We start from the raw sequence: 68,133 nt of genomic DNA on the forward strand, positions 1-68,133 counted from the left end.
GAAGGCAATCTTCTCAGTCACTATTGGATCCAATGATTTCCTCAACTATTTCCAACCAACCATACCTGTTTTTGGTAATGGCAAAGTCTCTCCTAACTTGTTCCAAGACTTCATGGTCTCTAACTTGACTATACATCTCAAGGTACAAACTTTAACCAATCATCTAATCAGAGCTTAATTAGCCCAAAATAAACAATAATTAAGCTTACGATTTTGATATCTCTTTGATCTAATTATGTATGTAAGTTTCTGTGTGAAGAGATTGCACTTGTTGGGAGCTAGAAAGTTCATTGTGGTAGGAGTTGGACCACTAGGATGCATACCCTTTATTCGTGCCATCAAATTATTACCTAGTGGACAGTGCTCTGCTGTGGTGAATGAGTTGATCCAAGGCTACAATACCAAACTGAATGGGGTTTTGGATCAACTAAATCAAGAATTGGGTCCTGAAGCTATCTTTGTTTATGCAAATTCCTTTGATATCTTCATGAAGATTATAGGAAATTATCATCAATATGGTAACCAGCTTTCAAAACCAGAGCTACCCTTTAATTCATTTTATTGTCTTATGAAGTGAGTTTGATAATTTTTTGGTTTTGCTAGGATTTGAGGATGCAAATGAGCCATGCTGTGGTGGGTACTTTCCACCATTTATTTGCTTCAAGAGCAGTGGTACAAACAGAAGCACTGCGTTGTGTGCCGATCGGTCGAAGTATGTGTTCTGGGATGCATATCATCCTACAGAAGCTGCAAATATGATCATAGCCAAGGGGTTACTTGACGGGGATGAAAGTGTTAGCTATCCCATTAACATCCGCGAGCTTTACAAATATAACTCCTAGTGTGACATATATATATAACCTACTTCAAAATGTTGGCCCGAAATTGCAATGTAGGCAGGGAATGCATTGAACTAAAATGTTTATGTTTGATCATAATATTAAATCATTGAATGAATATCATGAAGGCTGTTTCATTCTTTAAGTTTTATAGGTGTTGTACTTATGGGACATAATAATTTACAACAGATTATTGGTTCTTTAATGAGATCCAACTAAAACTAAAATAAAAAACAGAAGAAATGAAGAGGCCAGCTTTGCAGGACCAAACACAGATTTAAAGTTGCAGAAACACAGAAGATGGAAGAAGCATCATTCTTAAAACAGATTTCAGCCTTCAATTACAAAGGTCAACTCTGGCAATAGTTTCTGACACAGATATAAACTCCAAGGAGAAGTCAACCCCCTGCCAATCTTGCAATTTGTTTTCTAGGAAAATGTTTTAGAAGTTGAGAAAAGAAAATTAATGAAAACAATTGGCTTCTCTTCTGTAACACCATCTTCCCCATTCAATTCCTTTGAACAATGAATATCAGAAAAACATTTCTTTGTAAGAAATTAAGGGGGTTGACCATGCATGGCTCTTCCTCCATTACAATTTTATTCTGTTTGCCAACTACCATCATCAACCACATAAATGAAACTAATAAGTCAAAATGCAGACCCTGCATGATTTTTAATACTCAATCTGCAGACCTGTTGACCTGCTAAAGAACCTAGTAATGGAAATCCAAACCACAGTTCAAGTTTGTGAGGAAATGTACACTTGCAACACACAAATCAATGATGTTGTTGTATATATACACTGTTTCCTTCCCAATGCTCTGAGATAGTATGAAAACCAAGATAAATTACTAGAGGTTTTTTCTTTTTTCTTTTTGGTTTTTCGGGTTTGATGTGTATAACTTTAATAATTAATAAAACATTGAATTTTATTAAAATTGAAGGCAAATTGAAAGATGTTTGGGTATTATGAGATGCCAATTCTGGGTCCAGTCTGCGGTTATGCAGTTGTGCTGCATATGGTCTTTGTTAACAATGCAGCCAAGTAGGCCTTGGGAAAGTATTGGTTTTAAATTTCTATAGGGCCAAATAAAAGGCCAACATATTTTAAATCTCATATTGGGCCTGAGACTGCTAATAATACAGATTATTTTTCCAAATATTATGAACTTGCTTGGGCCAAGGCCCCCAAGGCCCTGCCAGCCAGTAGATGCAAAATATAAATGAAAGTAGATTCTGAAAATCAAGACAAAATCAAGACATGCATGCACTATAGAAGGGTGCCGGGCAGTGGCGGATCCAGGATTATGTAGCCAAGGGGGCTTAGTGTAAAAGTTCTGAAATTTTTATACAAAGAAAATAATGCTAAAAAGATAGAAAGATAGTGTTGAAGGAAAATGTGATCCTCCTAATATAATTTCACCACCACTAATTAAATAACGGGGTTTTATTGTTTTAGGTTCGACCCATTCGAGACGCAAGTCTCTTAATTACAATCCCTTGCTTCAAGGGAACACCCTTTGATTCCATCATAAAGAAACAGAACGTGTGTGTTTGATTTTGCAACTGCTCCCAAGTCCAACCTCAGGATGCCTACGTATCCCTTGCGGGAATCAAGCCACTCGTAGTTCAAAGAATCGCAATGAATAAATGACTCATTGCGAGGGAAATTTGATTTGAATTGTATTGAGAAGTGTTTGAGTGAATTTAGCTGAATAAACCAGGGATTCGATATGGGATTGCATTTGGGATGGTTGCATCTAGATTGAATCTCTAGATTGCCTACGTACCCTTTCAAAGGGATCAAACCAACGTAGTTCGGAATTTGGAAATTAACGGGTAAGTGTGGCCCACTAATTGAGAATTTCTGTTTGAGAGACTTGGATTTAATCTCATTAGAGTTTTCATGGGTAGATGACCCATGGAAAATTGGATGGTTTTGTACCACTTTCGTTGTTGTCAATGTCCAAGAAAAATAATGAGTAATTTTAATTATCCCATTAATTTTTCCTAAGCATTGACAATTGCGTTTGGGAAAGTGTTTTGGCAAAATTTGGTTAAGATAAACCAGATTTAAATTTGATTGCGGTTGCGTCTATTGGGATGTTAGACTGCCTACGTACCCTTGACGGGATCAAACCGACGTAGTTCCAAAATTTGAGAATTAATGGGTAAGTGTGGCCCACTAATTGAGAATTTGTGTTTGAGAAATTTGAATTTAATCTCATTTGAATTTTCATGGGTAGATGACCCATGAGAAGAATTAGAAATTAATGGGTAAGTGTAGCCCACTAATTGAAAATTTGTGTTTGAGAGATTTGAAATTAATCTCATTGGAATTTGCATGGGTAGATGACCCATGAGAAATAATGGAATGGTTTTGTACCATTTTTTATATTGTCAATATCAAAGAAAACTAATGGGTAATTTTGATGAACCCACTAATTTAATTTGATCATTGACACATGCATTTGTATCCATACATGATTTGGAGGACTTGAGATTAATGGGCTCTTGTGATTGACAAACCCGTTAATCCATATTGATGCCCATTCGGTAACTTTTGCCACAGTGATTGATTCCCATATTTCTTGTTGGGATTTTGTGAGTATGTTTAGTAGCCATCTTGCATTTGAGAATTGAGGCAGATTGACCCGAATGCCGTAAGCATTTTATTGAGCCTTCTTGACCGTCAATTGATTTAGTTATCGCGAACCCTTGCTGACACTTTTGTGCCCTTGCTTGCATAACTTGGTACTGCAAGTAGTGAACTCACGTCTTCGTCCCTTGGAATATAAAGGAGCACAAGCGCCTGGACACTTTGTTTTCATTTGTTGTAGTAACCAAAAGTAATGTGAGGGACTTGAAAAGGCCTTGGTTTCAAACCTTCACTTTGTCTTCTATCTGTGTGAAGCTCAATGCTTGTTTTATATTATAAAGCATATTGCTGAGCTTAGTGGACATTTACAAAGAATGGGCCCTCTCAAACAATCACGCCTCTGACTATTTTTCTATCGTCTTTGACTTCTTGACGTCGGTACAAGCCAGCTACTCTTGTGGCTTGATTTTTCCTTCCGTTTGTCATTGGCATGGGCTACATGTTTCAGGAGCTTCCTATAGATCTTTGGCTCATCTATTTCTTTTTGACAGATTGTAAGCAGTCTCTTAAACTTGGCTAGGATGTCGTTGATTCTTGGGTAACAAAGTGGGATAGAATTGAAACAGCTTGTGGCTTCTCTTCATCTCTAGTAAGATAGAAGACCTCCGTGGCGCAAGATACGATGGTTAAGATTGACCAATATGTATCTATTGGGACATCCTTTTTTGCACTCTTCAATGATGCATGGTTTGGATCAATATGTGCAGAAAGTTCGTCTAGCTTAAGGATGCACTTAATCCCTTGCAGCGTCGCATTGATTGTTTTGTTGAGTTCAACAACTGTTTCCTGCTGTTTCTCAAAATTTGCAGTGGAATTGAGAAGGAGTGGGACGCGATGGGAGCTTTTTCCACCACAAAGAATATTGTCCTCTGGAGCCTCAAGCTCCCTGTACAATAATATTGTCTTCAAGCCTTTACGTGGTACATTTTTCCACCACAAAGAAATCTTTGCATTTTTTTATTTATTTATTTAAAATATTTGTCTTCAGCTGCAATTCTTGTCTTAGAGGCCATAAAGACTTAGGAATCATATGAGCCACCCCTTTCTTTTAATTGCTACAGCAACATCAGTGGTTTGAACAAGTTGGTTGTCTTGAGGCTTTCCTCCACCCCATATGACGAGTAGCATTTCTTGACTTCCACAAGTCTGCAAAGGGAACTAGCCTTTTTCTTGATGGTGGATCATTGTTATCACAAAAAAAAATGATATTTGTGTGCCTTATCCAGCTGGTTCTTTTCGGCTTGGTGCCAAAAGTAAATGCCTTTTAATTTGATCAAGACACCCAAGGGATAGAAATCCTTCTCCAAGTGAAGTATGGATTAAACTCCTTATTGATTTGGAACTGGTGGATCATCCAGTGAAGTAAACTTCTTGTCCACATAGGATTGGGTTGTCTTCCTTATAAAAAGGACAACATGTGTGCACCAGCAAACAGCCACAAAACGAAAGTCTTAACATTATTCTTCGTTCGCTTCTCCAGACCAGCACATAGCTTTGCTCAAGCCACCTGTTGCACCATCAAACAGAAGAGGATTTCACGTGGTAACCCACATGCCATTCCTTAGTTCTTCTCTTTTATTTTATTTATTGATTGAACTAACTAGGATTTTTTTGGCATGGGCAGCAATAGCAGTAGCAATTGAAGAGCCTCCAATTAATTGGATGCTTCCGGGCTGACTTGGAACCAAAAGAGACAACTTCTCTTATTGTCCTTTGTGTGCTGTAACCTTCCCAAGGTCAATAACCCAAGACAAAGGGAAAGAGAAATCATCTTGCCTTTCACGTGGTAACCCACCCCTTGAACTCCTTTTTTTTTTTTTGATTTTTTCTTTTGTCTGTTTCCATGTTTCTGACCTCTTGTCTTCTCTTTTGTATGTAGAGGCTGTGCTGCCAGCTTGAAGGCTTTGGAGTTTGGTGGAGGAAACCATCTGTCATTTTGCTTCAGAAACCCAAGAAAGAACTTGTGGTACTTGCTTTGCCAGCTCCTCTTTTTTTGTTTGCTATTGCTGTACTTTTACCACTGCTCATATCCATTTCTTTTACTCAATTTCCAGTCATAATAAACCAAAGAAACATTCAAGAGGGGGAGGAGGGGCTGTGCGATACAGCCCCCCTTTTTTTTATTCCATCACCTTTTTTATGTCCCTTGTTTTGTCTCTTTGCAAACAAAACACAAGAACAAAGTCAGCCACCATTTTTTACTCCATTATTTCTTCTTCCTTACTCCTTTTTTTTCGATCAAAGCAAACCAACAGAGGGAGGGAGGGCTGTGCGTCACAGCCCCCCCTTTATTTTATTTTTCAACTCCTCTTTGCAGCAAAACACAAGAAGCAAACCCACCATTTTCTTTTGCTCCATTACCTCTCCCTCCGCTGGCTCTCTTCTCCTTCTCTTTTTGTCTTTTTTTCTTCTTTGTTGACTTGCTGGCGGCAGCTGCCCATAGGGAGGCAATTCAATTGCCGTGCGCCCCTTTTGGTTTCGGATGCTTCATACAAGCCTTCTCTCTTTTGATTTTGATCCCATGGTGGGTTCATCTCTACATCCATGATTTGAGGGATTCTTTGCTCCTGGAAGAGCTTATTTGGTGGTGCATGATGGAATAGAATCTGCCATAAAACATGATGATTGAAATCATCATGTAAGGCAAACTTGAAAACACTGCTGGAGTTCTTTGAGCGGAGCCAAGCCTCGGAGAGATTCTTCCTTGGTCATGATGATTTCAATCATCATAGCCAAGAATTTATGTGGACCTTTTTATGATGATAGAAATCATCATGGTCAGGAACCCTTGAGTTGAATGGAACCTGAAATCTTGAGCAAAAAATCAGAAAATGGTGCCATGGAACTAATCTTTTTACCTTGAAATGGCTCTTTCCTTTCTCAAGGCTGCTTGCTAATTTTTCTTCTTGCTATGACTGTTCTCCTTTCTGCTCTTTTTCTGTGCTCCTGCTGTTCTCCTCCCTGCGTTTTTTTTCCTTTTCTTTTTCCCCTCGTGTCATGCCCCTTATAGAGGCTATCTTATGATGAGTTTGAATTCCAGCTGATGACCACTTCTCAACTGAGATACTTATCTCTTGGTGTTTCGAAACCACTGCAATACATCTATTTTATTTTTTAAATGTTTTTCTTGATAAGATTGCAGGGACAAAACAAATTCAATTCTAAACCAAGTCAAACTCTTGGCTAATTGTTTTTTTTGTGAAAATTTTCCGTTCAACAGATAGTACTTCCATTCATAATTCATAACAAAACCAATAATACAAGTTACAATTGTCCACGACGAGTTTTCATATTCTGAAAACGTTGCATTATAATTTCGTTATCAATACAAGCAAAAACATCTCTCTCAATGTAAACAATCAAGCTATCATTCAACCATTGATCTCCCATTCTGTTGCGAAGTGGATTTTTAATAATATTCATAGCGAAAAATGCCCTCTCCACTGATGCAGTTGCAACCGGTAAAACCAAAGCCAACGTAAGAAGCAAATACACAAAAGGAAATATTTCATGCATTCCTTTCTCCACCATTTTTTCCGCAAGACTACTTATCCCTTCCAATTGAGAAAAATCACTACTCGAACGCATATGATGAACATAAACACCAAGTTGATCTTCAAGCATCAATAAGTCTCTATCCGAAAAATCATAAGGATAAAATTGAGCAAGACGAACTAGCTTTCGTTTGTCAAAAGCCACAAAGTTATTTTTTGGACTCAAGCATGCCAAACAAGTAAGTAACTCAGTACTTACCTCGTTGAAGCGATCATTTAACTCCGCAAGTTGCCCATCAATTACATGAATAAAGATCTCCACACGATAACGATGATAATTTGTCTTCATTTGGAGCATTACGCCGTGATCTCCCTGGAATTACATATTCCTCATCCATGGTAGGAACTATAATATCATGTTTGTAACAAAACGAGGATGCTTGCTCAACCAATTCTTCAAACTCATTATCCCTCATCAACTGCAGGTTTTCCTTGCATGTTTTCACTAAATTCATTGCACTCACAATGTCTTGATCTTTCTTTTGCCATGCTAGAGACAAAGTGTTTGTTATTCCCAATATAGCTTTCATTACAAATAAGTGAAACACAAACTCAAAAGATTGTATTTCTCTCCATAACTTATAGGCTTCACCCGAACTATCATTAGGATTATCATCAACAATCATTTGAAGCACATTCACCACAGATGGAAACATAGAAATGATACTAATCAACGTACCATAATGTGAGTTCCATCGTGTATCGCCGGCACGTATGAGAGTCCTTTCTTGATTTAAGCCCCGCCCCGTTATAAGACAATCATCTTCAAAAGCTCTTACAAGCTCTTCTTGGTATTGTGCTCTAAGTGCATCGCGACGCTTACAAGATGCTCCAACAACATTAACCAAACTATTAGCCGTTGTGAAAAAAGAGTTGACATCAATGTTTTTCTTTGCTACCGCAACAAGAGCTAGTTGAAGTTGATGAGCAAAGCAATGAACATAAAATGCACAAGGTTGTTCTCTCAAAATCTTTGTCTTAAGGCCATTGAACTCACCTCTCATATTGCTAGCTCCATCATAACCTTGTCCTCGTAGCTTGGAAAAGCTCAAATTCGCGGAAGAAAAGAATTCATCAATTGCTTCCTTTAGTGCACTTGAAGTAGTGTCGGTTACATGTTGAACCCCCACAAACCTTTCAATTATTTGTCCTTTGTCATTCACATAACGCAACACCATCGCCATTTGCTCCTTTATTGAAACATCACGTGCTTCATCCACCATTATTGAAAAATATCTATCTTTTACATCACTCAAGATAAGATCAATGGTTTCTTTGGCACAAGAATTGACAAGATCTTTTTGAATTGAAGGAGCTATTAACTTTAAATTTCCCGGAGCATTTTCCAACACAACGGCCTTAACTTTTTCATCATGATCCGCAAGAAATTGCAAGAGCTCTAAATAATTCCCTTTATTACTTGATTGTGCACTTTCATCATGACCACGAAAAGAAAGCCCTTGCCGCAACAAATACCTAGTGCACTTAAGTGATGCATTCAAGCAAGTGCGATAAGCCGTGCGAGCTTGGCTTGTTTGCTTGATCACAATTGTTTCAATGTGTGTAGTTTGATGCATCAAATTGTAAGCAACTTCTCTAGCTTGGTTGTGAACACTACCAACCGGTCCAATATGAAGGTTAAATCTTTCTTTCGCCTTCTTCCAATTATTGAAGCCTACCCCAGTGAATGCATCACCACCCACTTGATCAAAATTAGATTTGAAGAGATAACAATGAAGACAAAACGCAGCATCTTTAGCAATACTATATTCCAACCAATCATGATCATCAAACCAATGAGCAATGAAGCGTCTATTAATTCCTGATTGATTAGTTTGTGGGAATTTATAACTTCTAGGTTGACAAGGTCCCTTTTGTAGATATGCTCTTCGGATCTCATCCCGAATATTAGGACTATAATCCGCCATTCGAGTTCTTAGTCCAGGGTCTGCTTGAAGATTAGCTAAGATCTCATCTACTTCAATTGGTCTTGCATTTGAACTACCCGGATTAGACAGAGAAGAACTATCCGTAGATAATTTTCTTTTAAAGAATCGTTCCATAAATCTACAAATCAATTAATTCAATCAATCATTAATTTTTATCCAAATTATCATATGAATATGAAAATTTCAATAACCCACTCTCAATATTCAATATACTCCCTAAACCCATATAAATCAATGTTTAATATACCAAATTATCATATCAAATAGCAATCAATATTTAATATACCCAATCAATTCATATTATCAATCAAACATAAACTCAATCAATCTACATTAATATGATTATCACTATGATTCATATCCATAAATTTAATTACATAAAAAAAAATATCAACATGAATCATATCCATAAATTTCAAGCATAAACTCAATCAATCAATATGATTTATATCCATAAATTTCATTACATAAAAAAAAAATCAATATCAACAATATAATTTTTATCACTATAATTATTAATTTCAGATTTTCCATGCTTACTTACTTGTAGTTTAAAAAATGGGCGGCGGACGGCGGTAGAAGGTGGTGGTGATCGGCACTGGGCCACCGGTGAAGAGTTGATGGAGGTTGTCCAAGGTTGGGAGGTTGGGAGGTTAGGGTTTGAGAGGATGGGAAGAGAGGGGCTGCTGTGGAATTGGGAATGAAGGAGAAAATGAATCTGTGCAGTGCTGTGCGTGTGTGTTGTTCTGTTTTTTTTTTTTTTTTTTTTTGTTTTTTTTAAACCTGGCCCAAAACGACGTCGTTTTGAGGCCAGGTCAATTAAAAAAAATTTTGACTGAGCCTTGACCAAACGACGTCGTTTGGCAAGGCAGTTTTTAAAAAAAATTACGCGCAGCGTTGCTGCGCAGCTACAAAGGGGATTTCGTTGGGGCATTTCGTCGAGCACATTGTGTGCATACAAGGGGGCTTCCAGCCTGGGTCCAAGGGGGCTTCCATGGACTCCGTTGCCAATTTTCCAGACTTCCAAGAGGTCGTCTGACCCCTCTTGTCCCAACATGGATCCGCCCCTGGTGCCGGGTGTTTTAACTAATAGGATTAATAAACCAAAATCAAGACATGTCAATTGTATCTTTAACCCCAATTCTTTTCTGCCAGGCGCCTGGGAAAAAACGTAAAAAAGAATTTATTCTTTCATTTCTTTTTGCATATTTTCATTTGGCCCGGGGCTTTCCGAAGTTATCATACATTTTCTAACAATGATAACACAACAAATCTATCTACAAACTTATAAAATCATGCTTAAAGGGGAAATAATGAAAAAACATAACAAATTGCTGCCATGCAAATGCCACTTAGCCACCATCATATGCAAATGCCACTTTTATTTTCCATTTTTTGTTGTTGTTACTCTTACACTTGAGGTTCTATATTCTATGTCCTCCTCGTCCAATATTATTTGTATAAAATGTTTGTATAAAAAAATATATGCAATGTTATAATTTATAAGCACATCAATACGAACATTAATTCAAACTTTATGGCCAACGAGCCTGCAATGGCATGTTTCTTCGACTGCTCACAACAAAATCAAAATGGCCTGCTCTGTTAGAAAACTACCACGGAGAGCTCAAGGCCAAGCCTCAAGCCAGTGGCCATTGCAATGTCCTTTTCTTTGCCTTGTTTCTTGAAAATTTGTCAGAAGAAAATACCAAAAATGCAGAAGTAAAAATTCTGCAATTTTAGTATTAGTATTGCGTGACTCATAACTGGAAAGCAACTTTGTGTTGTTATCTATCACTTAAATAAAATATGAAGACGGAGAGAAACTTGAATGTATTTGCTTCTGCAGGGTGAATTGAATTTCTTTTATTATTGGATGTCTAGGGGGTTTCAAATCTCTGCCTACATTGATGAAGATGAAATAGCTCAACCAACTGAGCTATAACCCATTAGTGGTGAATTGAAAATTTGTATAATGGTTGATTATTCAATATTGGTTACAAGACCCATCCACAAAGCATGTGCACAAATAAATTTTCAAACAAGGCCCTTTTTTTTTAAAGACATCATTTATTAAGATGGACGATAGCATACTAAACTTGCATATACTACACAGATGCTAGGACTCGAACCAAATCACTATACTAGTGGGTTCTTTGCTAAACAAGGTCATTATTGATTAAACTTCTATGGAGTCAAATACAGGCTTTTTAATCTCATATTGGGCCTGGCACTGCGAATAATACAGATTATTTTTGCAAATATTATGAACTTGCTTGGGCCAAGGCCCTGTAGATGCAAAATATAAAGTAGATTCTGAGATTCTTATCTGTCAATGTCTAAAGATTACAGTCTACAGGCGTGGCATTTGCCTAGCCTCAAATCCACCCCACCATGACTTAAAGCTTATTCAATATCAACCTCACAGGCTCTCCAGAACCTCAGAAAACTGGGACCGGCCATTCAGTTCTCAGTCTACATGTCCTCACTGAATCTACAAAGTTTGATAATAATAAACCAATTAAAATAGATAATGGTGAACTGGGATTTTCTCATAATTTCATAATTTAGAGGAACCAATGAATAGTAACGGAATAGATAGAGGCAGTAATTTCTTCCAAGAAAGGCATGTGTGGTCATAATTATTTCTAAGCAAACAAAGCAAAACTCAACCAATCATATACCATTTAGCTAGCATTTGGTAAGTTGTTCAGGTATGTTGTATGAACAAAACCCCATTAAACTCTGTGTCATGCATTTTGAGTTGTTGCATTTGTATTTCTCAGCTCTCCACATTCATACTAAAGAAGACACCCAGCTGAGCATTTAAATCCCTTCTTCTTCTTTGTTTTCTTTGCACCAGAATTATAGTGATTGATTTCATGGTGGTTCTAAGCCTTCAACCTGTCCAATTTTCTACCCCTAAACACATGTTATTATGTAGACCTGGCAGTACTGGTTATCCCATCCGATGTGGGATTGCAGAGCCATCAGGAGAGCCAGCTCCCATGGGACAAAAGACCAAGTACAATGATGGGTTTTTTGAGAAGGGATTTATGACACTGTTTGCTCGCAAAATGAAGAAGTTTGCAGCTCCAGTGAAGGCCAGGACTGAGACTAAGGAGAAGGCATGGTGGGAATATGACTATGAGAGCTTTGTGGATGTCTCTAAGAGAGTGATGCAGGGGAGGTCTAGAGTTCAGCAGCAGCAAGTAGTTCGAGAGGTGCTCTTGTCTATGCTGCCTCCAGGTGCGCCTGCTCAGGTGGATAATAATAGACCATTAATTCTCACTTCTCTAATGTTTGGTCTTAGTGGTTAATTTGTTGGCAATTGGGTATAATTTTGCAGCACATGAAGGGATGGGGGTTTGGTTTGTTCTGTTGTATGGATGAATTGAATAGTTATTTGACTTGTTATCTTTGCAGTTTAGGAAATTGTTTCCACCAACAAAATGGGCAGCTGAATTCAATGCTGCATTAACAGTGCCTTTCTTCCACTGGTTGGTTGGGCCTTCTGAGGTAATTATACTTTTACTCCTCTTAGCTATGGCTAGATAGAGTCTATACTGTATAGCATGAGTGGTGCTTTGTCACAAAATCAGAAATTGCTCATCTTTTCAACCTTTTAAAAGATTAATTTGGTTTTGGTCAATGTCAAATATCTGAAATTATTTGGTTTTTCTGTTGTGCAAGCTAAATATGATGTTTCATTTGTAGCTTCCTTTTGGACTTACTTGTTGTGATACACTAATTTATGGGCATCCACCAGGTTGTAGAAGTTGAGATAAATGGGGTGAAGCAAAGAAGTGGAGTCCATATAAAGAAATGCAGGTGGGATCCATATTTCATGATGTCCAAATTGAATATAAATTTGTCAAGTTAACATACATAAAGAAATTTCCTTTTGAGGAGCTGCAAAGATAAAACTACATGAAGTAGGGTTCTTAAATGGAAACAATTTTGATAGATGACATGACTGAAAACACAGCCAATCACTAATTTTCTAACTTTGGCATTCTTCCTGATCTAGGTACCTGGAGAACAGTGGGTGTGTTGGAATGTGTGTGAATATGTGCAAGTTTCCTACTCAAGATTTCTTCACCAATGAATTTGGGCTTCCCTTAACCATGATTCCAAGTATGTTTCATTATCTTGGTTTAATTATGCACAAAAATCAGACTTTAAGGCTGGAATTCTTATATAAGTTTGACCAAACACATTCCAAGTAGAAAACAGAGCTTTCTGAATTGGATTTCCTTGTGCAGTAATTATATTAATAAACTTGTACTTCTTGTCTTATCCCCATTCTTTCTATGCTCAGATTTTGAAGATATGAGTTGTGAAATGGTGTATGGCCAAGTTCCACCACCATTTGAAGAGGATCCAGTGTCCAAACAACCATGTTTTACTGATATATGTAAGTTTGTAGAGCTTGTATATTATGTGATCAATGGAGATATATATTCCTGATTTCTAGCTATGCGTTTATCTGCAGGTTCCATTGCAACTCCCAGCTCCAGTGTCTGTCCAAAATTACAAGCTTGAAAGATACTCCTCCGTTATTCATAGTTCAAGTACAGATTTCAAGTTCATATGTCCCATCCATCTTACAGTTCAACTGCAGTACATATCTTTTATGCGTGTTGAACATGGCGAAAGTGGAAGTTACCATATGCCTATTAGGCTGAAAATTTATATCTCATGACAGAAGAGAGAATTTGTTTGTAAAATTAAAGACAATATATCACTCTTTATAAGCCCTAGGTCATATCTCATTTTGGAGAACCTAGGAACCAACAATGTGTCTAATAGACTGAATTTGAGTTTTGGTTCGCTTTTTATGGTGTATGGAAGAGAGATTATCTTCTCCGCTCCCTGAGGTTTTATCAAGTGGTCCTGTGAATTGAGAAACCTTCAATAAAGTCACATGTTTGACAACAAGTTCATTCATTTTGCATATACTTGTGAGGCCAGCATACCTCCTCCAAAGAGTAGGAAATCAAGCTAATTGGTAAAATAAGCAAAACAGATAAGATGACCTGCCCCGCGCTTGATATAAAGTTTCTGATGCAAAAATTTGGCAAGGATGAGCTGAGTTTGTAGCTCAACTGCAAGAAATATGCAAGCACTTGATGCTGCTGAAATTCAGCCTGCCTTTCAGGCTTTCACCATTGGGCACATGAAAAAAGGGATTAAGTTTTAGCTCTTGCAATTGGCAAAATCTGTCATTGCCATATTGATGTTCCTTTCATTCCTTAGAAAATGTTGGGGAAATCTGAGAGTCCAAGAAAACAAGTAACCTCAAACCCCTTAATTTGTGCTCTATGATGCAATCATCAAATCATTTGGTGCTTTTCCAACCCAAAAATAAAATAAAATTTAAAACTCTTGACCAAAAATGTAAGACTCTAGGACGTCACTGTAAGTCCCAATCACATGAGATAGGTGGAATTTATGGCTACAGCATTAGGGCCTTTAACTAATAAAACCGCTCATGCAAGTTGGAAAAAACCCACCACCTCTTTTTTCTTTTTGCCTTCCTTCTTCTTCTTCTTCTTCCTCATTTTAAATCCTTCGAACTTTTTTTTAGCTTTGGCGGCCCATGTGATTTGCTTTATCCATCCATTCTAACAATCCGTGACTTTGCTGCTACAGACAAATCACATTTTCTTCTACAACCTCCATCACACGCCTTAAATTGTGGCATCCAAAGTCCAACCATGCCTCTAATTTAAACCCAATTTGGCTTCACGTAAATTTCGCTTTTTGTTCAAGACTTTTGGCATGATTTAACAGTACTAAGCGCTTCTCTGTGTGCTGATTGCAAAACTCATGAAGAATAGAAACAGAAGTTTTTTTTTAATAAAGTTTTTTTGGAACCATGTGAAGATTATGCTCTGTTTTGCGTCTTTTTGTCTCTGTTTGGTGACTTTTCAGTTGTCATAATATCCAATAGCAAAGGATAAAGTTTGTAACTTTGTATCATTCTGTGTTTTATCTTCACAACCCTAATGTCCCATTTTGGCGCATTTGATCCCGTGACAAGCATGACACCTCTCTCTCTCTCTCTCTCTCTCTCTCTCTCTCTCTCTCTCTCCCAACGACCAACCGAACAAACCAACTTCCTTCTTCTTTCTCACTGCCTATAAATTGAAGTCTTTTGCCTCAACACATTTCAAACCCACCACCCTATCTTAATTAGGTCTCTGCTGCTATAGCACTGAAGAGGCTTAGGATTGAGGAAGAAATTGGTTGTAAAATGGCTTATGCTGCCACATTTTCTTTAGTGACACAAGTTCTAGGCTTAACACTTTGTTTGCTCAGTTTATGCTGCTCTGCCTTCACTCCTCAAGACTACTCAGATGCTCTTGAGAAGTCCATCCTCTTCTTTGAGGGCCAGAGATCCGGGAAATTGCCGGCGAACCAGCGTGCCACTTGGAGGGCAAATTCTGGCTTGTCTGATGGCTCCTCATACCATGTACTAATTAACTTAATTTTTTTCAACTACTGTATATTTTGTCATTTTGCAAAATAAAATGATACTAAGGTCTAAGATGTTACTTGGGTGTGACTTGAATTTTTCAGGTGGACCTAGTAGGGGGCTACTATGATGCTGGAGATAATGTCAAGTTTGGCCTGCCAATGGCCTTCACAACCACATTACTTGCATGGAGTGTCATTGAGTTTGGTGACTCAATGCATAACCAGATTGAGAATGCCAAGGATGCCATACGTTGGAGCACAGATTATCTTCTAAAAGCAGCCACTTCAACCCCTGGAGCCTTATATGTCCAAGTGAGAGAAACAAAATTATAAATTGGTTACACAAAAATGAGAGCTAGAGAAGAATGACTATTATTAATGACATTTGTTTTCAAGCTGAAGAGAAGTCCTGAGAGTCACATGTTTTGGTGGTGCAGGTGGCAGATCCAAACGCGGACCACCAGTGCTGGGAGAGGCCTGAAGATATGGATACTCCGCGCAATGTGTACAAGGTGTCGACTCAAAATCCAGGATCAGATGTAGCAGCAGAGACTGCTGCTGCATTGGCTGCAGCTTCCATAGTGTTCAAAGACTCTGACCCTTCTTACTCTGGAAAATTGCTTCACACAGCCATGAAAGTAAACACCTAACACAAAAGTTAATTCATTTTTTAACAGTTTTTCCACCTTCACACCACTTCATTATTTACAAGGAAGTTAATTTTGAATTTTGATCACCATGCAGGTGTTTGATTTTGCAGACAGGTACAGAGGTTCTTACAGTGACTCTATAGGCTCAGTGGTCTGCCCTTTTTACTGCTCATACTCAGGATACCATGTAAGCCAAAGGCATAACATAATTTGCTTCTAATTTCCTTTGTTTTAATCCATTAAAGGTTCCTAATGATCCCAATTGTTCTGATTAGGATGAGCTTCTGTGGGGTGCTTCATGGATCCATAGAGCCTCTCAGAACAGTTCATACTTGGCTTACATCAAGTCCAATGGCCACATCTTGGGTGCAGATGATGATGGTTTCTCCTTTAGTTGGGATGACAAGAGACCTGGAACAAAAGTCCTTCTTTCCAAGGTTTATTTTATTCTCATAGTCACACCAGAAAAATCTTAACAGGTCAAATTACTTATAATTATTTGGATTTTGGTACAGAACTTTCTAGAGAAAAACAATGAGGAATTCCAGTTATACAAAGCACATTCAGACAACTACATATGCTCCTTACTTCCTGGAACATCTAATTTCCAGGCCCAATATACCCCTGGTAACCTACCCTTCTATCTTTTTCGCCCTGATATTGTGCTTACATCCAAAACTACATCGTTGCACATTTAATCGAAATGGTTTACAGGAGGACTTCTCTACAAAGCAAGTGAGAGCAATCTCCAGTATGTTACTTCCACAACACTCCTCCTACTCACATATGCAAAGTATCTTAGAACAAATGGAGGAGTGGCTACATGTGGCTCCTCAAAAGTCACAGCAGAAACCCTGATCTCAGAGGCAAAGAAGCAGGTTGACTACATACTTGGTAACAACCCAGCAAAGATTTCATACATGGTAGGGTTTGGGAAGAAATACCCACTACACATACACCACAGAGGCTCTTCTCTGCCATCTGTGCATGAACACCCAGAGCGCATTAGCTGCAACAATGGATTTCAATATCTGAATTCTGGATCACCCAACCCAAATGTGCTTGTTGGAGCCATTGTTGGTGGACCTGATAGCAAAGACAGCTTCTCTGATGACAGGAACAACTATCAGCAATCTGAGCCAGCCACTTACATCAATGCACCAATTGTTGGGGCTCTTGCTTTCTTCTCTGCCAACACCAACCCAAATTAGCTCCAACTTCTATTAACCTCTAAAGTTTTTATAAAAAAAAAAAAAAAAAAAAAATTAGAGGAAAGTGGATTTGGAGATAATTGAAGAGTTGTATGAGTAGTAGATTGAAAGGTGAAACTTTAGTATCGTGTTAATTAGTTGTTTAGAGGGCAAATCGGAGTCCAAATGTTGTGCCATTGGCATTTCCATGAGCTGTGGCACATAGTTTAAGGGTAGGCTGGAAAATGTTCTTAATTTACAATTGGATTGAGAGCATTCCCAAAAAATTAAATATGAAAAGACTAGTTTGCCTTGATATAGAATGACTATTTGGAAGTCCACATCCCAAGCATCATTTTTTTAAGCTCTTAAACTTACTCCCACTTTCGCTCCAATCACTAAAGGTATAAAACAATATGAAAGAAACTTAATTTTGAAGGAAAGAAACTTAATTTTGAAGAGTAGAACATCAAATCATCTTTTTAGAGTCACCAAATGAAGCGTGGGTCGATAATTTTTTATCGTCATCTATAACTTTATGATTTCTATATTATCACCCTTAAATTGAGTTTATAACCCTAATCAACCCCGACTTAAAAATAGTCTACTGATTTGGTACCCCGAATGTCATGAATTTAAAAACGCATCTAGTAACCTGTATGAATTATGGAAAATTAATTAATATTAAAAAAAAATTATAGTCATATTAAATTTCTAGAAATGAATAATTAGATTAGGGAAAGGTGTTAATGATGAAGTGAAATGAATCTAAAGTTAACATATGCATCAAGTGATCTATATAAAACATACATTCGATAAAACCAGAAGAAATCTAATCGTTCCCTTATGAATCCATCGGAAGCTGCTTATGAAAACAAATCTTCAGCTTAAAAATTTATGGAAAATAAATCGCAACGAATAAGGCAACCACGTAATTACTCAAAAATCCGCGCCCAAATTCGTAATCTCCATAAAAGGCAGAAATTAAAAATATATATTTAAAAAAAGGAAAAAGAAAGAGAGAGAAAACAGAACAAGAAACAAAATGGTCATTTCCCCATTTTTATACCCGCGAGTTGGGCAGTCGGTAGTTACAATGAAACATCCAAAATCTTCATCTTCTTCTTCTTCTTCTTCTTCTCCAACGACGAATAAATCTCAGCAATAAACTCAGAGAGAGAGAGAGAGAGAGTTGCAGCGACAGATCTGATCGTTTTGCCCCAAATTCCAGACCCCAAAACGATGTCGTTCGCTCCTCGCCCCTTCCCCATCCTCCTCCTCTCTCTCCTCACCACTTTCTTCTCTATCTGCTCCGCCGAGATCCGGTCCTCCTCTGTCCGATCCGACTGGCGACCCATCATCCCCTTCGACGAGTTCGGCTTCACCCACAAAGGCCGCCTCGAGCTCAACGTCTCCAAAATCGCCCTCTCGGATCAACCCAACCCGAATCCAGACCTCTCCAAAGTCGGGTTCTTTCTCTGTACCCGAGACTCCTGGATCCATGTCTTCCAGCAGCTCGAAGAAGGCGATGTACGGTGCGCGCTCGATTCGAACCTCGTCAAGCGCGTCTACACCTTCGACTCTCTCAAAGGCGGCCATGAATTCTCCACCGTCTTCTCCGAGACCGACGCCGATCAGTACACGCTTCTCTTCGCCAACTGCCTTCAGCAGGTCAAGGTCTCCATGGACGTCAAATCGGCCATGTACAACCTCGAAGGGAAGGAAAACCGCCGCGATTATCTCTCCGCCGGTAAAACAATTCTCCCTAGGGTTTACTTCTTCTTCTCTTTAGTCTACGCTGCTCTTGCCGGTTTGTGGATCTTCGTGCTCTATAAGAAACGACTTACCGTTTTTGGAATCCATTTCTTTATGCTCGCTGTTATAATTCTCAAAACTTTCAACTTGCTCTGTGAGGCTGAGGACAAGTCGTATATCAAGCGCACTGGTAGCGCTCATGGCTGGGATGTGTTGTTCTACATCTTCAGCTTCTTAAAGGGTGTCATGTTGTTCACTCTCATCGTTCTGATTGGAACTGGGTGGTCGTTTTTGAAACCCTTTTTGCAAGACAAGGAGAAGAAGGTTTTGATGATTGTGATTCCGCTTCAGGTCATAGCCAACATTGCCCAGGTTGTGATTGACGAGACTGGGCCTTTTGGGCATGATTGGGTTACTTGGAAGCAGGTGTTTTTGCTTGTAGATGTTGTTTGTTGCTGTGCTGTCTTGTTTCCGATTGTGTGGTCTATTAAGAACTTGCGTGAGGCTGCTAGGACTGATGGCAAAGCTGCTGTGAATTTGATGAAGTTGACTTTGTTTAGGCAGTACTACATTGTGGTTATATGCTACATTTACTTTACACGGGTTGTAGTTTATGCATTGGAGACTATCACTTCATACCGGTACCTTTGGACCAGTGTGGTTGCCGCAGAGTTGGCCACGCTTGCTTTCTACGTGTTTACCGGGTACAAGTTCAAGCCGGAGGCACACAACCCGTACTTTGTGATTGATGATGAGGAGGAAGAGGCTGCAGCCGAGCAGCTGAAGCTTGAGGATGAGTTCGAATTGTGATTTAGTGTAGAGAGGAATGAAGATTGTGCTCTGTAATCCAATTGGGAAGATGTCGAGGTAGAGTTTCAACAATTACAATGGGGTATATTTTGTGTTTTCTTTGTGTCATGTTGACCTTTTGTTATAATTGGAGTTAGTACTTAGTAGGATAATGTCACACCCTCATGAATTTTTCTGTGAATTGAAGAATATGTGTAAGTACTGAAAATAATGTTTGGATTAATTTTTTTGCATAAAGTGTGTGCTTCCATCTTCTGTTTCGAATTTTACTTTTATAAAGCCCTTTGATTCCACATTAATTTGGTTCATGGTGGAGCTATCTAAAATGATTTTTGAATTGTTTCATTCCAAGTATTGTGGTTTTCATGTGGCCGGAGGGAGTATTAGAAAACTGAGAGATGAGAAGGGTCATGATTTTTCATGTACCAAATAGGAATTAGAACAGTGGAGTGTTGTTGTTACTTTGCCATAACACCAAACTTGCTGTTTTTTAGGTTCATGTATGATATAAAATGTTCTGCTAGCCAAATGGAATATTTATGCAGGATGGATGAAGCAATGTATGTTCTGGGTTGCTCTCCATTGCTAGTAGCCTAGTAGTGCATTCTTTTTCCTTTTTTCCTTTTTTCCTTTTTCCTTTTTGGTTGAGGAGGGGTTGCTTAATTAGTTGTCTGTATGTTGGAGTGTATCTGTATAAATTATTTGAGGGATGCTTACATTTGAAGGTACAAAGCTATCAGATGGCATGCTTCATCCTGTCTTACCATTCAATTTTATGATGTCATAACATTAATCAATCCAGATTTATGTTCTAATATCTTTGAAGAGTGTTTCTGATATGCGTAATATCGAACACGAGGGTGTGGTACGATTCACCTCTATTGTCATGTTTTGCAACAATCAGATTTCACCGTCCACGACTGTCTCCATTCTAATTTCTTTAGTTGGCTAAGTTTTGATTTCTTCGGGACCCTTTAGTCCTAGAGTTGCCTTGCCATTTTATGATTATATAACTTGGGTCAAGAGTTTTGTTATGGGATTGCATTTTCGTTGTATTATGGGTTTTCTTTTATAATTATCTATAAGACCAAGTATTCTATCAATTTTGAATGCCTAGAATTCATGCCTGCCTCTTGGTCTAGGCTGACTTTGAATTTTAAAGGCTTTTGTTGAATAACCTTCTCTCTCAAATGACTAAGCGTGATGTTAATGGGTTAGCTTAGCTCCCCCAATTTTCAACCTTCAACAATGTTTCTTAAGCAACACGTTAAATCACCTTGTAGCGTTTTTCTTTGTGCAATCAATTCAGAGAAGTTGCCTCTTCGTAGACTAGGAAAAGTAGAAACTTTCAATACACGCTGATCTTGACCATTTCCATCTGAATATTTCTAGAGTCAATTCTTTTTTAGGTTCTATCTCTTCAGAAATTCTAAGTTCAAACCTCTTTATGTAATTAAGAAAAGAAAACGAGATACACAAAATCGAAAGGACAAGAAAGAATCTTGGTGATCCGCTTTTACAGTCCCTATGTTCGTTGATCGGCTTGTTTTTTCTTTACGGGTCACAAGGCCCATAACCAAGGTTGCACGATCAGCTTTATGAACCAACTTCATGTTAGTAGTTTGATGAATTAAAGTAGGAGGAAGCTCATTTCAACTTTAAAATCATGAAATTAATCAATGATGTTCCTCAAAACAAGTAACCCATTTGGTTGGTAATCGTATATAGCAATTGAATAGATCATTTGGGGTTAGCAAAGATGTTATTGTTGCTGCACCCTATAAAAAAAAATACCTTGAAGCCTAAGTCAGTAAATAGCACACAAGCCCAACTGGCCTCATTACATGGGTTTAACTCATAAGCCTTGGACCAAAAAAAAAAAAAAAAAACTCATTAGCCCAATTGGTGTATAAAGAGCTGCCCCATTGTCAAGTTGAAAAATACCTTTTGTGTCCTTGTTCCAAAATCCGGCATGGATGAGGAAGGATCCAATGATATATGAATCCAAAAGGGCCCAAATAATAAGTTATAATTGAGCAAATAATCTGATGTTTGGAATATAACACGTGATAATCCCAAAAGTAGAGCATTTGAGTGTCTCTTTGGATTTCATTGCTTCAAGGAAAAAAAAATGGAACATGGGTGTTTTTCTAACCACTATAAAGCAAATTCTTCCGTAATCCAAACTTCACTAGGATTCTTTCTCAGTACATGTGTAAGCACATGTCTGTTCTTCAGCATTTGATGGTCATGTTATATAGTGAAAGTCTCAACATGCCAACAAACACCTGAGACAAAGCTACAAACACGTGTAAATAGTTGTCAACCGTTGCACCTTAAACCTTAGATGATCGTCCGTAGCATTATTCTTTTTTGTTTAAAACTTTGAGCCAAGTTGGGTAATTTTTGTGTCAATATTCCATCTTGTCATCTAAATAATATTGTTGGAATCAATCAAATAATTTGGTTAGTCTTATAAACCATTGGAGGGGAGGGGGCCATGGATTGAGGAAACAAGGAACACAAAGGGAGACAACCATGTGGAGCTTGTAGAATGAGTAGACGAAGCTATTCATGCAATAATAAAACCCCCATGTTAGCCTACAATGTCCTTTCTCCGTTAGTCTGATATACAAGTTGATTGAAGACCAAAGTTCATTTCGTGAATTTTGCCCTGTGGAAAGAATCCCATCGAAGGGATGAAATAACTACTGCTACTGAACATTACCATGTTGCTGTCATTTTAAGGTTGAACACAGCCACAGATTGGGTTTTTTTTCCCTTCTTTTTTTAACTTTTAGGTAAAGAAGAGACAGATCGGTTAGTTTACTGATGCTATGAACTTAATTGAATTGTGTTGACCAATAGGACAGCCAATGGCTGGCATTTTGGTGGCCTCATTACATTTCGCCAGTATTTTGAGTCACTTCAAGTCCAAGAGAGGTGAAATTGAACATAAACCATTAAGAAGGAGCAGAGAGAGAGAGAGAGAGAGAGAGCAGGTCACCTCACCTCCAACATGGTATTAAGTATTAATGAGTGTGATGTGCATATGATTTTATCTTCCTTTTTTCTTTGGCAATGAATCGACATCTCCAAAGCAAAGTTCTCCAAGATCAAATGGGCCTACCCCATTTGCTTTCTTGACAGAGGAAGTCCCCATTGGAAGGAAAAAGGGAAAGGTAAAAGAAAGCAGCAAAGGGATTGAGAAGGAAAAAGACTACACACAAAAGAAAAGAAAAGCCAGCACATAGCATTTACAAAAGAAGAAGAAGATATGGAGGAGATGATGATGAGGACCAGTTCTGCTACTAGTAGCCCAGAAACTAGCAGAAATGAAACCATTAATTCTATAGAGCCCATCACCACCTCCACTTGCCCAAGCTGGAAACTTTATGAAAACCCATTTTATAATTCTCATCTCCGCCATCAAAATCAACCCCAACAACAACAGCAGCAATGCCAAAGTAGCAGCAGTAACAAGCAACAAGTTCATCATTGCCTGCACCTCCCTATCTCTGCTCGCAAGCTTGCTGCCACTTTCTGGGATCTAACCTTCTTCAAGCCAGTCATGGAGTCTGAGATGGATTACACACGAGCCCAGATCATAGAATTGAAAGCTGAGCTCGAATATGAACGCAAGGCACGTAAGAAGTTGGAGTCTTCAAACAAGAGGCTGGCCAAAGAGTTGGGTGAGGAGAGAAGGGGAAGAGAAGCGATTGAGAGGGTGTGTGAAGAGCTTGCCAGAGAGATTTCATTTGGGAAATCAGAGATTAGTAGGATGAAGAAAGAGATAGAGGAGGAGAGAAAGATGCTTAGAATGGCTGAGGTGCTGAGAGAAGAGAGAGTTCAGATGAAGCTCGCCGAGGCGAGGATTCTATTTGAAGAGAAGCTGTTAGAGTTGGAGGGTTGTAAACAAATGCAGAGCACTGAGAATTCACATTTCAAGATCAAAGACAAGAGTGAGGATGTTAATGCTGCAAGTTTTTCAGGAAAGTCAGCTAGCAATGATAAAAACATTGGTGTTGATTGTTCAAGAGACTCAATGAGTTTGGTGGTTTTGGGTGAAAAGTCTTCTGCTTTTTCAGGTGATCATAATAATGACTATGTTTCCAGTGTGTCTGCTACAACTTCAAGGTCAGTGCTTTTGGGTGAGAAGGCAGCTTGCAGTGACAACAGCGGTGGTTTTTCATCAATGGCAATTCAGAAAAGAGCCTCACCAGAACCAGAAAATCCTCACATAAAGAGAGGGATCAAAGGGTTTGTTGAATTCCCAAGAGTGGTCAGAGCAATTGGATCCAAAAGCAGGCATTGGGGTACAAAGCTGGAATGTCAAAAGGCTCAGCTCAGAATTCTGCTGAAGCAAAAGAGCCCCATCAGATCCAATAGTTTCATTATTAGTTGAAGATCATGTAGTTCCTAGGATCTGTTCAAATTCTCTGTGTTTCTTAATTATTTTGTTCTTTCTTAATCTATAGTATTTTCTATATCCATTGCTGATGTGGATTGTTGAAAGAGTGGTATGATTTTGTGCTCATGTGGATTTTAGTGTATGAAACCAGAAAAAAAGTATTGATTTGGATCTGATCAAGGGCTAAAAATTGTACAGACTTTATTCTAAATCTGTGAACTTTAGACTTCTGGAAAACACATGCACATGCTTCATTTTTAGTCCACTTGAGTTGAGTATGCATTCGTTTGAGTTCTACAGACATCTACACAACACACGCACTGCTGCACATGCTTCACTTTTATCCCACTTGAGAGTGCATTTTTAGTCATGATAATACATAGTTAATTAAAGTTAAACAGATATATGCAGATGTTTATAGTAATTAAGAGGTTGATTAAGAGGATTAGCAGACCGGAAATGCATTAGGCTTGCATAGCAACAGTTGGTTTTCTTTCCCACAATGGACCACACATACCTTTATCTACAAGGAATGGACCACATATGGTATGTGATCTACCCAAAATTTATTTTGCAGACATGGCCTATAGTGAAAAATTGGACCATTCAGAGGTTTTGCATAGCTCTCATTTGAGAATATGAGATTATCAAAGAGGAAATTAGACAATAGGGAGAGCTATTCTAACAGTTTCCAAATCTGTTTTGATATTACATATTGCTATCTTAGTGTGTCACATGAGGCTAAGATCTTTGATAGATTTTGGTGGAAGGGGAAGATTCTTTGGTCTTTAGAAATGATTACCATCCAATTAAAAATTCTTCTGGGCAGCAGAAAAGCTATAAAATATATGATTAAAAACATGAACTTGCTGCCACCTTAGAAAAATGCAATCATTCCTCAAAGAGGGTGTTTGATGGTATATTACACCCTGGAAGATTAGTCCATAACTATTGGGAAAGATTAAAGCCGGATTAATACAAGATCAGAACATAATTCGAATTTAGATGTTCTCAATCCAAATAACCAAGACAGACCATTATTTCAGCCCTGCCCCTACCTATGTCTACAGGCAACATCAGGAAAAACTTACTGTGTAAAATAATGAGAGGCATCCGTGAATCAAAAAGCAAATGGCATATAGTGATAGAGTGCAAGTAAAACAAGTTCTAGATCTGGAAGTTTGAATTTCATCATGTTTCCCAAATGAAGTAAAAACCTCAATCGATACATGGAAACAAAATTGTACTTTTCATTCAGCTCTAAGATATGTCAGGCACGTAAGGAATTTGTAGCTCAAGTGGTTAAGAGTATTTATCTACGCACCTAAGATCTTAAGTTCGATTCTTCATTCTTTAATATTGATTATATCAATGCCAGGCACTTGCAAAATGTCCCTGGGATTAAAATTAGGCTTGGCTTGGCCATGTTCTTGGTCTGCCTAAGTAAGCATTATGTAGCAAATTGGGCTTGTTTGGGTGGCTATATAAGTTGTTGGCTCAATAACTTCTCCAAAACATCATACAGACAAAGACATGCATGATTGGGTTCCAGCCCAGATGTATAGCAGATCAGCACTTAACCAAACTCAGCAAACTATATTAATTATTCACATCAAGAAGTTTTGAATCAATGTATATAAATAAACATTCTCTTAACCCAAGCTATTCATGTTTGAAATTTGTGGGGTCTCAAAATTAATATGCCAAGTGGATGGAACCCATTTCAACGTGACGAATTGGTTACTGCATCAACATCTCAACCAGCCTTTTTCCCTTTGGTCCCCAGACCCCAACACGAAACCTCGAGGGCCCCACTTGAGAGAGCTTCCCAATGCAGCTTGACATTGTTAACGGCGTCAGTTAAGGTGAGGGTCAAGCTCAGGTCAAAATGCACAGCCATGTCCCTCGTACAAAAATGACAGCCAATGAAAGCCTTGCTTCTGCACTGAAGTCAAAAAGTCAAAGCAATCAGACATTTGTTTATTACTATTCGACCATATCAAGTCCAATCCTACACATTGATTCCTATAATACACTACTTTTAGAGGCCAACAGTGTTAGATTTGACGTGAAGTAAACGTTATGTCTTATGTGTTAGAGAAAGAGCAGAGAGAAAAAACGAGAGAGAGCTTGTGCTGCCAGCTGCTTGTACTAGTTTTGTCCTTATTCATAAGAGGAACTAATGTTGGAAGCTTGGGAAGCAAAGCAAAGCACATGGCTAAAAATGGCGGCACCGCCACACCATAGCAAAACCCACAAGAACAACAACACAACACAACACAAGGAGAGAGAGAGAGAGTTGAAGTGTCATTGAAGGAAGAGAGAGGAGGGGGCCAGAGTAAAGAGAGTGGCATAGCTAGCGTGGGTTGTAATTAAGGCTGATTTTTCCCTTTGGGGTTGTGGGTTGACACTTGAAGAGGGCAGTGAGAAAGTCAGCTTTTTTATTTTGATTTTTCAATTTGAACATAAACATGGGGAAGAGAAATGGGTTTGTTGTGGCTTCAGAGAAGGGAACAGCAGAAGAAACAACAGAGTGCTGTGATATTGGGTTGGGTTTGATGATGCAAAAAACCCACCAATCATTTCCTCGTAAGAAGATGATGATGATGATGCCTCATCATCATGATCATCACGAGCAGACTCTGCTTAGCAGTGGAGGTAGTTTTGGTGGAGAAGGTTGTGGGGTTTTTGAGCATAGTGCTAGTGGACCTTTGTTTTGTAACACAAGCAACCCAGTCACTAGTTGTATCAGTGATATATACAATGCTGTCGGTTCTGATTTTGGTTCTCTGGTGCCAAAGTCTCTGCAGCAGCCTTACTCTGATCACAGCTTGTCTTTCAGTCCCTCAGGTAAAGTTCCTATCTTTTTTATTTCTTCAACAGATAATAAAGAACAGAAATTTATTGAACAATTTCTCTGGTCTTTTGTTGGGTTTTTAATGTAGTAGGTGGAATGGTGAATGTGAATGTGAGGCTTCCTTTTACCCCAGCTCAAAGGGAAGAGCTTGAGAGACAGACTATGATTTACAGGTACTTGATGTCCTCTGCTCCTGTCCCTCCACACTTGCTTGTTCCCATAGCCAAGAACCCATCAAATGTGGCTCACTTGTACCCAAATTGTAAATCTTTCTGCTCTTCATTCTTGTTCATCTTTTGGTATTTTTTTAACAATGTTGTGTTCCTTTGTTTTAAAGAACATTCCTTTCCCCTTTCCCTTGTTATTGGTTTTGTGTTTTTAGTGGTAAGAGGTTCATTGGAGTTGGGGTTTTCTAGCAACTCAGATCCTGAGCCATGGAGGTGTAAAAGAACAGATGGTAAAAAATGGAGGTGCTCTAGAGATGTAGCTCCTGATCAGAAATATTGTGAGAGGCATGCTCACAAGAGCCGGCCCCGTTCAAGAAAGCCTGTGGAATCAAACCCCAACTTCATCAACAACAACACCACCACCACCACTAGAATGAGAAGCCCGAGGTCTAATTTTGTCAAAAACAATAACAGCAACCAGCCAACTCCATTTTCTACCAACATGGTCTCTCCTACTGTTCCATCACATGCCCAGCCCAGGTGGGTTTGGTTTGGATCCAAGTTTCAATGCTCTCTGAAACTTAGGACCAAAACGCATTAATTCTATTCTATTTTATTGCTTGTTCTTGTCCATTGCCAGTGAATGTGTCAATGTGATGTGGTTCTTGGACTTCGATATTAGTTTCTTGTTTTAATTTTTGGGTTTTTGTTTTGTTTTGTTTTGTGTAATAAATGTGCTTTTTGTCTTTGACCATGAAGGTCAATGGGTTGGTTCATGAACGGGGAAACACCCACTGCTCCCACTGCTGGTGGTTCAAACCAAGAATGGGAGCAAATGATGCAATTTAAGTTAGGCTTAAAGAGCTGCTACACCAAGTGCAATACAGATGTGGATGTATCAAAGCAACAAAATGAGAGCTCATTCAATTTGTATAGAGAGTATACAGGTGAGAGCCAAGGCCTGCAAACTCAGAGGCCCTCCCATGACCAATATGGCTTGTTGCTGAGCCCCAAGTTGGCTCATTTGGAAGGAGCCTTAAATTCCAATCAGACACAGCAAACAAGGCATTTCATTGATGCATGGTCCACAACAACTGAGAGAGATAGTAGTATTGGTGAAATTGGCAACAGAGGCTATGTTTCTTCAAACCAGAAGCTACCCTTTTCATCTCTTACTCTATCAATGTCTAGAGGGAATGAAACCAATGAAGAAACTGACAATACTCAAATGGGTCTTGGAATTTTGGGTTCTGAAAGGGAAAATGTTGGAGATTTGAAGTCTCAATGGATGAACCCTCTTTCATGTATGAGCTCACCACCTGGTGGACCATTGGCTGAAGCTTTGTGCCTTGGCATTGCCAGTTCCACAAGAGCAACATCCTCAAATGGCTGCATTAGTGGCTCCACCTCCAGTGGAGATGGTGTATATACCTAGAAAGAGTTCGATTTTATCAACTGAAGAGGTGGGCAAGCAAGCGATGGGGGTTTACACCTAAATGTTTGAACTTTTGAGGAAGATCCACAAAGGGGAAAAAATGAGACTCTTTTGATTGATTTTCTTGCCTACATGCATTAGGAGGTTGCGGTTCATTACCTTTTCTTGTTCTTCTTTTCTATCTATTTGTTGAAAGAAATGAAAAGAATATGCATCTAACTTACGGTAAGTGTAACTCATGCACCTAGGATTTTACGGAGTCATGGATCATGCCATTGCCATCAAGTTCTTTCATAACATAGAATTGCATCTTTTTTGGGGGAAATCCCATGTCTTATTATACTAATTTCAAGAAATCCCAAAATCAGTTCTGTAAAAAGATGATAATTTACCTTAGGTAGTTAACCAAACCTTCACCACATTTATGTGTAGCAAGAACAAAGATGTAAGAAAAACTACAAGCCAAGGCTCATGATGCGAACACCCCAAATAATCATTCTTTTAATCAAAGTTCTTATGCAAATCCTTACGAAGTTAGAACTCTGTATTGTTTAAGCGCGTCTCATATTCTACCAAGCTTATTCCAACTTAAGAAACATTTTGTGCTGTAGATTTTCCCACACTAATTACTCTCACTCAAAATCCCAAACCACGAACAATAGAAGTAATAGCAAAAGAAATATCAAACTTACATTGTTCATCTCGAATTAGAATAAGCCCACGTATGATGATAAGGTATATGCTCTTAATCATTTAAGCTACAAGTCGTCTGCTAAAGTTTGTGGTATATGCTCTTAATCATTTGAGTTACAAGTCTTCTGCTCAAGTTTGGTCGCTAAGACACTCAAAAAGGCTTAAAAACTAGGGTGAAGACCAAAAGAACTCAAAGCTCTTGCGCCAGACACAAGACAAGACTAAGCACACCACACCCCAAAAAGAAGAGAAGTAAGAAAATGGGCTGTGTGAGAGCCCAGCCCAGCCCCCACCAACCTTCCTTAATATGCTATGTTGGGCTGGGCACCACAACGTGAATGAATATTCAATTAATATATTATTTGAGTAGCACTACAAAAGCATTTGTAATCAGACAATAAATGAAAACTACATTCAGTTTCATCATCACTCAATGTCGGGAATTCCCAAGTTTACATGATTTTCATAAAACTTGCAATAGTTTTTACAGCCCTTGCCTCCTGCTGTTATATATCACTTTATGTTATATTATAATATCATTTTTGGGTTATATATATTCTCCATATGCTGCCCATTAGGAAAAAGCAAAAAGACAGGAAAAAAAAAAAAAAAAACCCATCCAATCATTCATAAAATATTCCTTTCCAATTCCTAATCAGACAATAAATGAGAACTAGGTTCATTTTCATAAAAATTTGCCTCATTTCAACCACCTTAGATCAGTGGTTGAACAAGGAGAAATCTCTCCCCCTAGGCTATCAGTATATGAAGACAAATTCTCCCTTCCATAGTAGCCATTATTTTGTACACTCTTGAAGCTGGGACTTCTCAAGTTATGGCTGAAACTACTACAACCAATGCCAACAGAGTTATGTTGCAGTGCCTCAGCTGGGACTGGATATAAAAGTCTCTTCTTGGCTGAACCACCACCTCTTTCTCTCTCGGGTGTCGAGGGTCTTGTTCTGGGTGCACTAAGAGATCGAGCCTTTGCCTTTGCAGATTCAGTGGCAGCCATGTAATTTGGTATCGCAGAACGACACATTGAACCCCTGAAACAATAAGAATTAGAGCCTAAGTTTGGTGTGTGTGCTGCTGATGAGCAGCAATACTTTTCCTCCTTCAGGCATCTTGGGCTTGCTGATCGGACTTTCAGATATTTGGGTTTTGAAGGAGAGGGTGTGGCAGGTGAGAGATGATTAATGTAGTGCGATTTGTGCAGGGGTGAAGGTGAAGCAATTGGATATGGGGCTGGCTGTTTTTGAAGTTGTGAATGTGATGTCGAAATTCGAACATTTGGGGCAGAGTAAGAGTAAGAGTGAGGCCTTGAATTGGTGTCAATTTCAACTGTTTTTATGGTGTCCCTTTTGTCAATTGAAGCCCTGCTGCTGTGCTCAAATTGCTTTGTGGCCATCCATCTGTCAAGCCATTTTGTTCTCTCTTCTAGCTCTGCTTCATCCCCTGCAGATGGGTTCCTCCGAGGCTTCCATATCTTCAATTAGGCATCAATAATTAAATCAAAGACATTAGCTTGTTGTTCTTAAACAAACACAAAAAGTACTTAAGAACCATACATAGAAAAAAGTGAGGGAGATTGATGAACCTGGTGAGAGAAAGCATAAGCAAGAGCCTTTTCACGTTTTAAAGCAGCTTCCCTTCTACTCTGCAACATGGCTTCCACCCCTTCATCCCAATCATCCCCAACACGACTTTTCTCTCTTGACTGATGAAAAGCAGCCAGTTACTTTGAGGAATAAATTCAGTTCATGTTTTTGTTATACTAAAACAGTGAAGAAAGCTGGTGCTTACCATTGACTTTCTGTCACGACTGTCATGAAGATATCTCGATTCCCACAAGGGCAAGTCTGTTTCGGCAAACATGGACTTTCTACCCCCATCATGTGAAAGCCTTGATCTTTCATTGCGAACCTGATCTTGTACACGAAGCAGAGCTTGCATGCATTTCAGTGTCAGCTTTGCTTGCTTCCTTACATTATGACCTCTCACTAAAGCTTGAAGCTTTACCAGCCCCTTCAGTGCACGTAGAGCTCTCCTTGCCTTCAATCAAGCAACCACATTTGAATTAGCAATATGTGAAGGAGCTCAAAGAAACAAGCAGAACCCATATAAAGAAATTTCATATGTTGTTTGTGGTTAATGTTTTGTGGTTCACTTACTAAGTAACCTCTGAATGCTGTTTGAATGAGGGTGGCAGCATACTGTTCTTTAGCAAAATTGTTCGGCCTAGTAAGCCGAACAACTTTTACTGCCGCTTGGGCAGTAGCAACAGCTGCTTCGGCCGCAGCTGCAGTGGCTGCGGCCACAGCGATTGCACGCCTTTGCTCAGCAACCAAAACAGGATTCACAGGTGTGGTTGTTGCATTTATTGTCACTGTCTTTGCTTCACATTGTTGAACCTGAATAGTTGGCTTTCGGAAAAGCCATCTTCTCTTTTCTCTCTTCTGCTTGCACAAACCAAAACAATCAGCATTTAAACAGACACAAAAAAGGGGATCAAATCAAATCAGTCGAGAAAATGAAGGCACGTGATGGTATGCATGGTTACCTTTTCTTCCTCTTCTGGTTCATGCTCATCTCTTCTTCTGCTGATCTTTTGCTGATCGTTATCTTTAGTTGGAGACCTAAATGCCCTTTTGACTATAGTCAACCATGAGGTACCACTTTTCTTTCCCATTTAGGTGTTCGAGCAAAGTCTGCAGCATTACATGAAATTAAGCTGGTGAAGGCAAAAGGAGAAACTGAAGAAGGTGAAGTTAGTTGTGTGCTTGTTATGAGAGAGAGAGAGAGAGAGAGAGAGAGAGAAGAAACTTGAGGTTTGTTTGTTTATATGCAAGAATTAATGAAAGAGAGAGCTCCAATATATGTGATAAGCGATGGTGTTTTCTTGTGGCATGCGAAAAAACTAATGGAGGAGGTGTCAGGTATTGTCAAAAACAATGCAAGTAATAAGTTTGAGACAGTGGACGTGAGGGGGAGAGATTTTAATGTAGAAGAAGAATCCAAAGTCCTTTCAAAAACAAGCAGGGCTTTTTGATTGATCAATGGCTTTAAATTACACTGACCAAAATCTAATGGTTTCACGTGTTATATGGACTGTTGGCGTGACTTGTGGATATTGACTTACTTTCCTTACACACCAAGAATTCCTATTATAATTGTAATTGATTTACTTTAATTCCTGATTTCCTACTGCAAATAGATTTAGGAATTTATTATTTACTTGCCCATTCAGGTTTCGTTGTATTATAAATATAACCTCCTACAAGGAGAAGAATACACAGAAAATTCCCACAAACAAATATTCTCTCATAGTTTTAATATTTTAGCATGGTATCAGAGCCAGGTTCGATCTAGGGACCTGTGCTTGTGTTCTTCTTGAAATTTAAGTGCTCTTCTCCCCCCTTGAGAGGGGGGGGGGGAGTGAAAGGGATATGTTTATTGACCTATCCCAATTACCTTGACATATTTCCATGAAGATGTTGCTTATTTCTTGACTCCGACGACCCCTTCTCTTCAAGGGGAGAGGAAGATTGAAGAGAACTTGTGTCTGAGTGAATTAGCTAAAGTTTATATGGAAGAATTTATTGTTGCCACTGCCGTGCTCATGGGGTTTCGGTGTTCTGCCTTACCTATTGCCGTGCTCACAGGGTTTCTGTGTTCTGCCTTATCAATTGCTGTGCTCACACAGTTTCTGTGTTCTGCCTTACCTACTGCCGTGCTCACAGGGTTTCTGTGTTCTGCCTTATCTACACCCGTGCTCACAGGGTTTCTGTGTTTTGCTATGTGCCCTATTTTTTAGGGTTTGCTCTTGTATTTCCGCTGTGAACTTTGTTTTAGTTTGTCACTTGTTTCACTCGTGGTTGACTAAAAGATCTTCTCTACAATTGGTGTTTCTCAAGTATGGTGTCATGTGACTCGCTTGTCAAGTTGGGCCTGCGAAATATCTTTGCCCAACTTGAGGGGGAGTGTTGGCGAGTCCTTATTTCATTAGAATTTTGGTTACTTACCAATTATATTTTGTCCTATTATAATAGAGATTATTTTATTTAGTGTTATGGGGGTTGATGATTTTTTCAACCCTCATAGAGGTAGCACCACCGACTCATTCTCTCATTCTCCACCAACCATCGTTGAGTTGAGTGCCCAGATGGCTCCGCTCCTACAGATGCAGACTTTGACCCCGAACCCGATCCAGAATCAGGATCCTCTTTTAACGACCCCGACCCCGACCCCGACTATGACGACGACGACCTCGACCCCGACCCCGACTATGACGACGACGACCTCGACCCCGACCCCGACCCCGACTCCGAAGACAACCCCGACCCCGACCCCGACTCCGAAGACGACCCCAACCCCGAATTTGTCTTTGATTCAGACCCTGATCCCGATTTCGACTCCGACTCCGGCCTCGACTCAGGCTCAGATTCCGATCCTAATTCCTACTCAACCTGTATCCTATGCATCTTCCGCTGCACAGATTATGACTTCTCGACTAACGACCCCGACATATGGACCAGATTGCGCATTTTGTGAAATCCGAGGATCAATTGGCGGATATTTTGACAAATGCGATTTCCAGTAAAGCATTCCACAATTCACTAGATCAGTTGGGCATTGACGACATCTATGCACCAACTGAGGGGGAGTGTTGGCGTGACTTGTGGATATTGACTTACTTTCCTTACACACCAAGAATTCCTATTATAATTGTAATTGATTTACTTTAATTCCTGATTTCCTACTGCAAATAGATTTAGGAATTTATTATTTACTTGCCCATTCAGGTTTCGTTGTATTATAAATATAACCTCCTACAAGGAGAAGAATACACAGAAAATTCCCACAAACAAATATTCTCTCATAGTTTTAATATTTTAGCATGGACAACAAAAGTACGAGAGAGAGAGAGAGAGAGAGAGAGAGAGAGAGAGAGAGAGAGAGAGAGAGAGAGAGAGAGAGAGAGAGAGAGAGAGAGAGCATTTTGTGTTTTATTTTGCAGTGAATGTGGCCAAATGTATGTATGTTTGTTTGCTGCATTTTTATGTCTCTCGAAGACCACCAACTAAAATATGGCAGCAGAGAAATCGCATGCATACAACTATTCATGGGTAAAAGCAAACAGAGTTGGCTTCATTTTCCCAGTAAATATCAGTCAAACTAAGTTTGATTTGATTCTCTTTTGGTCTACTTTTTAAAGTTAATTCTACCGTAACAAATAATAAACATACACAGTCACAGACACAGTGCACTTCATCTCTTCCTTTCTTTGCATAAAAATGAGCTTGTTATGTTATGTCTTCCAGTTTTCTGAGATTAAATGAAAGAAATTAAAGGCTACCAGCAGCAAGTACCAAACAAATCTTCAATATCTATGAAGATGGACCAACTTGTATATTTTGTGTCAGTGTCACATCATATTTACACCTCGATAATTGCTAGACATCTCTTCCTGGTCCTGAGACATCGGGCCCAAATTAAAACTTAATTTTGTACTTGGTGGTCAATGGGCTGAACTTGTGTCTGATTATTATGTCCATAAATTTGTCCTGTATTAATAGAGTTCATGGGTCGAAATTTGTACAATTTATCTCAAGTCCTATGCAGATTATGAATAAGTGGAACTTTTCTTCACCCTGTCATTACTGGTTTTTTCCAGGCAGATGAAGACCAGCTATATGAACTGGAAACAGTAACAACCCCAAGCAATCTTATAACTTCTGCTAGCTCAGTAAACAATAGGAGCTGAATTTTTTTTGCCCAAATCCCAATTGAACACATATTTTACCCTTGCACAATCATTGTCCTTCACCCAGGAAAAGAAGGCCATCCTTTACTGGCATCCACTCAGTAAAAATTCAATAAGAAACCAGGAAAGAATGAAAAAGCTTCAGAAAAGTACATATCAGCAACTATAATGGAACAATACCAGCACATCAAAAGGTTTTGCTAACTCAACATCAGCCTTTTTCAGGACCAAAGTTGCACAGAAAAACTAGAGCACTCACAAAAATTGTGTTTAGAATGATATGTTCACTCTATTTTTTGTGGAGAACAACACAACCTATGTTGTCTCCTCTAGTCTTAAGGATTGCTCCCTGTCTTCCACTTGACGTGCTTGATTGCTAGTTAAACATCTTAGCAGCATTCGGATGAGAGCATCAATGAACCTTTGGACAATTGCTAGAGGTAGTGAAGAACACAAACAGAAAGGCAATGAAAGGTCAGCATTCACTTTGTGTTTAAAGGTGCTTTGAAGATTCTGTCCTATGTTTGTCTTGGTATTTGATATATGACCATACTAGAGCTTCTGTACCTTCTCTCCAGATCAGTACTTCCCTATACTCAGAAGTATTCTTTTCTCGGCCGATGAACCAGCCAGTAACTTGTACATGGCAAGAAGAATTACCATTCTACTTAGACTTCTCAAATCAAGAGCACATCCATAAGTTGAACTTTATCCAGGTACAACAATTCTCTAACAATTGAATGATAACTAATAGTTTTCCCCTGCTCATAACTTTCTAATACAATAAATCTTTCACTAGTTGTACTAAGTTTGCTGCTAATTGTTTTTTATGAGGGAGGTTGAAGTGAATTTCAGAGGATTTCTCAATCACATGCATAAACTGCTGCCCTATTGAAGTTGAACAATCAACAAGAGCAAATTAGGCCAAGAATTTCAAAAGATGTAGGAAGCCAACTTTTACACATTGGTTCCTTAGGAATTGGTCAAATATCAACAGCCTTCTCTGGAATTACTAGAGTACAACAGTTTTGTTGCCCAATCAACATTAGCTAAGCACGTCAAACAGAAAACTAAACTAGCAATGCAATTGGACCTGTAATTTGAACTCCATCAATGTCCAATTTCACTGCACCAGCAATGCACAATTGAGATAATGAAACTCAACATTTCTAAAATGAACAAGCCGAGTCCTAATCTCTCTAATTGTCTATCTTTTAAACTTTGCATTGTTCAAGGCTTCAGGCAAATAAAAGATCTTCACATATCAAAACATGCATATACATAATTATAAACAGAGAGAAAACAAGAGACACAGAAGCTTTTGGTTTCCATCAGAAACACAAGAAATTACTGCGGTAGACAGAAAGTGTTTACAAAACCCAATCTGATATGAAACAGATCTCTCATCTCTGTCAACCATTCAGCTACAAATTGGGCAAAGCACCAACCCATTCTCATTACACTCAGGGCACCTGACCACCACAGTGCTCCCCTGCCTCTGACCCAATTCTTCCTTCACCACCAACACCATCTTTGAACTCCCATTGCACTGAAAACAGGGCAAGAACTTGGCCTCCCCACACCCCTCACAAACAGACCCAGCTTTTTTCTTTGGACACCCATCAAGAATCGCACCCAACAAACCCTCCTCCAAAATCTTCAACACCTCCTCAGCCCCACCCACATATCTCCCCTTCACAAACACCCTTGGAGGCACCCCTGCCTCCTCTTTCCCGTCCATCAAATCCCTCAGCTCTTCTCTGAACCCACGATCCATCGACACGTCGCGCTCGACAATCATCACCCCGAGTCCTTCTATGGCCGCTCGAACGGCGTTGCACGCCTCGAAAGTCCTCCGAACACCTCGCAACGTCGTCGTATAGACCACCACCTTGTTTTCTCCGGCCGGCGGGCATATCTTCTCGAACCGGTCAAGTGGGTCCTCCTTGTTCTTCACGCCGAAAACGCCGTCGTTCGGAGACTTGAAAATTCCGCGATTGGGGTTGGAGTTTTCTTTACCGGCAGTTTTTGGGTCTCTAAAGTTGAAGGCTTTGGGCGGGGGGAGCGGCGAGAATCGGAAGCTATCGGCGTCGAGGCCGGCCATGAGCTCCCATGAGTTGATAACCTCCGGGTCGGACCGGAGGGGTCTGGGTTCGGAACGGAGCGGTTTCGGGTCTGACCAGAGCGACTTGGGTTCGCAGAGCGGGCTCGGGAAAATGGACCCAAGAGTAAATCTAGACGGTGGGGTGGGCGGAGTTGTGGGCGTCTGCGGCGGCGGTGGGTCGAGAGTGAGGAGGCCGTAGGTGGAGGAGGTGAGCGAGACGATGTGGTGACTTAGTGCCGAGCTACCGAGTTGGGTGAACTCGTCGTCGTGGTTGAAGAGATTGGAAGATACACAGCCCATGTTCTCGTTTCTCGAATTCTGAGCTCAGAGAGTGAAGTGGGGAAGAAGGAGTGAGAGTGAAGACAAAAAAGCTGTGAACTTTAGATACAGAGAAGACTTTTCTGGAGGGGAATTTAATATCTTTTATATATTTCTTTCTAAATTTGGATTCTTTTTCTTGAAACAATGGAGATTTTTTTCATTCAATTTTCAAATGGAGATGCGTAGACTGTAGCACATGAGCTTTGAGCGCTAAAATTTAATTCAAAATTTATTGTGCGGTGTTACAAGAGCGTTGCCAATTATTGCGTTACTGTGTTTAGGAGAGCGTTTCATCTCCAGTCAAAAGCTTCTTGGTGCTCTCAATCAACTTGGATCAATGGGCCTCCTTCCAGTTTAATTCCCAATGCATCACCATTTTTTCTGTACTTTTTGCTCAAATGGGCCAGTGAAATTGGGCTTTCTTCATCTGAAGATCATCTTGAAGCTATGATGGCAACATTGGGTCCAATCTAATTATAACTAGGAAATGGAAGATGAAGAGAGTGGCAAGGGGCCGCTGCCTCCGCTACCATGGCAGGCGGTGCGGTGGTGGGAGGGAGTGGTGTAACCATGAAGGTTCGGAAGACGGGTCGGGTAACCGTCTCCTTTCCACGACTCTCTCTTTCATCGATCATTTTCCTCTTATATCGAAAATACTCTTAGAAAGACTTTGAAAGTATCGAAAATGTAGGACTCATAAGTGTCACGTAGACAACTAACATAAGATTTGATAGAAACCCTAACTTTAGAATCACATTGCAAAAAACTGGAGAGACTGGGGTACCTAACAAATTGAAATTGACCTTTTCTCCTTTATCTCTAATAAAGAAAATAAAGCTTAAAATATTACAATTGAAAAGATTATCAAACGAACGCTAAATTTTTATTATTTTATTTTGATATGAAGGGGTAAAAGGGGCTAATAATAAATTGTTTAGTATTTCCATTGGGTCTAAATAGAAGCAAGCACTCATCAACAAAATTATTATAGCAGAGAGAGCTTCCCCAGTAAAGCCAATGCTATATATGTGGTTAATTTTAAAGTGACACGGCATAACCTTAAAATAGTTTGTAGTTAATCTTTCCTGCGAATCATGCATGAGAGGTTGCTGCTGTTGTCGAAATAATTAAGCTTGACTTAAAATTCAAAAGAGCCAACAAATTACGTTGTTTTCTTCTAGTAAACAAATTACAATATAGTACCCCCAAGGGTTTGAACAGTCAAAAATAAGATGATCCATTCCTTTCTTGTGGGGTCTGTCGGCAGTACCCATAAAGTCCAGACGTAAATAGCTTCATAAAAACTGTGGAAATATATTAGCTTAATTTGCTCATTTTGTGAAGAATAATTTGAAATTTCAGAAATACTAATGTATAGCGTGTGACATTTCAACGACAAAATTATGGTCCCGAATTGAAAACTTTGGTATTGCAATAGAAATCTAATGATACCATGATGATAAGTCTTTGTAACATAATTTGAGATACACTTTATGTAGACGACAACCAAGATCGTCATATCAAATATCGATCACAACTTCACAACCCAGAAAGGTTACTTGTCGTGGGTGTTATTCTATTTTCCGAATTTATGCCATTGATTTGCTCCAATATTATAATTGAATGCCTCCCTGCTGGCCTTGATCTACTATAGCTTGCAACTCTTTATTTAATGCTTGTATCACTTATTATATACGATATTGTATCGTTTTTGGGTATATTTCTTTGTGCCACCACCACGTGATGAGTGTTGTATACATAAGGAGATATATGCCTTATTGCAATCAAACAATGTCACGTAATGAATGTAGTGAACATATATAAGGGGATACACCTCCTATTTGTAAGACAGATTCTCTCCAAATCATGGACAATGCTAGAAGGACGAACTTAGTTTGTGTTCCATTGACAGTCAGTTACTTCCTCCAATATGAGCAATTTTTTATCTTTCATGTGAGGCTCCGTTTGGTTCATGAGAAATGAGGCTTGGGAATGAGAATTCAATTGCTTTCTCATGTTTGGTAAGTCCAGGCATGAGAAATGGTTGTCTGACACATGGAAAAGTATGGAGGAAAATAAAGCCCTCCTCTTAACTTGGGTTTTGTTTTCCCTTCTCATAGAAAAGTTTAGGAAAATGAGCCAACATTTAATGCACAATTTTCATGACTATTTTGTCCCCATGAACAATTTATAATTACAACGTATCATTAAATGCATTCTTTTTTTTATTTGATTTAATATGGGTATAATTAGAAAATTATACAAACTTTGTTTTCCATTCCTACTCAAAACAAACATGGGAAAGGAAACAAAGTGAAATCTCCCGGTTACTTTCCCGACATTACCAAACATAGGAAAGGAATCTTTCATTCTCATTCCTTGGGAAATGACATGGAAAGTGATTTCCCCTTAAATCCATTCCGTGAACCAAACGAAACCTGAGGGTTTATAATAAATTAACGATTAGAATTCACCCTCATATGTAAGTAATTCACAGTATAACATTTTTCGCATTTTTCATTATGTGCAAGAACTTTTTGCGATTTGTTTGCATCTAGGATAAGAGAATTGGCAGCATCAGTCAATGACTTACCTAGAAACACTTTTGTGCATTTCCAATCATTATCGCCTATGAAAACAATGTCAATATTCATTATGGGTTCCTATCATTATGGGATGCATGAACCTCTTCACTTCGTATGTAGATCAACCCGATGGTAAACGTTTTTTCTTTTTTTTCTTTTTTTTCTTTTTTTATTTTTTTATTTTTTTATTTTATAAAAATGGTACAAGTTTGGTGCAGACACTGGTGGCCCTGCCCTAAGTCTCCTTCCATGATTTCTTCACTTTATTTTATGAGTTATTAGATGTTGTAGTTCGCAAGGCTATACCAATATATCATCAATTGTTCGTTTCTGCATGTTTTGATAGTTTTTGTTAAAGTAAATTTAGGTTTTACCCATAAAAAAACTTTCACTTTTGGAAAAAGCCAAAACTTTTTCAAAAAAGACAGAAAAACCTCTCAACTTTCAAACCAAAGACATGCAAATGTAAAGGATTCCTTAGGAAATCAAAAAATAAATAAGGGCAATTTTGTCCATTTTGGCTTCTTTTAAAATTTTTTTCTCTCCTTTGGGCTTTTCCAAAGTCTCCCTTTTGTTAATCGGATATTTCTTTCGTATAAACTAAACTAAAGTTACCTTTTCCCCCTAATTAGGGTGATATGGGCCATTTTCCTGAAATTATGCGCCAGATGGAGAAAATGATCTTGATGTATAGACTCAAGTATATATATGTAAGAGTTGTTATAGCAAGTGTTGTAATATTTTTACTTTCTTCAGTACAATTCACTCATTTTATAACATACGTCGTTATATATTTTAAAATATAAACTCGTTGTATTCCCAAATTATTTTTACACATGAGTTGAGTTAGTACACATAATTTCCCCTACTTCTATCAGCTGGTTTATACTCCAGCAAGTTCAAAGCATATACATGAGCATATATACATGAAGATAGAAATGGTGGAAAGCTAGGGTTTGGATTTGAAATCTTTAGTGGAACAGTGGGGACCAAATGAGGGCAAACAGTACACATCAGTACGTTTGGCATCTACTGGTGAATAGTCGCGTCATAGAGATAAAGGTCTTTGTAAAGTTTTCTTAATAATGTTATATAATTTAAACTTGTCGTCACATGTTGGATATATATAATAATGTTATACTAATTAAACGCGTTGTTATACTCATTTTAAGTAACAAAACAACACTTTTTTATGAAACGTTTCCATCTTCAAACGGAAGGAAAATCTAATGTAACGCGTCGTTATACCCATTTTAAGTAACAAACCATACTTTTTGATGAAACATTTCCTTCTTCAAACGGAAGGAAAACTTAATGTAACTCTTAATGTTGTTTCTGTAGCAGATAACAGCAGTTATAGTCTCCACAAAAGGATGGGCAGGCTGCTACCTTGCCACGGAAGTACAAAACATGAAATAGCCATGGAAGCCATTTTGGTTTTTGGTTATTTTGCCTTTTAATATGAACGATATTAAGTAAGAGGAGAATCGAATATAAAATAAATAATATATACGGTCATATTATAAATAAAATATAATTTTAAGTAACAAACCATACTTTTTTATGAAATATTTCCTTCTTCAAACGGAAGGAAAACCTAATATAACGAGTCGTTATACCCATTTTAAGTAACAAAACAACACTTTTTGATGAAATGTTTCCTTCTTCAAACGGAAGGAAACCTAATGTAACTCTTAATGTTGTTTCTGTAGCAGATAGCAGCAGTTATAGTCTCCACAAAAGGATGGGCAGGCTGCTACCCTGCCACGGAAGTACAAAACATGAAATAGCCATGGAAGCTATTTTGGTTTTCGGTTATTTTGCCTTTTAATATAAACGATATTAAGTAAGAGGAGAATCAAATATAAAATAAATAATATATACGGTCATATTATAAATCTATATATATAAAGCAAAAGGCAGAGAATAGTGAAATATTCAAAATACCAGAAAATGCCCTTGGTTAATTCAAACATTAAGAATTGAAATTATTAATTAAATAAGGATAATATGGTAAATTCACATTAAACATTAAAATTAAAAATAAATCAGATAATAAGTCCTACTTTTATGGAACATAACTACCCAGGTTATCTTTTCTTAATTCTAAAAATAAAATTAAAAATTAAAAAAATAACTAATTGCCAAGGGGCTAGTAAAATATAATGTAAGATATTTTATTCAATGACAGAATCATGAATTTTTTGATAAGTGGCCTAGCTTAAATTCTAATGATATTGTTTTTTATTACCAATTTCCAATAAGCTTTAACATAAAACAAATATGGTTGCTAATAAGTTGATTGCTATTAGTCATTAAAAGCATATCCTAATTTAGGTTTAACAACAAACCACGCCTAGCCTTTCTTGTAAAAATTCCATCTATAAGTCGTGGAGGAAGTCCTAAAAATTTGGAACTTCACAACAAACCAGCCCATTTCAACATGAGGGCATTATTGGAAAAATGAAAACAATAAACCATGGAAGCGAAGTTTGGTGGAATATGAATTTTGTATTAATTGATGACATGAAAATGCAATCAAAGGATTCCAATCAGACCACCATATAGCAATGGGTTATCTTGGAAACACTACCTGAGCTATAACCCCGGCTATAACTCCTGCGACTATGAGATTTTAGGGGCCTTGTACCAAAACAACAAGAGGATCTCCTAAAATAAAGTTTTCAATGAAAAATTATAAAAAGAATCAAATTACACGATCAAAATCTTGTGATCATCAAATTACTAATTATCAACAAAAAAAAACAATAATATGCAAATTGTAGGAAAAACAAAATATGAGAATTTAAGAGGGAGAGAGTTGAACAGTTTGAAGGCTGAAGCTTGAAAAAACATTAAGATACATGCGGCTTGAATATGTTGGAGGTCTCTTATATTGGGTAACATGAAAATCAATATTAAATAGGAAAAGGAAAATCAACATTAATATTATCCTATTAATATAGGAGAAATCAAAGCAATATTTATATGATATTATTTAATATTTATTGGATATTTGTAGAAATGTCACCTGAACTTATATATCAGTTTTAATTTGTCATTAAGAGAAATGTCACCTTAATTTTTCAAAATCCATGATTTGTCATCTAACTTTAATATCATTTAACCCTTAATCCTTGATTAAGGGTATTTTGTTCCTTTTATTTTTAAAGGTGGTTTAAAAATGAAAAAATCATTACACAAAATTGTATATCTTTTAAAATAAACCATTAAAAATCAAGGGTCTTTCCTACCAAACATTAAAGAAAAATTAAAAATAAAGAAAAAAAATTGAAAATTGCATTTTTTTTTCCATCCCCCTATCGTCTCTCTCTATTCTTCCTTCCTCCCCAACCACACCTCCCCTCTCCTCTTTTTTTTTTTTTTTCTCCCCCACGACCTGAGCACCCCATCCCCACCCGCAACCCACCCCCACCCTTTGACTCCCATGGATAAAACTATCTTACTGCCTACCAAGATACTATTATTTTGTGAGTTTGTGTTTTTTATTTTTGCGAATTTTTCTCTTTGTTTCAATTCCTAAAGTTTCTAAACTTTTCTGAAGTCAAAATAAATGGTTTATTAAATTAAGGATTTAGAGTTTGGATTATTGATATGTTGGCAAGGAGAGCACTCTATGTGCTGTTTGTTTTCCGCTTAGGTACTTGGCATGCAGTCATCGAATAGAATGAGAGGGTGGGGGCGGGTGGGGGCTGGGGCTGTGGGTGAGGTGAGGATGGGGTGGTCAGGTCGTGGGTGAGATAAAAACAGAGGGACGGGGAAAAAGGGGTTGGGGGAGGAGAGGAAGAGAAAGGCTTTTTTTTTTTTTTTTTTTTTCCTTAAAAATATAAAGACTAAAATACCCTTAATATTGGATGAAAAATTGAATGGTATTAATTCAGATGACAAATTATAGATTTTGAAATTTCATATGATTCTCATGTTCTTATATCTTATCTTTATTGGTAAAGGGTGGTCGCTTTTGCTAACCCCCTTCATTGGTACGTACGTTAGGTGAAGCTGTGAAATAACCCCGGGATCTTACTGTTTATGGACACAAGAATAACAAATTGATTTATTGGAATGATCACACCTCTTATCAATTATATATATATATATATATATACAGTTATTCTCTTATTTGGATGTTTGCACGTTATTATTGTGCATATGTCATTGTAAATAAGCAAGAAAATACGGAAATATAGTATAAAATACATAATGTCCGCACAATAATAACGTCCGAATCTCCACATAAGATAATTTCTGCATATGTATATATGTCTTCATTTATATAACGTTGATATTATATGATCAATTTTCCAGGACACCAAATATACGATCAAAAGTCAGCACAATGCTATCATTGATTCGCCAAGCTTATCAATACAGTTAACAGAAAAGGATGAGAGCATAATTACAAGTTAGAAATTAAGAGCATGCATGTGACAGCTCTCAACAAATTTCTAACTTTAATGGAAAGACATGTTTATTTAAGAAAAAGATAATGGTTGACAATGCCACACTATCTCAATTACCACCTAATTTATTTAATCTTTTTTTTTTAATTTTTTTTATTATTGGTCACAAGTATATATTATTCTCATGTAAACATATACGTACTGCCCTACATGTACTTCTTAATTAAGCATTAAGAGCTACTATTGTATTATGTATATAGAATATATGTCGGTCCAAGTGCTTCCCTTATACAGACAAGTGGCACAGTGGGTCTGACGACGACGGCGATGACGGCGATTTGGTGAAGTTCCAAAGATCATTCTCGTTGCTGTAGACTTCAGATTGGTGATGGGATCTACTTGTACGTAGGTATGGATATGATAGTTGTACGTCATGGTCATGATCATGATCATGTGGAGGAGAAGAACAAAAAGCCATGTTTGGATCACCAAAGCATGACAGGTTGTGCTTTGAGGTCTCTTGATCTTGGCCGTTGAGTTGACCCAGCTGAGATGCCACAAGGCGGTCAAGGGTAGCCCAGTCATTTAGCCTGGTTTTGGGGTACTCATCATGATCTTCAACTGGGTCATTATTGTCACAACCATTACTTGGTTGGTTTGTTGAAGAAGGAGTGTCTATGAGCATCTCATCAATGGCCTGGTAGCAAGCTTTGAAGCTACGGTCCTGATCAAAAGTTGGAAGAGTTGGGCTCTCGAGCCTTGGGAGATGCATAAATCTTTCTGATAAGTTATTCAAGGATTGGTCATGGTTTTCGAGCTTGCAAGTCCTTCCCATGTACATGAGTATCTGATCAAGCACCCCATCGTTTCTGGAACTGTGTATTTGGTTGCTTGATGATTCCATGGAGAAGGAGGCTTTAGGGCTCTCTAAGGCTTTCTGATAATTCTTCTTCTTGAATACTCGGCATACCACCCACCCATCTTCGGCCATTGACTCGGCCATTGAATTACAAACCTGTATATATATTTATATATGCACATAGCAATATATGAATGAGTATATCAAGTTTGAATAGATGGAAGTATGTATATCTGGAGAATTAATGGCTTACGGTGGTGTCATGGGTGTTGCTTTCATCAAGCCTATATTCATGCATGATCCAATCCGACTTTTGCCCATGAGGAGCTCTCCCCTTGTAAAACACAAGCGTCTTTCTCAACCCAATTCTTCTAAAGCCGCTGTAGATGATCTTGTCCCGCCCTGTGGCCTTCCAAAACCCGGCAGCCGTTGCCCGATTGGTTCGAGTTCCGGTCGGGTACTTCTTGTCTTTGTGACTGAAAAAGTACCAATCGTTTTGTGGGGTGGAACCTATCTTGCACTTCTCTGCATCATGTCAGAAAGATTAATTAACAAACCAACCACCATGAATTGTGACTGCGTATATATGAATTAAAGTTGATGAAGAGTTAATGCGTACCTTGAATATCCCATGGCTCGAGCTTATTGAGATCAACTTCTCGAATCACATCAAGATCAATCCTCTCAAAGGCCACTTTCTTCCTCAGATAGTAATGGAGAAGCTCCTCCTCAGTTGGATGGAACCGAAAGCCCGGAGGAACTTGAGACTGGCCGTTTATTGATAGATTCATATGATCCTCAGCCATTATAACAAAGAAAAACCGAAAAGAAAAAAGAAAACTTCTTGGCGGTGAGAGAATGGAATTGAAGGAGCTAGAACAAACAAGGAGAGGGAGGGGTTTTGATATCGTAAAGGGTACCGCAGTCATAATTTATAATGGGAGTAGGGCATGGAAGGGTCCAAAAATGCATGAAAAGCTTAGGTATCATGGCTATTAGTGTACTTAGAGTGGGGTCCATCCCTTGAAGAAGAGCCAACCACCTAAACTGTAGGGACTAGAGAGAGAGAGAGAGAGAGAGAGAGAGAGAGAGAAGGGTTGTGGGCCATGCTAATATAGGTAGTAAAATGGGGTTCACATGAAAAAAAAGAAGAAAAAAAGCGTTAGAGAGGCAACAATATTATTGTGAAGTCAGTGTGTGCGGAGGGCACGCCCACATCTCAACTATGACCCTCGACCTTAATATCTATTTGAAAAGCACCTCCAAAACCACCACTATTCTATCCTCAAAAGAATCTCTCTCTCTCTCTCTCTCTCTCTCTCTCTCTCTCTCTCTCTCTCTCTCTCTCTCTCTCTTTCTCTCTCTCTGTGAATATACATGTCACTCGTTTTACTTGTGCAACCACCCTCAACGACAAGAAGGGCAAGAGAGAGACAGAGATGATGGGGTCTGGAGGCACTGAGCTTTCATATGGTCCCTCAACAGAAAAAAGACATGATGACCTTTTGTGGGAGAGATTTAATTAGTTGCGAAATATATGAATATATTTGGTTTGTGTAATGTGGATCTCCCATATGCTATTTCTCTCGGTTGATCACATTATTACTTTGCACTAATTAAACATTGCATGTCACCAACTGTGAGGCTAGGCTAAGCTATGCTAGCTAGGCTCCACATAAACCTAATGATTTATTTCTAATTTTGAGAATGCGATATTTTAAATTACTTTAATGTACTAAGAGTTGGATTGAAATTAGGTACAAGGGAACAGACACACTGTATTGACCAATTAGTCTAACTTGGTGAATTAAATGGAAGAGAGTACTAAATTATAACCCTCCGTTTGGATGAAGAAATTGAAAATTACATAGAATTCTAAAATGACGGAATTTCGATTTCCATCATTTCAATTTCTAGCAATTGAATATTTCGATATTTGGATTTATGTATGTCGAATTTTGTAAATGACACTATGAAAATTGTGAAATAACGCATATATTGATGGAAATTAAACTCGGAAATTTGATGCTCCAATTTCCATGATTTTTTCCGCACGTCATTTAATAAATTTCTCGCTTAACTTGCCAAAAAATGAAATTGTCAATTTCTCTTCTTAAATTCCCAGAGTTGTTTTCCCTCATTCAAACGGAGGGTAAATGTTCATCCTAAATAGGGACAAAATTAAATAATAAAAGAATAATTTAGGCTTAAATGTAAAAATGGTCCATGTGTTTTACTCATTTTGTCAATTTAGTCCTCGTGTTTTTAATTTGGCTAATTTAGCCCCTATGTTTAACTCTGTTAGTCAATATTGTCCACCAATCTACTGATAAAAAATTAATTAAAAACATATTAAGTTCAGTTTACAATAATAAAAATATGAAGAAAAATAAGAAAATTTAAATAATAAAAAATCAGGAAACCCAATCTTCTTCTCATTCCACCACCACCACCCCAATAAGCAGCCCCAGCCACCCCCCCATTCTCTCTCTCTCTCCCCTATTCATCCCACCCATGCCCACAACTCCTCCATCCCTCTTTCCTCTCCCTTCCCTGCTCGATTCTTTTTGTACATTTTCTTTGTGATCTATTAATCATTATGGTGTTAAAACTAATCTTTTATTTTTAAATTAAAATTTTATGTTTCTTAATAATTAAGAGCTTTTTTTATTAGTTCAAATCATATGTAGAAATTCTTTCACTATCAGAATTCATTATTGAACGTTGCACTCCTTCACTACTTAATGGCTTTACAACAACTCTTTTTTGATACATGGGTTATGCGGCCAAGAAAACCGAGGCGCAGAGAGAGAGAGAGAGAGAGAGAGAGAGAGAGAGAGAGAGAGAGAGAGAGAGAGAGAGAGAGAGAGAGAGAATGGGTGGTGACTGGTACTGCTGATATGGTGGTTATGGTGGTGGTGGTGACGGCATGGGAGAAGAAGATGACATAGAGGTTGTTGGGTTTTCAGATTTTTTTTGTTATTTTATTTGTAAACCAAACTTAATAAATTTTTTATTAATTTTTTTAATGGTAGTTTGACGGAATGGACAATATTAATTGACGGAATAAAACACAAAGGTCTAATTGATCAAACTAAAAATACGAGGACTAAATTGGCCAAATAAATATAACACATGCTTATAATGTATAAACAAACGGTACAATTGAATTAGTGCAGTACATGCTATGTAAGGAATTTTGGGGTGAGATTATATGATCGTGGAAGATGGCCATGTGACCTATTGTTGCTTGTTGAACTACTGCATGGGGTAGGCTATACCCATATTAATGGCGATTGGCCTTTTGCATTTTCCTTTATTGGATTTGGCTTGAATTTTAATTTCCTTCCAAGAATTCTGTACATGTAACTGATGAATCTTTTCACACGTGGTCTAATAGTTCCACAATTGAACAAGAAACGAGACCATGTCCTAATTAATGTGACCCTTCACAGATTTGATCAAATTCCCTCTTCACATATTTTGTTTTTTCCCTAGGTATGTTGTTCTGTTACACTAGAAAGGAATTGAAACAATTGATCTAGTCTAATTATTTTTCCATATATTATCCCGTCACATTTTTTATTTATACAAATACATATTAGAGGAGGAGGAAATCGAACTTTAGGACCTCTGGTACAAGAATAAATACTCTTAACTATTTGAGTTACAAACTTTTTGTCCTTCACATTCATACTGAGCAACAATAGCGGGATAAAACATATAAGCGGATTATGCTCGTTTCTTGCAGATTAAACATAACACGTCATCTCAAAATGAAAGGCTAATGTTCCTTAGTTAAAGAAAAAATGAAAGCCTAATGTCAATGACCTTTCCTACCAACGTATACGGGACGTCATATAGCATATTCAAAGGTTGTTAAAAGACCTTAAATCAAACTTAACTTAGGACAAAAATCAGTGCTCATGTTCACCTTCATGCATTGTCTTCATATGTTCAGTTTGACACGTATTTGTCAAAGCTTATGGAAGGTTTTTCCAAGAAACAGTTTCCCATATTACAATTGTTCCAAACTCGTGTCTCGTTAAGAAAGAAAAGGCAACAAAAAAAAAGAAAAAAAAAAAGAAAGAAGAAGAAAGCCAACTTGCAAAGTATTTAATTTCCTTATTTCTTAGTTTTTTAGAACAGTTTTTAATCCCAACCCATTGATCTCCATTGGACAAGTTCCAAGAATATACGTACATCTACTGATCCAAACAAAAGTATAATACTAGAGACAGCTAGCTTTAGATCGGGGGTTTTCTCCTGGATTTCTTCTGATCTTCAGTTTTTGGTGGACTTATGTCGATCAATTATTTTTTTGGCAGATTTATTGTCTTAAATCTGGGCTGGCTTTGGTTGTGCCTCATCTTACGAGAATGCTCTTCGAGGTTGCGGTTTGGTCATGGTAGATTCATTGCTCATTGGTGCATTGAGGCTCCAAAGTAATTAGATAGCGCTATCTATGTCATGTCCCGAAGGAAGATTAGAGGCGATTAATTTTTCTTTTGTCGGCGTTGTTTTTAGTTTTTTAATTTTAGTTTAGTTTGTTCAATAAAGTCCATGAATTGTATGAGTTTTCTGTGTTTTTTCTCTTATTATTCTATAAACTTAGTTGAGTTTGTTGGGTGTGCTTAGTCTCTCTAGGAGAGTCATTTCGGTTAGCGGCTAATTTTTGTCTTTAATGTCATTAGACTAGATTCTGGAAAATTATGGTGGTTGAAAGAGGTCGAGAGTGATTCTCTCAAGATCATTTAAACTCTCTAGAAAAGTATAATACTCAATTTATGCAAACAAAATTATAAATGATGTCATTTGCGGCATAATTTGCGCAATATAGGGTAATTGACTTAGATGACAAAAGAGAGAGAAAGTTAATTATAGGAAGATGTCAACATTAAGTGGATAAATCTTGTCCCCATAAGGGGCATTTTTGGCATCACGAACTGACTCTAGTGCATTGCATAAATTCAAAATGTAGTAATATGCATGTTTTATCTAAGTCAATCCACATTTAACTACCTAAGTCACTTAATTAATGATTTGTTTTGAGTATATATACAACAACATACCTTCGCTTCGGCCACTTACTAAAGATTTTAGTGCGACTCTCTCTCACTGCACCCACACAAATAACGGTACCACTAGCTACCTATATATATATATATATTTACAATATTATTACAAAGAAAAGATTTTCTGTTATGAGGGTTTTCATGTGTCTTTGCCATAATCATGAGCCTTGCTCCTCCAAATTCTCTGTGTCTAATCATGGTTTTTTAGAGACTAATTGACTCAGCAACCACCTCTTCACTAACCTGCACTGGACATCTCATCTCTCTCTCTCTCTCTCTCTCTCTCTCTCTCTCTCTCTCTCTCTCTCTCTCTCTCTCTCTCATCATCTTATTACCCTCATGACTTCATCTTCTTGTACGATATGATATTTCTGATTGATTAATTACCACTATGATATATACATCTCTAATTTAATTAAACTCAAAACCCTTTCTAGAACTGGTTGATTAATTAATTTATTTATGGTGATCTCGAGTGACGTGTATTGTGACAAATCATGAACAAAGATTCAAGTAGCCAGAGAGAGGGACAGACAGAGGATATGGTGTAGGATGATACGTTAAAAACTTCAACATGAACATAATGTAAGCGATGTTGATGGCTGAAGTGTGTGTTATGACGTAATATCATATGTGTATGTTCTCTGATTTTGTCAAGTAAAGTCTTTTCAATGTATAAGTGGTATAATCTAGAACCACTGCTCAAACAATATCACTTTGTATATATAATCTAGTAAAATGCTTTTGGTTGTTGGTGAGGAATATATTATTCACCCTCGTAAATTTTTTATTATTATCAATTGAAATTACAGACTAATTATTCACGTGTTGAACCAACGATCATACGTGTTCCCACATTACTCACATAAAAAAGAAAAAAACTTTCACTTGAGTCGGCCGTCAATTGACATATTAAAGAGAGAATGTTGGGTTCCTTTTGTGTTTGTCATTGAAATTTGAGGTGCTGAGTTAATCAAACATAAACATGATCGAAACATCCAAGATATTACCAAACTCTCTTTCTGAATCGATTGGAGAATTTCACATCTATCTTAATCTGTTTCCTAGACGAATGTAGGATGTCTTATTTTTATACGCAAAATGTCAAGCTATTCAGACCAAAACAAGATGTCACCTATCTCGTTTTTAAGGTATTCTCCTTTGATGTTTCAGAAGATAATTTTAATTAATTACATTGTCAAAATAAGAATCTTTGTCGAAACAATTTTAACAAAAAAAAAAGAAGAGGAAAATGACAAATTAAGTGCCCACATATGTGATTATCAAAAATAAAAAAGACATGTTGACTACAATTGGTCATCAGGCTGTTAGATCTGACCCAGCTCGTGGGCTTGATCAGTAATCCTCAAAATCCGATGTTATTACTAGCTCCCCCGTATGTCAATTGTCATGCACCAAATCTTTACCAACTCTTTGTTCGTGTTCCCTTTTACAGTCGACTAGTTTAGATTAAATTAAAATAAAATATTATTTATATAAATAAATAAAAGTTATCAATATTTATAAATTTAGTTTGATTTAATTTTAAAGGTCAAGTAGAAATATCTCAATTAGTTTGAGATTTAAATCGAACCAAACGAAATCAAGACGTGAAATTGGGTTTCGCATTGCTCCATTAATTATGTCCATAATCACACTTTAGCCAGCAGAGGCAAAGGTTTATAAGGCCCACTGTACCAACTAAAAGCGTGAATTAATTAAAATTAGTTAACCACAAGAAGATCCAATTGAATTTCTTGAAGCTTTCTGAACTTGATGAAAGAGTGAGATATATCATCTCTCTGCAGTCTCAGCGGAATCTTTCTAAAGCTGCTTTCCCCAAAATTAAAGCGTACAGCTATGTCGTCTTGGACAATTATTAGTGAATGATTTATATGAATATTAATGGAGAGCAAGCTCCCCTTAGAAAGGTAGGTATAAACAGCCTGGTGAAGAACATATCTGCTTTGGAAATTAAAGATCGATGTCTTTTCCTAGCAATTGTGTTTCCAGAGAGTTTGTAATTATTCACGTGGCATGGGGTTGCTTTGCTTCAAATCTCATGAAATATGTCAATGCTGTAACTTTCATTCCTTTTCTTTTTGAACTTTTGGACGGAGAGCAAATTACTTAATGGTAAAAGATGGGTAATTAGTCTTCATAAAGCTGATCAGACGGGTAGCTTAACTTTAAGCAAAACCATTTGGATCTGACATCTTCTTTTCTCATTGCAGATTAATTATATGGATGGCAAAGTTCATTTCTCCATTATGAACTATAGCCACAGACCAAACAGCTCGTATTTTAGGGCTACGTGTCATTGTGTCAATAGTCTTTTCTTTTGGCATCAATCTCCTTTCGTACTGCATGCATCTTTGTGAGAAATATATATATATATATATATCAGACTGCAAACTAATCCCAACTCATAGTCTATAGCGACATATCAAACTTTCATGCGATGAGTAGTCAATAATGTATATCAAATTAGAACCCTTCCTCATGTGTGTAGTCTTACATGTGGAGAGATATATAGATGCATACGTAATTGCCTAAATTTGCTTGAAATAATTAAAAATATGTAAGAGACAACGTTACAGTCAAAATTAGGATTTACGTACTGAATTAATAAGACAATCACTAAACTCCAAAAACATATAAGTTTATAACGAATAATAAGTCATCAGTGTATATCAAACTACACAATGTAGCTAGAATATACTTAATTTATAATTTAGATTTCAACTGACAAGATAAGATACTTGTACTATTGAAACACTCTGTGATATGTGTGTGAACATTATTATGCATATGCGCCTTTAATTTTCCATTGTACAATGAAATTAAACTCCGCATGTTTCGATTTTGTAAGGAAGAAAGAGATCAATCATTTTTAGAAGGCAAATGTGGGACTGACACATTTCATGACAATGCCATTTCAACTTATTAGGACAAACAGAGATAACAAGGGGACAGCACCAAAGTTGATTCTCATGCTTATTTTGTGAAATGTCGCATGCGGTAATTTTTCATTTAAAAAAAAAAATTTATACAAGTAATATTAGGTGGCAAAATCGAACCTAAGATTATGAATAAATACTCTTAAACACTTGAATTACAAACCCCTTATTAATATCAAAGCTTTAAATAAAAGGTGAGTGGACATGCGGAAGTTGTAGATAGCGAATAATTAACTTTTTGAAACATAATTCATCAACAAAATCTAGAAAACAATAAAACTGCATATGAAACATGATCCGACCTCTTTAGGAATAGAAGAATCCTTGTTTGGGGCCAGCCAAATTTTCTTTCCAATTTCAATTCATGCTTTTTTCTTTTTCATCCTTTTTCATCATGTCATTTCATTCAATAATTTAACTCCAAATTATTTATGCGTGCGTGGGTGTATTGCATTGGACATAAGATTATATTATATATGATCACTCTGATTAATTACCTGCACTGCACGCATATTAATCTCTAGTTAAATCCACTCTAACCACGCTGTAATGCAGCTGAATATGGAGGACTACACATATACATTATTTAATCTCTAGTTATTGATAACATGATGATATGGTCGATATCAAATAGTTGTCTTGTAAAAGTTGCACTGCTTTTGTTGAAAGGTTATGCATGTCTCCATTCAGTCGTCCCACTACAAAAGCAAAACAAATCAATTTACTTATATAAGTCAAGTGTATTAAATGAAAATTAAACTTAATTATTGTGGAAAGGAGAATTTAAGCATTCTATATTGTGGGATTGGGGAGGGGTGCTTCTAATTACTATTTTTCTTTTTTTATTAACGGGGAGTGTGAATCTAGAAAAGTCCGGAAAAAAAAAAAAACAACTACATTGCTATTGAGAAGGGGCAAAAATACAGTAAGTAGATACATAATTTCGAGTGTGATCTGACAACCAGAAATCAGACAATGACAGAGCAACTTGTGATAGATTAATTGACGTTCGTGACCAAAGGAATTAGTCACAAGGTGAATTTTTAGCCTTTACTTTAACGAGTATTTCTAGGGACTAGCCCACTTCTCCTTTGGATCTCTTCCAATATTGAAAAAGATACATATCACTATATTAATATCTAGTTGCTACTTCTAATTATTAGTACTATGGCGGCAATATTTTTTTCTTAATTAGAAATTGTAAGACAATGCATGATTCCCGCTATTGAAAACCTAAGATTTCTCTTCCGGTTTGCTCTTTATAATGGTGACTCTTGTACTTGTTTGGAGAATCATTTGATATTATTCAAGATGTTTTGCTTGAGGATTATATCTTAAGAGGGTAGAATCGAACCTAAAACCTTATACGAAATAAATACTCTTAATCACTTGAACTACAACAAATCCCTTGCAATATATCGTTTCTTTTGAACAACAAAGAAAAATGTTATATTTTCGAACAAAAAAAGAAAGAGGTTATATAGTGTGCTTCTAACTTTTGACCCAGATATTGAATTGAGTTGAAATGGAATTTCTCCCGCGTAACCCATTTTCTCAATTGGGTCAGTATTTTAATGTTTATTTTCTCCAAAAACATTTCAGGGGCCGAACGGTTCTAATTATGGACTGAGTCAATAGTTCCTAAATTTGAGGCAGTCATGAAATTAAAGCCCATATAACTATAGGTCGCGCCTTCAATGTTTTTCTAAGGAAGGTTGTTGATTTGGGCTTGAAAAGACAAAACACGTAAAGTTTAGCATATAATTCCTAAGCTTAATTCTGATAAAACTGTTCTTAAGCTTGAATCAAACTAATTAACCTTTTTATAAAATAAAATATATGAAGATCATCAACTTCTAGTAGGGTTCAAGTCAGAAAACTAGAAGAAGGAAATTAAGCCCAGCCCAATAAGCATCCAACCCCACAGTCTGAAGGAACAATCTTCATAAACAAAAGTCTGAAGAACAAGATTGCCAATCGGGTTGGAAAAGGGAGGGCCTAGACTTTCAATCTCATGCTCGAATCTTCATGGCACTTGACAGTGTATGTGTGTGAAAAAACTCATGTTCTTTATAGTTTGGATTATCGCTTGTATTAAAAAAACTTATGAAGATCAAGATTTATCTATGCTAGGAAGTGTGAATCTTCATTAACAACTTCATAATACATGCATACAAGAGAAATAAGACTATATATGAGCAGCACAATCTAATTCTTACAACACTGGAACCAAAACCAGAAACAGAAAATTGAACCCTGTAATTCCATATATTTCCCTCTAAATGTCTAGCAATATTCCATCTTTCTTAGACGAAGCATTTCTACTACTACTTGAGAGACTCCACTGGTCAGAAAATCCCAAACCAGAGGCAGAGCCACCATTCCCACACTTAGCCACAGTCCTCACGCTCTCAATCAACTCCTGGGTTCTTCCCTCCTGAGCCAAAATCTCCAGCAGCTGCTCTGGGCTGATCACAAGCTTCACCTTCCAAAAGCTGACATTGTTGTACCTTGAAAAAGCTTCGGTGTAAGACCTCTTCATCATGCCTTGATAATCAAGCGACATTCTGTATGGTGCAGAAAGGGAGCAAGTAGGTATGCTGTTTGATCTCACATGGCCTTCCCTCACAATTTGGGCACTGCCCAAGTGACCACTTTGGCTGGTGAGTGGGAGGAGATAGTAGTTTTGTCTTGCCACAAGATCTTCATGGGGAGAGAGTGGTTTCCAGAAGAGGTCATGGCTTCTGAAAATTCCATGGTTTGGAAATTCTTTGGTGATTGAGCCTACTGTGATTGGCGCATAGAATTCCATTATGCCACCATTGGAAGTTGTCACTTGGACCAACCCTTCTGCCTCCCCCACACCCCCAAACAAGCAATTTCCCATTTATTGAAATTTGCTTTTTCTGATCCAAATTTCTTCTTCTTCTTCTTCTTCTTCTTGTTATAGGGAGGTTGTGGCTTATGGGTTGTTTGGAGGGTATAAAAGAAAGGGGAAGTTATGGAGGATTATGCGTCGGTGGGATTCTTCTTGGGGGCTTTCCTAAACCAAACAAAGGATATTAAAATAAAAGAAACAAAGGGATATACAAAAAGGAAAGTAATGTGGCAACCGAAGGCCACTATTCTCGTCACAAAGTGATATAACATGCATGAATTTATAATAGGATACTGTTTTTGTTGTTCTCGCAAATCACGGTTTGAAGCATTTATAAATTTTTTTTATCAAAAATACAGAAAGAAGTGGTTTAAAGTGGTCCATGTAGGAATGGTTAGAAATAGTTGGTACTTTGGGGCCATCTATGAAGCATTCTTGATTTTTGGTCAATGGACCCAATAACCTTCTTTTTTTTCACTTTCTCTTTATCAAAATTTAACCCAAGCCGTATGGGAAAGAAATTAAAGAACCCTATGGCTACGATCTTCATCATTCACTCATTGTTTAAAGTAAAAGTGCTAATTTGACCAGTCATAAGTGATGTGCCTTTAAAAATAAGGGTCACCACCAACCATTCTTTTTGTTCCCTAGTAGCCTCAAGAAGACAGGAAAAAAAAAAAAAAGGGGTAACAAAGACAAGTGGGAAACTACGGAAATCCAGGGCAGACAAATTGGTCTGCACTTGAATTTGCCTTTCCATCTATGGAATAAAACAATAATGTTATAAAAAGTTTATGTGATTATTTTTGCAGCATCAAATTTCCTTTCAAATTTTTTTCAAGAATACCAAAAGTAAAGCATTATATTTTTCCTCACTTCATTCGAGGATGGTTTCAAGCACTGGTTTCCACCTTGTTCCACAGTTGTTGCCACCACTGATCCCTGCCTCTCTCTGAATTCTCAAGAGCATTTCATCCACTGATATCTTCTTAGACACCAATTCTTGAAGCTCTTGCTTTGTTATAATCAATCTAACTCTCTTTCCACAACTTGCACCATCCATGTCCTTTGATATATCCTCAAGAATCATAGGCCTTTTGTGCTCTAAAATCTTGTCCTGGTTCTTCACAATGTGCAAGAAACTCTCATTCTTGGTCACAACCCTTGGAGCTTGAGACTTGTTTTTGTGTCTACAGAGTGGTAAGCAATTGCCCATGTGATGGGATGCAAATTAATAAAGGAAGAAGAAGGAAAAAGACGTTTTGGATTTTGGGAAGGTGGTGGGAAGTTTTAAAGGAACAAGTGAACTATACATATACGTTTAGTAGATGAAAGGTGTGTTTGTTATAAATTGTGAGTGGACAACTGCTACCTTTCTGTTACAAAAGGGTGCAGAAATTAATTTCCATGGTGGATTGAGAAATGAAATGAAATTTGAGAAGTAGTTTGAGAGAGTTCAGAATTGCGAACATACAAGTAATGATATAGTTATATATTTTTTTGGTTACTAACATAAGTTGAAGATTCGAAATCACTACCTTTTCCGATATTGAAAAAAGAAATATCACTGAAACTGAAAGCTAGTTTGTGATTTTTTCTACTTTTGTGAATGAAAAGAATCAGCATACACATTGAGTCTCGTGGGAATGTATATATAACCAACTCTTATCTTATCCCAAAAAAAAAGAAGAACAAAAAAGAAAGTGTCTAAGCCCAGGCCCTGGCACTCGCCCAAAAAGACAGCCATGCTTTTCCCTGGTATAGTGTGTGTTTACGTTTTGGGCCTTGGCCCCCAAAGTACCAAAAAGATCAAAGGGTGACCAAATTACAACGCTACCAGAATGGTAGATAGGCATTCTTTTTTCTTTTCTTTTTCTTTTTCAAGTCACATAACCTAACTAAAAATTTGTACTATATTGGTAATTACCAATTTGATCCATTTGCCAAAGTAAACAAATTTCCACTGCCAATTTGCCACGAAAAGATACAATGGCCACTAGCTACGAGAAGAAATGTGATGTGATCCTCACGAGCATTATGTGCAGCCTGCACAACCTGCCACCTTTATTTTGGTCAAACCTGCAGACTTATACCTAATACATAGATATACAGGGAGCTTCTGTTTAATACATTGTCTTCTCTTGTGGACATTTTCATGTGCCCATGTGTCGGCTGCTTTGTTTTTATTTCCCTAACAGTCCAAGAGCTGGTTCGGCTTGCACTTCAAACTGTTACATCCCCAGCTACAAGTCCATCTTGCTGGATCATTGATTAGATCAGAGCTTCTGAACTCTCATCTTCTCTTTCGGGATTTCTCGACCACCAGAGCTACAAATTTCTACCCGATTTTGCTGTTTTGATTAGAGCAATGCGGCAAGTGGGCACACATGCATGATCGGATTGAGGATAAAGGGCCACAGAACATGCTCACAAAATTAGCGCGCATATTAAACGGTAGACTGGAGAGATCTAGAAACCCAAATTATTGTGGGCAATTAATGTTGAGAAATGAGGTTGGTGCTTCTGGTATAAAATATTGACTATTGAGATCGTTCTGCTACAAGAACGAAATACCCAAAGCCGTACTCCAAGGGGCCCCGGTAGACATGTCTAGAAACCAATACCAATAACTGAGGTAGTTCAAGGCTACCATGGGTTTTAATTAATTTCATTCATCGTCTATTTCCCAAAACAGGCCTCTTTCTAACTTTCTTCTAATCACATAGGTAGTCATTATTCGACTTCAAATTTTTTTGCCGACTTTGAAATTAAACACATTAAACAAATTTAAAAACCTCTCTTAATAATTAATCACATTATGCAGATGTGACTTAAATCAGATTATCAGTATATTCTCGTATAGTTATATTTGAATTTGATCTCCCCTCCTATACAATAGAATAATTTAAATTTGCCGTGCTTTTGCATTTTGTACATCTCAAGTAGGGGTGGGCACGGTCCGGATTGGTTCAGTTTTACTCTCAAACTACAGCTGAACCAATAAGAAAATAACGGTCCGGTTTGGTTCGGATTAGCCTAAAATCATAATGGAAACCGAACCAATCCAAACCACTTGTAATCGATTTGGTTCGGATTGGTTCGGCCGGTTTGTGCCTAACACAAAACCATGCATTTTTCAACCTGCTCTTACATTATAATGCTAACATTTTGCCATTATATCATTCCATTCCATTCCATCAAAGGCTAATACAACATCATTCCATTTATTCAAAGGTTGTCTAATGTCTAGCATGCATCTAAGTTCACAATTTCCATCAAAACAAACATATACATAATTTGCATTAACCAAGTAGCATTAAATTTACTCATTGCATTCATCACAATTCATAAGAGATGAGAACGAATCAATTTTACTTTTTTTTTTTTGGTGAACTGGGGGGGAGAATCAATTTTACTTTAACATATTAAACAAATGCATTCTTTGTAATAGTTAAACATTCTCACATCATGAATATCGGCAAGCTTATAAAGTTGCTGCACCAACTTGCTAATTGATTCGTCTGTACCAGGAACAACAGTAGTAATGCGAGAGAGCCCCTCAACTTCTGCATGGCCAACAGCTAAACTCTGGAAACGAGAAACCAGCTCAATTATAACAAATGCCTAAAACTTCTACCTTAACATAAGACAAAGGAAGAAATAACAGCAGAAGGAAACCAAATTTCTCAATTTAATAACTGATATTTCCAAAGGATTCTTAAGTCTAAAATTCGACCAAGACTTGATTAACTATTCCAATGTCTAGCATGCATCTAAGTTCATAACTTTGTTCCTTCTTTAACAAAAAGAACAAGGAGAAAAAGCTAATAATAAGGTATCCTTCTTTAACAGGCATCAAGCATATCACATAAGCAACATTTTATATACATTATTATATGAACAAAACTAAATCAAAGCAAGGTATGCTACAGTCTTTTTGTACAATAAAATAGATTAGCATATTTTATAACCATAAAAATGAAAAATTAGGCCTCATAGAAAATACCATTTTATTTTTCAACTCTCTAACTTTTTATATATAACCAGTTATTGGAGACAATACAAAAAATAAAGTAGTAGACAGAACTAGCATATTTTACAAACCCAGCTGATGATGACCATCCACCACCAACAATATTCCCATAATCAATCCTTGCATAACTTGGTGGTCGATGATGGAACTTGGGTTTTGTAGAGATGGATTTCGCTGAGGACAAATGGGTGGGTTTCGCCGAGTTCGAATCATGTTGGCTTGAGTTAGCGTCGAGGGAGAGGGAGAGGGAGATGTAGCAGAGAGACAAAGAGAGAGGGAGAGGTAGCAGAGAGAGGGAGAGGTAGCAGAGAGAGATGGAGAAATAATGAGAGGGAGTTGCGGCTAGGGTTCAGAGACGAAGGAAGGGAGATAGGAGAGAGGCTCTTCTGAGGGAGAGAGAATGGTTAGATAACTTAGATGTGTCCGTGAGTTGTAGTTTTGGAGTCCAATCAAGTGTTGCAGGGTACATGGTACACTCTTAAATAACCACTCAAACTTTGCCACATGTAAACTAAATTAAATAAATAATAAATTGATTTATAATCGGTCCGGTTCTGTTTAGGACAGTTTTTAAAACTCTCAAACCACAGCTGAACCAAACCAAACCGGTTCGGTTCGGTTTTTCAAAATGTTGACTTTTTCTTTAGTTAAAATCAAACCAAACCAATCCAATATAATCGGTTCGGCCGGATTGATGCCCACCCCTAATCTCAAGCACGCAGACGTGCCGCTGACTATGGAAAAATCTTTACAAACTGAAGCTTTCACAATATTTATCAAGAAATATGGTTTGTCCTTAGTTTATAGATTTTTCTAAGTCAGGGTCAATATATATACATGTTAAATTAGACAGCCAAAGTGTTCATTGGGTGCCGCCTGCGCTGACCAAGTCCATAGTATCACAGCCCAGCTAGCAAGCTATATCCAGAGACCAAGTCCATAGTAAAGATATTTTTTGGTATAAGCGATTGTTTAAATTATAGGAGAGATGTTTCGAACATGAGACTTTTTGTCTGCAAGTCAAGTTTATAGTAAAACATTAGTATATGTCATCCATTTGTATACGTACGTTCTGTATAGCTTCAATAATTATTTTTCTTTTTCCTTACAATTAATACAAAGTCAATGGCAGATTAGTAAACCATATCCTCTCCTATTTACATATATGTCATTCTGATTCATATATATAATGACATCAACTTTGATGTCCCCATATTTTAAATCTACTTTTCCAAATCTTGAGATTGCTTTCTCTTGCTTCTTTCTGTCTTTATAAGGGAAATCCCAGATAGCTCTAAGTACATATATATATATATATATATATATATATATATATATATACATAAGAACTTAGAATACTTGCATCACAGCAGGCTTTTACTTGTGCACATTTGCTAAAACTAAGACAAAAAGATGGCCAATCACCAAAATTCTGCCAATGGTTGGTCCAAACCAAGTGATCAAAGAACAACCGGAAAGGTCATCACTTGCAAAGGTATTTGAGGTTCAGTGTTTACACGAATTGTTTTTTCTTCTCATTGTTTGTATATCTACTTGATCAAACACTAACTTACATGTTGGTTGATGAACGGTGGCGTGATTGGTGAAGCTGCTGTTGTATGGGGTCCAGGGCAACCTTTTGTGATGGAACAAGTTCAAGTCGACCCACCTCAGAAATTGGAGGTTCGAATCAAGATCCTCTTCACCTCAATCTGTCATACTGATCTTAGTGCTTGGCAAGGAGAGGTATGTATATCTATATGCCTCTGAATATATTTCTAATGGAAAATTTTCAGCCTATTTTTTGTCGTCCTTTTCTCGAAACTTTGCTTGCTACTTGTTATAGAATGAAGCTCAACGAGCCTTTCCTCGAATTCTAGGCCATGAAGCTTCTGGGTAAGTTATATCTGACGCCAATCTACAATACCTGATACATTGAGGTTATTGACAAAAAAATAACAAAAAAATAATTAAACATTCGACCCTAAAATCTTGTTTCGGTTGTTGACAGAATTGTTGAGAGTGTGGGTGAAGGTGTCAAGGACATGAAAGAAGGGGACCGTGTGATTCCAATCTTCAATGGAGAGTGTGGAGACTGCAAATGTTGCAAGTCAGAGAAAACAAATATTTGCCACAACTTTGGGGTGAACCCCTTTAAGAAAGTGATGAACAACGATGGGACAAGTAGGTTTTCAACAAAAGATGGAAAACCCATTTACCATTTTCTCAACACATCAACTTTCAGTGAGTACACAGTCCTTGAATCTGCTTGTGTGGTGAAGATTGATCCTGAGGCTCCCCTCAAGAAGATGACCATGCTCAGTTGTGGTGTTTCAACTGGTAAGTCATGCGTCAATTGTGCATTAATTAATTTTATAATAAATAATAATAATATCAACTTGTGCCTTTGCCCTTTAGCATACGTTATTATTTTGAGATTTTTTTCTTCTTCTTAATTATGTATTCTCAAATTGGGACCCCTTGGTCCAAATTTTAGAGTCTATAGTCCATATCTGACTTATTTTTTGTCTTGTTGGAAAAGACCGCATGGAAGTTAGAACTTAGAAGCAACAGAATCCACAATATGAGGGAGAGTCTATTCAAAACTTCTGGAATGGATTATGTATTGGAAAAATATATATATGTATATCAACATGAACAATTAATTCTTTATCTCCAGTATGTAAGAACTGCTGATGTGGAAGAACCTTAATTAACTAACAAAGATATTGTGATTTAACTGTATTAAAGTATTAACGATACAACATTCTAAAGAGTATTGATGTTTATTTCATGTTATACATAATTATAATGCATGCGTTTGGTCATGTGATATATATGTAGGAGTTGGTGCTGCATGGAACACTGCCAATGTGCAAGCTGCCTCGACAGTCGCCATCTTCGGCTTAGGTTCCGTGGGACTTGCTGTGAGTTTCTTTAGTTTTTTCCTTTTGGTTGAGTTGCTCACAGGTTTTCTTGCTTCTTTTTTTGTTGCCTTTTTGGTCAAATACTCACCAGCTATGTATAATGTATGTATGCATAATGCATGCACCTTATTACTAAAATATATTGACTTTTTGTTCATATATCATATAAAAGAGAGAGAGAGTATTTGTCTTCAATCTTTATATCCAAATAATCTCATCTAATAATTCATTTTAAAAAAAGGAGTATTATTAACTTGGAACTTGAAAGATTTTGCTTTGTATAAATCAACTAAAAATTAATTGCACCTGTCAATATCACTGCTCAACTGGGGCTGCTTCATTATTATATTAAATGGCTCAACTAAATGCAAGTTGCAATTGGGTCAGGTTGCTGAAGGGGCAAGAGCCAGAGGAGCATCTAAAATAATAGGCGTTGACATTAACCCCGACAAATTCATCAAAGGTGCTTAATTCAACCCTGCCCGTCTAATTTGTTGTAATTAATTTGTGTCATGAAGTCAGCACATAATTTGTAATTGATTTGGACATTTGCCTTGGCTTAGCAAATCTTTTGTATAACATACAGGTCAAGCAATGGGAGTGACAGATTTCATAAATCCAGATGAACCCGGAAAGCCTTTGCATGAGGTCAGTGGACCGTTACATATATTAATAACGATATATTTAGGGAGATGTTATTAGCACTTCAAAAGAAATTATACATGAAGAAATTCAGATGATTTTTTGGAGTGTCAATAACTCTTCTCTATATTTTCGATATCCTATCGAATATTCAGTTTCAATTACAAAATCACGATCTATTTGAAATTAAAAATTCACAAAGAAACCATTAGTGTAGTGTTTTGGAAAATTTATTCCCTCAAACAAGTTTTTGAGTTCGAATCCTAATATTCGTGTAGTGTGTGTGAGTTTAATAAACTATTGCCCTTCTCAATAAGAAGGGTGCTTTAAAAAAAAAATTCATTGGCCGACATGGTTGCAGAGGATCAGAGAAATAACAGATGGTGGAGTGGACTATAGCTTTGAGTGTATAGGGAACTTGGATGTTCTGAGAGAGGCCTTTCTGTCCACACATGAGGTAGCTTACTTATTATTCTATATGATTTATTTGTGTGTGTTTTCCTTTTTAATTTCAATGAAATTTTGGGTGAGAAGATATATGATTTTCTGTTTTCTAATTGCAGGGGTGGGGGTTTACTGTGGTTTTGGGAATTCATCCAACCCCAAAAATGCTCCCTCTCCATCCAATGGAGTTGTTTCATGGTCGAGGAATTATTGGATCTGTGTTTGGAGGCTTCAAAGGGAAGTCCCAACTCCCTCATTTTGCACAAGAATGCATGCATGGGGTTAGTCAAATGCCTACATATTTATATTAATAGTTTCGTGACGTGAGATGTTTATGTTGTTAAATTGTTACGTTTATTCGAACTTATTTTCTAAATTTACTATCGGACAATATAAGTATGACAACTGAGAGACAACATTACCCTTCTTATCCAATTCTGGAAGTTTTATTCATGTGCCTTTCAGGTTGTGGATTTGGATAAGTTCATAACGCACGAGCTTCCCTTTGAGAAGATAAACGATGCATTTCAGTTGCTCATTGAAGGCAAGTCGCTGAGATGCGTTTTACAGCTCTGAGCTTTTCATGCAACTTGCAAGCTGGACATGGATGGCCAGAGGCCTCTGTTTCACGGATTGTGCTTTGCTTGCAGTTGGATTTTGGAGCATGGCATCTAATTTAGTCAAAGTAGGCCTTGAGTTGACACAAAGGTTTTCTTACCTTGTGATGTATTAAACAGTTGTATTGTGATTGGCTTTTAATGCATTACTATTTAATTAAGGGTAATTCTATTCTATTAAAAATACCCAAACTTTAGGAGCAGATGAGCTCCCTACTTTACACCCGAGTTAAAATACCCCTCCTTATAATTTAGATTAGATTAAAATAAAATACCGCTTGTCCACAATAGAAACAAACCCCAAAACTTTTCACATCTACAATTTTAAAAAATATCATTTTGCTCAAAACATGTACAACTTCAAAGAAAATCCCTATAACCTTTTTTTTTCTTTATTATTAAATCAACTTGCAAAGGCCACAACAAAAAAATGCAAGCTCGCAAGCCCAAATATGCAATGCAATTATGCAAGCAAGACATGGAGAGTAAAAGATGAAGTATGAGCAACATCTAAGCAAAACCACCCATTAACCAAAAGGACGATTTCCATTAACTTACAGAAGGCTGTTAAAAGGGTCTTTAATATTTGTCAGAAACTACTTTGCAGCGTTTAGTCTTAAGAGAAAGACCAAACCAAAATGAACAATAATACATGGAATTCATCTTTTAAGCCTCAAGGTTTTTGTCCAACTCTATATTCCAGAACATCATAATAAACTCTAAAAAGAGATCAAAAGATCCAAGGCTATGAAAGCCGAGGACAAGTATAGATAAAAGCAGAACGACCAGAGGCACGGAGAACATCTTTACATAAGTTGTATGTGTATTTAAATATATTTCCAACCGGAACCGTAAATCAGTCTGGTATGCCAAAGATGACTCAATGTATGGGAAGGCGAGGAGAGCGTGGACGAACGGGTGTCTTTGATGGACTTACCCTGCTTATACAAGACACCAGATATATTAATAAACCAAAATCAGACTTATCTAGGAATTCTATAATTCATAAGGTTGGGAGAAGAAAAAGAAAGGGAATCAGTATTCCATTCATTGGATAGATGCAATCTAACCTGATTGGCAATGATCCCAAAACCACACCACTACAGTTGAGAGCAGCAATTGCACTTTCAGCCTGCAGGATGGAAATACATTACAATTACATTTTTATGAATTGCAGCAATGACTGTGGACGTCTATTTTTTATGAGCAGATATCAAGTATAACCCAACTCGTTTTGCAATCCAACTTCAGGAGGACTCAAGTTTGACACTTCATGATTATAGTATGTTCTACAATGCACAAGACATTATATTTCTGGGAAAAAGAAACATAACTAAAATGACAGGACCTTAAGAGGTTTGCCTCCAAAACATAGGTACTGCAAATAACAAACCTATGGGCTGGAGAGGAATGTAAGAATAACAACTTCGCTTTTCAATATTGTATAAACTATGGCAAAAAAGGAAAACGTAAACAAGAATAGAAAAGATAGATATACTTATCAAAAACCAAAATGGGGACTTAGGAAACGGAGGGGAATAGGACAGAACCACACTTAATAAGTGATCCTCTGAGAAATAAAGACATATGCACAAGAGAAGATCCACGAGAGATGGTCTTGACAACCACCACTCAGGCAACGATTATTCTATTGAATTTTAAATTTTCTGGCAGTTTACCACATGACTCTCTGATTTCAAATCTGACCTATTCCATGTGAATCAAGATCTACTAAATTCTCTAAACCACTAGAAAGCCCAGCCGGTGGAATTCAACATATATTAGAAGGTAGCAGTTGCAAGGTTTTCGAATTCAAAATCTCCCGCATAGAATGATAAATTTTGTTGGTTTATCACTGTTCCTAGGTTCGTAGGATGTGACTCAACTGTAGTTTTACAATCTACCACTAACAATGAATGAAGCATTCACTTGGCCTTTACAAAAGTAAAGACCTAAACTTCTCCTATCCGATCACTGCATGACAGAAAGAATAGAGAGGAACGAACTTCAAAGGCTTAACACAGATTTTCAAAGAACCTTCACCCCGTATCCGAATCCCAAAAGCCCTCTTCCTACTAATCATCCATCTCCACCCTTTTAAAATAAACTGCTTCTTAAATAGCAAATCCATCGCAGCAGTGAGACACATTAGTCACATTACTCAAGTGAAACTAGAATAAGTTATCACAATACCAATCTGCCATAATACGTTATCACAAAGAGCATTTGGTAAAACTAGAATGCTCAAGTATTCCTACATGATTATCATATCTACCTAGCTTGTTTCTAATGGTCTAAAAGTTAAACCAGATAGCAATACTAAGAAAATAAAAATACAGCATGCAAAGCATAAAGGAATAAGCAACTACCATCACAAACTCAACAAAGGCAATGCGAGTAGAGTGGTGATAGTCCCCTAGTAGCCTCAGACGATAAACCTGCATCAGAAGAGATGTCTTCATAAATACTCAAATACATTGGCAGTAAAAATAACTATTAGCGAGACATAAATTCAAACTTTCTATGAAATCACAAACCTCTCCACAGACAGATTCAAAAAAGAGTTTGACATCAGCTTGGGCAACCTGCACAAATCAACCCAAATAACAACCATAAAATTTTTACAAATCGCAACTTGGGCCACATTGGTAACAAAACCCTTCAAGAAAGATACCTTTTTGTCAATATTTGTACAATAGATAGTTCGTGCACACATCTCACGTTCATCTTCAGTCTGAAACCAAAGATCCAATGGATAAACAAGTTACTATGCAAGAAAATACTGATTCCAAAAGGCGAAAATTATCTCCAGTTCAGAATCTGCAACTTTCACAAAAGAGGTTGACTCACGCGAGGCAAGAATGTAGGGTTAACAGGTGCAATAGCTGTCTTAGAGGGCAGCACCCTAACAGGGTAGAATCCAAGCATTGTCCCAGCCAGACTCAAAGCGGCTCGTGCACCATCTGCATAACGAAAAACCACCAACCAAAAATCAATCAGCAACAATCACAGATCATGACCACAGAAAAATAACTATTCAAGCTT

At 37.5% G+C, this 68,133-nt stretch overlaps 13 protein-coding genes across 17 annotated transcripts in view; 7 read left to right on the forward strand and 6 right to left on the reverse strand.

Moving 5' to 3' along the window:
* The window catches only part of LOC18775989 (GDSL esterase/lipase At5g41890), a 1,969-nt gene extending 1,017 nt beyond the window's left edge, over nucleotides 1-952 (forward strand). Inside the window, exons 3-5 of the mRNA XM_007210919.2 lie at nucleotides 1-142; nucleotides 260-518; nucleotides 604-952. The exon at nucleotides 1-142 is cut by the window's left edge and continues 101 nt beyond it. Coding sequence (XP_007210981.1) covers nucleotides 1-142; nucleotides 260-518; nucleotides 604-842 — 640 coding nt within the window. The 3' untranslated portion in view covers nucleotides 843-952. The remainder of the gene's footprint in view (nucleotides 143-259; nucleotides 519-603) is intronic.
* Nucleotides 5,894-9,818, reverse strand: LOC109949101 (zinc finger MYM-type protein 1-like). 3 transcript variants are annotated; one of them, XM_020563451.1, is made up of 2 exons: nucleotides 9,549-9,818; nucleotides 5,894-9,122 (listed from the first exon to the last, which is right to left on the reverse strand). In XM_020563451.1, exon 2 carries the CDS (start codon nucleotides 9,116-9,118, stop codon nucleotides 7,292-7,294), a length of 1,827 nt encoding a protein of 608 aa, XP_020419040.1. In that variant the 5' UTR covers nucleotides 9,119-9,122; nucleotides 9,549-9,818; the 3' UTR covers nucleotides 5,894-7,291. The 3 variants fall into 3 exon arrangements, with proteins under 3 accessions (XP_020419040.1, XP_020419042.1, XP_020419041.1); XM_020563453.1 differs by having other exon boundaries at nucleotides 5,894-8,655; nucleotides 9,061-9,818; XM_020563452.1 differs by having other exon boundaries at nucleotides 5,894-7,135; nucleotides 7,255-9,818.
* Nucleotides 11,547-13,945, forward strand: LOC18777789 (beta-carotene isomerase D27, chloroplastic). Of its 2 annotated transcripts, none has more exons than XM_020563370.1 (6): nucleotides 11,547-12,267; nucleotides 12,431-12,523; nucleotides 12,774-12,835; nucleotides 13,035-13,141; nucleotides 13,326-13,421; nucleotides 13,482-13,945. In XM_020563370.1, exons 1-6 carry the CDS (start codon nucleotides 11,887-11,889, stop codon nucleotides 13,547-13,549), a joined length of 807 nt encoding a protein of 268 aa, XP_020418959.1. In that variant the 5' UTR covers nucleotides 11,547-11,886; the 3' UTR covers nucleotides 13,550-13,945. The 2 variants fall into 2 exon arrangements, with proteins under 2 accessions (XP_020418959.1, XP_020418960.1); XM_020563371.1 differs by having other exon boundaries at nucleotides 11,557-12,267; nucleotides 13,500-13,945.
* On the forward strand, nucleotides 15,155-17,668 carry LOC18776363 (endoglucanase CX). The gene is made up of 7 exons (XM_007209873.2): nucleotides 15,155-15,482; nucleotides 15,590-15,799; nucleotides 15,925-16,125; nucleotides 16,232-16,324; nucleotides 16,413-16,574; nucleotides 16,653-16,764; nucleotides 16,852-17,668. The coding sequence occupies exons 1-7, from the start codon at nucleotides 15,264-15,266 to the stop codon at nucleotides 17,346-17,348; spliced, it is 1,494 nt and encodes a 497-aa protein (XP_007209935.1). The 5' UTR covers nucleotides 15,155-15,263; the 3' UTR covers nucleotides 17,349-17,668.
* Nucleotides 18,348-20,152, forward strand: LOC18776762 (protein GPR107). Its single transcript, XM_007209082.2, has one exon. It carries the CDS (start codon nucleotides 18,570-18,572, stop codon nucleotides 19,890-19,892), a length of 1,323 nt encoding a protein of 440 aa, XP_007209144.1. The 5' UTR covers nucleotides 18,348-18,569; the 3' UTR covers nucleotides 19,893-20,152.
* LOC18776018 (protein BRANCHLESS TRICHOME) lies at nucleotides 22,831-24,477 on the forward strand. The gene has a single exon (XM_020563473.1). It carries the CDS (start codon nucleotides 23,170-23,172, stop codon nucleotides 24,295-24,297), a length of 1,128 nt encoding a protein of 375 aa, XP_020419062.1. The 5' UTR covers nucleotides 22,831-23,169; the 3' UTR covers nucleotides 24,298-24,477.
* On the forward strand, nucleotides 26,581-29,073 carry LOC18775643 (growth-regulating factor 8). 2 transcript variants are annotated; one of them, XM_007210970.2, is made up of 4 exons: nucleotides 26,581-27,153; nucleotides 27,249-27,422; nucleotides 27,543-27,867; nucleotides 28,087-29,073. In XM_007210970.2, the coding sequence occupies exons 1-4, from the start codon at nucleotides 26,775-26,777 to the stop codon at nucleotides 28,760-28,762; spliced, it is 1,554 nt and encodes a 517-aa protein (XP_007211032.1). In that variant the 5' UTR covers nucleotides 26,581-26,774; the 3' UTR covers nucleotides 28,763-29,073. The 2 variants fall into 2 exon arrangements, with proteins under 2 accessions (XP_007211032.1, XP_020419096.1); XM_020563507.1 differs by having other exon boundaries at nucleotides 27,252-27,422.
* Nucleotides 29,806-32,405, reverse strand: LOC18777840 (protein IQ-DOMAIN 1). The gene is made up of 5 exons (XM_007210691.2): nucleotides 32,019-32,405; nucleotides 31,630-31,914; nucleotides 31,262-31,510; nucleotides 31,056-31,175; nucleotides 29,806-30,944 (listed from the first exon to the last, which is right to left on the reverse strand). Exons 1-5 carry the CDS (start codon nucleotides 32,145-32,147, stop codon nucleotides 30,156-30,158), a joined length of 1,572 nt encoding a protein of 523 aa, XP_007210753.1. The 5' UTR covers nucleotides 32,148-32,405; the 3' UTR covers nucleotides 29,806-30,155.
* Nucleotides 36,460-37,847, reverse strand: LOC18777562 (uncharacterized protein At3g28850). Its single transcript, XM_007210023.2, has one exon. The coding sequence runs from the start codon at nucleotides 37,624-37,626 to the stop codon at nucleotides 36,643-36,645; it is 984 nt and encodes a 327-aa protein (XP_007210085.1). The 5' UTR covers nucleotides 37,627-37,847; the 3' UTR covers nucleotides 36,460-36,642.
* Nucleotides 44,570-46,865, reverse strand: LOC18776908 (NAC domain-containing protein 43). The gene is made up of 3 exons (XM_007209157.2): nucleotides 46,132-46,865; nucleotides 45,766-46,037; nucleotides 44,570-45,668 (listed from the first exon to the last, which is right to left on the reverse strand). The coding sequence occupies exons 1-3, from the start codon at nucleotides 46,439-46,441 to the stop codon at nucleotides 44,940-44,942; spliced, it is 1,311 nt and encodes a 436-aa protein (XP_007209219.2). The 5' UTR covers nucleotides 46,442-46,865; the 3' UTR covers nucleotides 44,570-44,939.
* Nucleotides 55,667-56,663, reverse strand: LOC18776090. Its single transcript, XM_007211150.2, has one exon. The coding sequence runs from the start codon at nucleotides 56,432-56,434 to the stop codon at nucleotides 55,826-55,828; it is 609 nt and encodes a 202-aa protein (XP_007211212.1). The 5' UTR covers nucleotides 56,435-56,663; the 3' UTR covers nucleotides 55,667-55,825.
* On the forward strand, nucleotides 61,715-65,255 carry LOC18775778 (alcohol dehydrogenase-like 4). Its single transcript, XM_007209194.2, has 10 exons — nucleotides 61,715-61,953; nucleotides 62,068-62,204; nucleotides 62,305-62,354; nucleotides 62,470-62,798; nucleotides 63,303-63,385; nucleotides 63,773-63,848; nucleotides 63,972-64,033; nucleotides 64,389-64,484; nucleotides 64,591-64,752; nucleotides 64,937-65,255. Exons 1-10 carry the CDS (start codon nucleotides 61,872-61,874, stop codon nucleotides 65,045-65,047), a joined length of 1,188 nt encoding a protein of 395 aa, XP_007209256.2. The 5' UTR covers nucleotides 61,715-61,871; the 3' UTR covers nucleotides 65,048-65,255.
* The window catches only part of LOC18776123 (polyadenylate-binding protein-interacting protein 12), a 4,242-nt gene continuing 1,724 nt past the window's right edge, over nucleotides 65,616-68,133 (reverse strand). The window contains exons 5-10 of the mRNA XM_020564117.1: nucleotides 67,939-68,051; nucleotides 67,763-67,822; nucleotides 67,626-67,673; nucleotides 67,458-67,526; nucleotides 66,159-66,220; nucleotides 65,616-66,026 (exon numbers count right to left, since the gene is read on the reverse strand). Coding sequence (XP_020419706.1) covers nucleotides 65,969-66,026; nucleotides 66,159-66,220; nucleotides 67,458-67,526; nucleotides 67,626-67,673; nucleotides 67,763-67,822; nucleotides 67,939-68,051 — 410 coding nt within the window. The 3' untranslated portion in view covers nucleotides 65,616-65,968. The remainder of the gene's footprint in view (nucleotides 66,027-66,158; nucleotides 66,221-67,457; nucleotides 67,527-67,625; nucleotides 67,674-67,762; nucleotides 67,823-67,938; nucleotides 68,052-68,133) is intronic.

The sequence above is a fragment of the Prunus persica genome, chromosome G5 (genome assembly GCF_000346465.2).
Source record: "Prunus persica cultivar Lovell chromosome G5, Prunus_persica_NCBIv2, whole genome shotgun sequence".
NCBI classification, from domain to species: domain Eukaryota; kingdom Viridiplantae; phylum Streptophyta; class Magnoliopsida; order Rosales; family Rosaceae; genus Prunus; species Prunus persica.

Coding starts and splice junctions, on each gene's coding strand:
- LOC18777789 (XM_020563370.1), top strand. CDS start 11,887: ATGGTGGTTCTAAGCCTTCAACCTGTCCAATTTTCTACCCCTAAACAC. Junction 12,268..12,430: donor CTCCAGGTGCGCCTGCTCAG/GTGGATAATAAT, acceptor TTATCTTTGCAG/TTTAGGAAATTGTTTCCACC. Junction 13,142..13,325: donor TCCCTTAACCATGATTCCAA/GTATGTTTCATT, acceptor TTCTATGCTCAG/ATTTTGAAGATATGAGTTGT.
- LOC18775778 (XM_007209194.2), top strand. CDS start 61,872: ATGGCCAATCACCAAAATTCTGCCAATGGTTGGTCCAAACCAAGTGAT. Junction 61,954..62,067: donor AAAGGTCATCACTTGCAAAG/GTATTTGAGGTT, acceptor TGATTGGTGAAG/CTGCTGTTGTATGGGGTCCA. Junction 64,034..64,388: donor CCGGAAAGCCTTTGCATGAG/GTCAGTGGACCG, acceptor ACATGGTTGCAG/AGGATCAGAGAAATAACAGA.
- LOC18776363 (XM_007209873.2), top strand. CDS start 15,264: ATGGCTTATGCTGCCACATTTTCTTTAGTGACACAAGTTCTAGGCTTA. Junction 16,126..16,231: donor TGCTTCACACAGCCATGAAA/GTAAACACCTAA, acceptor ATCACCATGCAG/GTGTTTGATTTTGCAGACAG. Junction 16,575..16,652: donor CAAAAGTCCTTCTTTCCAAG/GTTTATTTTATT, acceptor ATTTTGGTACAG/AACTTTCTAGAGAAAAACAA.
- LOC109949101 (XM_020563451.1), bottom strand. CDS start 9,118: ATGGAACGATTCTTTAAAAGAAAATTATCTACGGATAGTTCTTCTCTG.
- LOC18776090 (XM_007211150.2), bottom strand. CDS start 56,434: ATGGGAAATTGCTTGTTTGGGGGTGTGGGGGAGGCAGAAGGGTTGGTC.
- LOC18776018 (XM_020563473.1), top strand. CDS start 23,170: ATGGAGGAGATGATGATGAGGACCAGTTCTGCTACTAGTAGCCCAGAA.
- LOC18777562 (XM_007210023.2), bottom strand. CDS start 37,626: ATGGGCTGTGTATCTTCCAATCTCTTCAACCACGACGACGAGTTCACC.
- LOC18777840 (XM_007210691.2), bottom strand. CDS start 32,147: ATGGGAAAGAAAAGTGGTACCTCATGGTTGACTATAGTCAAAAGGGCA. Junction 31,915..32,018: donor AACCAGAAGAGGAAGAAAAG/GTAACCATGCAT, acceptor TTGTGCAAGCAG/AAGAGAGAAAAGAGAAGATG. Junction 31,176..31,261: donor GTCGTGACAGAAAGTCAATG/GTAAGCACCAGC, acceptor GCTTTTCATCAG/TCAAGAGAGAAAAGTCGTGT.
- LOC18776762 (XM_007209082.2), top strand. CDS start 18,570: ATGTCGTTCGCTCCTCGCCCCTTCCCCATCCTCCTCCTCTCTCTCCTC.
- LOC18775643 (XM_007210970.2), top strand. CDS start 26,775: ATGGGGAAGAGAAATGGGTTTGTTGTGGCTTCAGAGAAGGGAACAGCA. Junction 27,154..27,248: donor CTTGTCTTTCAGTCCCTCAG/GTAAAGTTCCTA, acceptor TTTTTAATGTAG/TAGGTGGAATGGTGAATGTG. Junction 27,868..28,086: donor CCATCACATGCCCAGCCCAG/GTGGGTTTGGTT, acceptor TTGACCATGAAG/GTCAATGGGTTGGTTCATGA.
- LOC18776908 (XM_007209157.2), bottom strand. CDS start 46,441: ATGACTGCGGTACCCTTTACGATATCAAAACCCCTCCCTCTCCTTGTT. Junction 46,038..46,131: donor CGAGCCATGGGATATTCAAG/GTACGCATTAAC, acceptor GACATGATGCAG/AGAAGTGCAAGATAGGTTCC. Junction 45,669..45,765: donor GCAACACCCATGACACCACC/GTAAGCCATTAA, acceptor ATATATATACAG/GTTTGTAATTCAATGGCCGA.